General features: G+C 37.2%; 1 protein-coding gene across 4 annotated transcripts; it reads right to left on the bottom strand.

Annotated features, from left to right (window-relative positions):
- Positions 1-4,454: 4,454 nt before the first annotated feature.
- On the bottom strand, positions 4,455-31,915 carry SLC35B3 (solute carrier family 35 member B3). 4 transcript variants are annotated; one of them, XM_082046602.1, is made up of 10 exons: positions 31,788-31,915; positions 26,613-26,891; positions 25,119-25,240; positions 23,028-23,182; positions 21,341-21,448; positions 16,480-16,577; positions 13,581-13,673; positions 13,048-13,159; positions 8,390-8,459; positions 4,455-7,275 (listed from the first exon to the last, which is right to left on the bottom strand). In XM_082046602.1, exons 2-10 carry the CDS (start codon positions 26,811-26,813, stop codon positions 7,125-7,127), a joined length of 1,110 nt encoding a protein of 369 aa, XP_081902728.1. In that variant the 5' UTR covers positions 26,814-26,891; positions 31,788-31,915; the 3' UTR covers positions 4,455-7,124. The 4 variants fall into 4 exon arrangements, with proteins under 4 accessions (XP_081902728.1, XP_081902727.1, XP_081902726.1 ...); XM_082046601.1 differs by lacking the exon at positions 31,788-31,915 and adding an exon at positions 31,675-31,703; XM_082046600.1 differs by lacking the exon at positions 31,788-31,915 and adding an exon at positions 30,379-30,539.
- Between the last annotated feature and the right edge of the window lie 40,174 nt (positions 31,916-72,089).

Below are 72,089 nucleotides of genomic sequence, written 5' to 3' on the forward strand. Positions count from 1 at the left end.
TTAGTGGCCTACTGAACCACGCACCAACTACTTCACAGACTGTAACTGAAGCTACAGCCTCTCTTGTGTAATAACACTGTATTTGTCCTTTCCCAGGGAGGGTACCCTGTTCCACAATCTAAAAAACACCTTTCATTTTCTTATGAATGCTGGAGACTTCTAAGACGTGTACATTTCCATAAGACTTCACAGGCAGGAAGCACAAAAGCTCTTCTGAAACTATGTGTAAGATTTGATTTGGTAAATCCAGTTTACTGCTGGTGCTACCTAGAAAACTCAGTAAGCTGAGTAAGGCTTGCTGTTTTGCCACAGAGCAAAGCAGACCTGCTGGCAGCACAGAACCAACCAGATTTAAGCCATAGCCAAAGCCTAATGTTCTACAGCCCTCGTCCAGGCCTGACAGGATATTTCGTTCAGAACACATCACTCAGTCCATTCCAGGAGACAGTTGGCAGCAGAAGCCAAACTTGAAACACTCTGTATTCAGATGTACCATACTAGCAGAAGCCCATGGGATATTTATTTCATCTGTTTTCCCTGTACTGTTGCAGTTATAGATAAACAGCATATTACCATGTGGCAGATTCTACGATGGTTACAGCAGCATTTATTGTGCATGTGTGTTCCAGCACTTTTGGGGTTCAAGTGTTCAACCTGAGATAGCAATTTTGCTTCAGTTTGATATGGAACTAGGACTGTTGCATGACAGATATTTTTGCATAGGTAATGCTCATATAAATGCCTGATACTACACAACTCTATTTATACCCGGGCTTTGAACAACTAGGATGGCATCCACCACAGCTGACCATGTTCCTGAAAAATGCTGAAAACCAATAGGCAGTGAGCAGTGTAGCAACACTTTGAACAGCCACCTGCAGATCAGATGCTGTACCAACACCCAACAGCATGGTTAAGAGCTAAATGTAGAAAATCAAGAGCAACTTTGAACTCCTTCATGAATAACTCAAATAGTCCTCTGTTGAGAGAATCAATTTACTCTAACAGTGTTTTGCATTTGCTCTAAGAGATTCACATACTCTCATTTTGCATTGAGAAGCAGTTGCCACATGAAGGTCTCTCTCTCTCTCAAAGGGGTTGTGTTCTGAAGCCAGAATCACACCACTGTGTGTTGTCACCATAGCTGCTTCAGTGGAGTTACTGTAGCCAACCCGAACAGAGATAATAAACATACTTAAAACAAGTAACACTTTGGAAACAGGAGAAAAAGTGGAAGCATTAGAATCTGGACACAAAGATCGTAAGATTTATGATCACAGAATGATTGAGATTGGAAGTCATTTGGTCTACCCCATCCCGCTCAAGCAGGGCCATCTACAGTTGGTTGTCTAGGACCGTGTTCAGATGTCTTCTAAGTATCTCCAAGGATGAAGATTCCACAACCTCTACTGGCAACCTGTGCCAGTGGCTGGCCACTTGGTCCTCAGCAAAAAAGTGTTTCCTGATGTTCAGAGGGAACCTGTTGTTATAGTTTGTGCCCACTGCCTCTGGTCCTGTCACCAGGCACCACTGAGAAGAGCCTGGCTACATCCTCTTTGCAGCCGTCCTTCAAGTATTTAAACACATTGAAAGTATTCCAACACATTGATGAGATCCCCTGAGCCTTCTCTTCTCCAGGCTGAACAGTCCCAGCTCCCTCAGCCTCTTCTCATATGTGAGATGTTCTAGCCCCTCATCATCTTCATGTTCCTTTGCTGGACTCTCTCCTGTAGCCCTGTATCTCTCTTGTGCGGGGGAGCCCAGAACTGGACACAGTACTACAGGTGCAGTGAAGATTACAAGGTAAAACTTGACACTTAAAATAAAGGACCAAGAGAAGAAGCAGCATAAAACTGAGAAATGTGACAAAGTAAAAATATTTAAATATACGAAAGTGTAGAGAAGCAATACATCGCTATCATACCTCAAGAAAAACAAAACAAAACACAAAAAAGGCAGAAATTGATCCAGGTATAGAAAAGAAGCGTTAAGTCAGCATTATATTCTAAGCTGAGCATTTGTGTTCAAATGTTTTTTATTGCATTGCTGTCTTTGCTTCTCCACAAGTGAATGGCAAAAAGATACAGATCCAGCATGACATCACTAAGTTCCTCAGGTTATGATAATTCCTCATGTTACGACAATTCCTCGCAGTTTTCCAATAGTTGCAGCTTTTGACCAGTAGCGAGGTGGACTGAATTCAGACCAGTCACCTGAAGGGGAAGGTCATGATGCTTTTCCTACAGCTGCTGCTTGCTCTGGCTTGTTTCCATAGCAGTGCTCACAGAAAGCAGAACAAATCAACAAAGACAACAACAATGCACACAATGCAAAGAAGCTTCAAACAAGCAGCAAGAAGCCTATTTTACAGCTGCCTTAGTTTCACTTTAAATTATGCTAGTATAGAACAGAGAACAGAAATTATTTTAAAATATCTAATACCAGGGTAAAAGAAAACCGAGCTTACAATGGTACTGTTTTACTTCAGGTACAGAAAGGGTCTGTTGGACTTGGGGCATGGAATGACTGAGGGTATTAACATCTATTCCCTGATTTACTAAGGCAACTTTGGGCAAGTTGCCATCCCTGCTTCATCAGTGAAATGGAGATAGAATTTTTCTGCCTCATAGGCGAGACTAAAATTAATGTCTATAAACTGCCTGAATAGTCAGGAGTTTTATATTAAATATTAAAATTAATATAAGGATTTTGAAACAGGTAAAATGTAAAAGAAAAAACCCTTCCGCTAACAAATTCTGAGCTATTACCTAAACCATGTATAAAATCCCTCTAGAAAAAAAAAGTATGAATCCACTTAATTACTTCCTTAACTTGTGAAGTTTACTTATTATTTCCTGCCCTCCAGAGTATACATGCAATTCTATACATCTTTCCAGAAGAGTAAACAACTCAAAAACTTTCCATGACTGAACAAGCAGTGGTCAAACATAAAAGAAAGGCTTGTTTGTGCCTGGGAGCATGGGAGGCGGAAAGAAAAGAAACAATTAAGACAAACCAGGTTAGTAAGGAAGGCACTTACTAAAGAAAAAAGAGCACTTGCAATAATTTATTTCCTCTTCCTTTAGTTCTCAAAGGCAAGCAAGGGAAAAGAGAGATTTTCTTGGAAGACGGAATGAGGTCAAGGAGTTAACTCATACATGTACTCATCAAGACCTTTCCAAAAATAATAGAAAGTATAAAAAGGAATTTTTTTTTTTTTTTTTTTTTTTTTGGTGGAGAAAAAAAGAATTTAACAGAATCATCCAGTCAGTCATAGCTGATATGAAACAGAAAATATGGCATGTGACCAATCTGTAACAGTATGATGTGAGCCCTTAAATGCAGGAAAAGAAACCTGAAACAATCCATAGCAAATCAACAGAGCATGTTATAAAGGGAGTCAGCAGCCAGAAGTAAGACAGACAAGGAAGGAAGACAAGTAGGAATGACATATGCCTCAGTTTTAGCTTAAAATGTGTGGCAAGTTCAAAGCACACACGTGGTAAAACAAGAGCAAGAAAAACAGTATAATGCAGTTTCAAGAAACACTGTAGGTTTTAGGGGGGATTTCAGAGCATTAGTTCTTCCACACTCATGTTCACATATAGTCACCTGAAAAAACAGCAGTTTGATGATACTGATGTACTGAAATACTGAACAAATCCACTGCATAGTCAATTACTTTGGTATTCAAGTGTGTGCAAAAATGTAATATGAAAGCAACTGCAAATGCATACTAATTTAGGAAAACAGAGCTCCCTCAGTCCTCCCCAGGAGGCAGAAATGGAGGGTGTCACACAAGGTAGACTGGTGACATCAATGGAGACCTTGGGCAGCCTTACATTTCAGTGTGAACATTATAACAAACTATCATATCACAATTTTTCTATAGAGAGGAGAAAGTTGTGTAGCACAAGAAGAAACTAATTTACATTATATTTAGATAATAAATTTTATAGTGACAGAATGAAAGGTTTTCCTGTAGTTTCATAATGCCTGCTGTAAAGAGTCCAGGAGCCAAATGCATATAAAATGCAAAAGTTATAATCAGCCTACATAGCAACATTAAGGAAGGGTTAACCAATACCCCAATATAAGTGCTCTTACACAAAAAATAAAGAATTTACAGTTACTTTGTGGACAAGCCCTTATTCATATTTCATAGACAACACAAAACCAACATACATATACAGTACAGAAGACCCTAAACCAAAATGTTGTAATAAGAACACTTGGAGGCTTATAAGGTTCTCTCACTTGCATGCACTATAAAGCTTGTTAAAACAAACAAACACAAACAGCAATTCACTGAAATGAAGCTTTTCTTAACATCTCAGTGACAGTATGAAACTGCACAGACCACGACAGGTGGCAAATTCTGAACTACTCTCACTTGTGTGCACATTTTCGCTAACACGCTTAGGTAGTGTTAATTAGCAAGTACGAGACTCACATGTATGAAAATAAAATTCCAAGTCTTAAATGTATGCTATTGACACTAAGCCTACAATATTCATCTATAAAAAACATTTTTAAAAGTACACCTGTAAAACAAAATGTGCATTTCTATGGTTTAAAAAATGAATGAAAAATTAAATCAAAACTTCCCCTAACGTGTGCTCCATTAACTCAGTCTTGTATACAATAGAGAATAAATTAAAAGATAAATTATTGTGAACACTATGCTCTCCAAAGAGAGAAAACAGAGACAAAACTGGATTATATAAATAGTTTGGCAACGTACATACTACATTTGAATTTTAGTCAAAAACTCTGGGAGTGACTTCTCACCTACTTATTTAAAACAGATGCCAAATGAATTATATTTACTATGACTTTCTGCATTTATGGTAGCTTTCACATAATTTGCTTTCCTGAAGTTCAATAATGTTTAGCAACAGACAGAGTTTACAGATGGCAAAACTGAGGCTGAAAAATTGTCAAAACAGTGCTCAAATGCTAATTACCAAGTTCCACCAAGCTAGTGAACAGAGCAGTAAATGTTCCATAATTACTTTTCAGTTATTCAAAAACTGTCCCTCTTTTGAGTTTGATAGGTAACTTACCCTCACTGGAAAGAGGAACTTAATTTAGTGAAAAGAACACAAGTGAATATGAGTTGATAAATATTACTGGTAAAGGAATGTGTATCAAACCCCTTGACTTGGTCAAATGCACTCTTGCATCAAATTCGAAATTGTAACCCTTTTTCATATCTTGTCATAAAACTTTGGCTGCAACATGACAAAGGATGGCCACGACAGGCCATTCCTCTCTTTCAAGGTGTGTCTGCTCATCAAGCGCGCACCTTTCTACCTTATCCATGACATAATCAATCATGCAGCAGCTTGGAACTTAAAAAACAAAATCATCACATGCAATAAATTAGTGTAACTTGGCAATACTGGGTGAATAGGGGCTGAAAGGCTTTGCTGACACACCAGAGTAGGCCGAGTGCTGGAAACAGTGCAGTTACATTAGTGCAGGTCTCCACTCCACCTATTTGTCCCACGGTGCTAAGATGGCTCTGTTATTCCATGTTCTACAGGGTGTTTCAAAAAGTGGACCCAATTTGACATCAGTATATCTTTGAAATTGGGTCCATCTTTTTGAAACACCCTATATTTTGTAACAGACTTAATACAGCATATGATAGCTACCAACTCAGACAGCAAAATTTAAGGCACATTTTGTGTCTGTGCTTTGATCGCAATCTCCTTGAAACAGCAATTCTTCCTAAATGTCTGAAAAACATTTTGCACATTTTGAATACTTTCATAAGCTAGTATTTTGGCAGAAGGCAATCTTGTGAGATATTTCAATTCTTTGTACATTCTTCCTCACTATACAATTCTTTTTTTCCTATTTACTTCTGTTAAAGTTGAAAGAACATACACAAAGATGCATCTAAGGGAGACATGAAGAACAAAAAATATCATGACCACATGAGAACAATGAACTATAAGGTGATTCATATTTTTAAAGTGCTACTGTTAAATATATAAAATGAAAGGGATGACAAGTGATTCAAAAGCAAGTTGAGTATAAAAGTAAGACAGATAAATGGACTTAATCTTCCTAATTTCACAATGAAAAAGACAGACTGGTTGTATATTGTCTCCTTCTGTCATTAAATAAAGAAAATTGTAATCTGTACCCTAATCCTCTTAAGTTCATCACAGGACCACACAGACTGACACAATACCTATTCCAAGTACATTAGCAGATACTGTTATTTTTACTCCAATACTGAAAATGAGGAGTTTTGATTTGATGATACTGATCTAGAAGACTTCTATGTCTCTTTACACCACTATGATACAGAAGGCCACAGGCCACTAAAATTTTTGTATTTCACCAAAGAATCACCAAATAACAGCTTTTTATGCCACTGTTTCAATCACAACTTTTTCATTCTGTGTTCTCACCCTGTTCAGGCCCAAAAGCCCATTCCCCCCTTCTAAAATCACAGGTGTTGGCTGCACAAACTCAACCTCATTTTTGTTACTTGCAAGCAATCATCAAAAAGAGTAACACGGTAAGATTTCCATATAAATTTCAATTATTACAATAAATACAAAATTCTGTGATGATCTAATCAATAACTTAAAAAAACCACAACATTTTTATTTAAAATGAAAGAGTAACAACATATTCTAAACCTTCTACCTTTAAAATCACAATTTGGTCAACCAGTTGCTGATTAGGTTTCATTAAATGTTAATAAAGTATTACATTTAAATTACCCTGCCTAGACAATTAACAAAGACAAAGAACCACTAATCTCAGATCAGCCACATGGCCACTATTATTAAAATGCCCAAATCAGTCTTCCACTGTGTCCCACTTGGAGTGCAGCTTCTCAGCAGTTTGCCAGGAGCTGCTGTCCTTCATTGCTTCATAATGCCATCTCACAATGGCCTACAATACCTTTTATGATGAATTCAAGTGCTTTGAAGAAAGGGCTCACAAAAATGTGCATTTCTAGCAATCTGCAAACAGACAATATGCCTTCAGCTCCTTTGGTTTTAATAATGTTCCCTTTGGAAAGTGAATCAGTTGAAGACTGTTCCAACAAAACAGTAATGAGTAAGTCATAGTCTAGACAAGGCATAAACCACTGTCTATACAGTTTGTGACAACGTCCTTGTTTTTCTTTCTTCCACACTTTTTTTCCAAAGACCATGTAGTGAAGGCAGTTTGATTTTATCCATATTCTTACTGTAAACATTAAGAAATATGCCAAGGACAACCAGTAAACCTGACCACACGTACCTAAAGGGGAGGGAGAGAAGGAGAAAAAAGTTACTGCTAGTACTTTAACTGTGGTGATTACATACCAATATTTATGGATTAAATAAAAATAAAGCCCCTACACTAAGGACAAAAACGTTTAAGGAAGAAAAAGCCAAAACAAAACTAAACACTAATTAGTGGACTCTGAGTAAGAATTTGCTTCAATATTTATTATTATTATCCTTCCACTCTTCCCATCCTGGCTGAAGAGCTTATTAAGGCGCATTTATAGTTAAATAATAACTAAACAGTAGATGTTCTTTTGCACATGAATAAAGTAGTCCTGAGGGGTTTTAATATTCTTTTCCTTTCTACAGTTACGAGAAATATAATCTCTATTACTAGTCCAAAACGTGTTCTCACTCAGTGCCTAATATCCATACTTCCCAATGTAAGCACATTTTTGTTTCCATTATTTTAAGCCTCAAGATTTTTTGCTGGAGTAAATTCCATTTGGGCATGCGGCTGTAAGCTTCGTTCTCAAATCTCAAAGAAATTTATACATAGCAATAAAATGGAATACTATTTTGTTTCAAAACAGAAGCAATTAGGATCAATGTAACAACTTAGATGCATTTTTCAAAGTAAGCTCTTCCTTAAAATTAAAAAAAGGGAAGAAATCCAAGCTCAAAAATCCTGCAATTTAATATGTCAAGATAATAGAAACTTGCAGTTATTTAAAACGGATAGTTAAGAACTCAAACCTGAGCTCATAAAAGGGGAAACAATATTGTAATGGAGAAAATGCTTTCCTTTAGCTGAATCTTTCTCTACAGAGAAAGTACCCAAACAATTTATTAAGTATCATAAGCACTAGAGTTTATATAAGATTTTTCTTAAAACTACTACTACTACTAATAAAAAGGCAACACATGGAATAACTTGTCTTCCAGACCTTTAGAAAAAAAGGAAAATATTTTCTCTAGTATGATTAGCATCAAGACGCCAGTCAATGTTTACAGCAAATTGCCAATATTTGTAGAGGATATAAAATGAAAAGCATTTAAGCTTGTTGTTGTTATATTTCCATGATTAAGAAGACTTTTTTTTATATAAAATATATTAAAACCCATTTAAAATCATAAATACTTACTGGAATGTGAATGGCTTTGCAAAGAACAAAAAAGAAAGCACAATGGTCATTGCTTTTCTTCCTGTTGTTACTGCAGAGGAAAACAGATATTTACTTCTTTAAGAATGCAGTTACAGCAAAATGACATAATATAGCCTTCAATATTAGTAGATAACCTCATTAAGTGATAAAGTATCTGGTTAAAACGATGACCATCCTGTGCAAACACAGACTGCAGATGCCCCAGTCCAGTGCAAAACAGCACTAGAACCAGATGCTGTTTGAAACAAGCTCACTGCATCAGTGGTATCAGCTCCAGTCACACTACCTGCAGCGGAGGAACTTCCAGGACAAGACTATTTAACTAATCAATTCACAATATCTTAAAGTAACAAATAATCCTTGCAAGTAACTAATGGTATAAGCTAATCTGTTAGAGCAGAAAGAAGTGGTATCACTGTCTGGAAACATCAAATCTCTTGCCATTTTCACCTCACGTTGTGACAGTTCAGTTGTGTTTTGGGCTTCACTTTTAAGTGGAATGGGATCAGCATCTTGCCATTCTTTTGAAGTTACTGAAAATTTACCTAACAGTGCAGAGAAACACAATTTTAGTTGGAAACCTAAGAGAGCAAGGATGTCGCACTTCAATGATTATGCATTAGGAAGTTTTCATCAAAACCATTAAGAGAAATTCTTCTACGTGTGTTCTTACCACTAGAAAGAATCGAGGTAACGAGGAGCATTGAGAACACAATCTGGTTACCTAGATGGAAGTAAACTATCTATTTGGGTTACTCTCCAATTGACTACAGCTCCAACAATTATTTGAACAATTTCAATGCTACTTTCTACAAACAAGAATACAGGGTTGCTAGCAAATTGTGTACTGGGAAACCTTTATCACTGAAACAAAAAGGAGTAGAAGTTACAGAAAATGTTTTTTTTTTAAAAGTAACAATGCAGTCAGGCATACATGTTCAGCTATGAAGGTTAAAGGCCTGAGAAGGTGTTTACATGATAGTGCAGGCTTCTCGCTTAAGAAAGACCCCAGTACAATTGTGTGCACCTAAAGAAAACTATGCTTTTTATTAACAGAAAATAATTTTGCTTACCATGAAGTACTTTTTACTATATCATACTGGAAAGCCTTACTTGTATAACTACGCCCACATTAGTCTTACTGCAATATACTGACAAAAGGAACCAACGACTACAGATGTATTTTCATGCTGTCATGGCTAGTAAAGCAAGCTTCATTCTCCCCAACCCTGCTGCACAAACATATATTTACTTAAATGCATGTTTTGTAGTGGAATAAATAGGCTTCACCGTTGCTTCAACTGCCTCAATCTCAACTTCTTAGTAATAATTTTCTTTACATTTTTAGAAATTTATGTGCATCAAGTAAAATGATTTTCCATTACATGAAAAATTAAAGGAGAATGAAAAAGAAAATTGAGTTTTAATTAGAAAACAGTTTACAGATGAATAATTTAAAAAATGCTTAAATTACTTCAGTTGTTCTAATTACGATTATTTCTGTTCTTTCAAATCAGTTATTAATTAAAATATTTATGTAACCATTTCCTTCTAAATTAAGTGCCTTTTCTTCTTTTTCCCAATTAAGTCTGATAATTTCTCATTCTGCTAATAGAAATACAATTTTCATTAAACTCTTTCACCCCACTCCCCCCGCAAGAAGGGAGAGGATGGATGGGGGGTGGGAGGGACAGTAATGAATGTGGTGTTCTGCCAAGGCACAATAAACATTTTCACATTGCTACAGGCAAGACAGAAAGGGCTCCAGTGTTAGGACTGTCAAGGTCACGCATAACAAAACCTGGGAAAGGTTTGATATTCCACAACAATTTTACACATTTTTTAAGCACAGTAAGACTTTTTTTTTTTTAAGAGCTACTGTAGCACATGAACCAACCCTCTCATCTGGGCCAATTTCCATTCAGGAGACATACCGAACTTTGTTGAAAACAACCACGAAACAGAAGTGCTGCAGAGATAATAATTTATAGGAAAGCAGAGCATGCAATCCTCAGGTCAGAAAACAACTGTCTGTATTTTCCTCTCCACTACTGTATATGAAGTAGAGCATCACCTGAGAGAAACCAGCTTTTAGGGGTAGAGGGAAGAGAGGAAAGTAGCTCCATGGCGTCTTGCTACACATTTCCCCTGGGGTTCTTGTGACTACCATTTGTAGATTTAAGAAAGGGTAACCTGAGAAAGGAACAAGCCTGGTATAACTGTTCTTGATAGACTACTGTAACGGCTATAGAAAGGGTAGAGGAAGCTAAGCAGGCAGTGACTGACTTATGAAAAATACACTTGAGTTACATTTTATGTTTGGAAGCAACAATTTTCTACAGATAAACAATTTTATGTTCTACAGCAGTTGCATATAGTGAAGAGTAATAATTTAAGGCACAGCCTGAAAACAGGTGTATAGGAAGATGATGAAAAATGATCAAGTGTCAGACTTTTCCTTTAGTGTTAGATACATAAAAAATGTCAACATTACAATTAACTGCTGCTAAAAGGAACTGCGGGGTCATTTCCCCTTGTTCCAACAGTTGAGGATATTCTGATCTGTAAACACTCCAGTCATTTGGCTGTTTCAGGAACCCATAATAATACAGGTTAAAAGCATTTGCTTATCTCACAAATACAGATGCAAGCCACAGTAAACTAGTACAAATAATTTCTGGGCCCCAATTTCTGTTGCATCTGTCTTACTAGTGATTCCTTTGATTTAACCATATACCGCTTTTTCCATTAAGGATCCTCAGCAAACTATCAACAGGCTCTGAACATACTTCCTTCTCTGAAGCTGTACAGTTGCCCTTCCACCCAGAATTTGTTCAGTTTTAACAGTTTTCATTGTTTTTGAGGCACACATCAGCCAATCTGTTACTAAAGATCAAGCCTAACCAGATGACATTACTTCCCAGAGCAGTGCTAAGACTCATTGTGTTCAGTGGCTTCCTCATTCAGAGAGGACCAATATCAGCGAGTATGATTTCAGTCTGTCCACTTGAGTTTTCCAGATGACTGATTGCTCAACATGAAGAATATGGCCAGTTGCACAAGGGATGAGAGCCAAGTCTGATATTCTATAAAGGTTGAAAATCTATAATGGTTGTGACTGGCTCTTGATTCATGTCCTCCTTTTCTTCATCAATCTGGATACATACCTGGAACGTGTCAGTGCAGATAGGTCTGATTGCATTTACTGCTAGGAAATTATTATATTATTAGGTGAGAACAACTAATCACAGAAACTTTTTATTTGTACATGAACTATCACAGGAGCAGACCAGATGGCATTTAGTGACTTTCTTAGCCTGGAGAGGATTCCAGTAACTTTTGACATACTTTAGGGACTTATAGTTTGGGTTGGAAAGGACCTTCACAGGTCATCTAGTCTAACCCCCCTGCCATGAGCAGGGACATCTTCAACTATATCAGGTTGCTCAGAGCCCCATGCCTGGCCTTGAATGTTTCCAGGGATGGGGCATTTACCACCTCTTTGGAGGATCCTGTGCCAGTGTTTTAGCACCGTCATTGTAAAACATTTCTTCCTCATGTCCAGTCTGAATCTCCCCTCCTTTAGTTTAAAGCCATCACCCCTTATCCTATTGCAACAGGCTATGCTAAAAAATCTGTCCCCATCTTCCTTATAGGCCCATTTTATTGTTCCACGTTCATGTCTGGCTAGCAGACACATCAGTGAGTGGCCCAAATCTTTTCAACATATTACTGATCGGAGTTCTTTACATTTGTTTCCTTTGACAAGGCTGATACAGTCATATGCTGTACTAAGCATTTAACAGAAAGCATGACTGTTTCAATTTTTTGTCAGACAATTATGTCAGAAATCAAGAACAAATGAAAGACTATATAGTCTGCTTCTGTCATTGATAGGCTTGTACCACTCCTGTGAATATAAAAGTTGCACTTTAGAGATAATCCAGCAGCTGTTACAAAGCCCATCAGAAGTTTGTTTAGTTCAAATCCTGACTTCCAAAACTAATGCACATTCCTTATTCTCTTCAGTTCAATAAAAAGAACCGATGAGACCATCACAAAAGTTAGAATTTGTTCCATTTGAGTTTATTCTGAATCGAGCCTGGAGTGTACATTTAACATTGCTACAGCAGCATTCCACCAAGAGTGTATGGACATGCGGAAGCTTTAGGAGAATTCTTCATAGTTTTTCTAGTAATACCATTTGGTGGAAATCTCCAGAAATTCTGTGCTTAGAGACTATGACACTGCCTACTACGGCTTACTGGAACATCCTTCCTTTTCCTTCCATGTTTCAAATAATACCTGTCTTTTCCTAGTACCTTGAATGTCAATTCTTCCAAGAATTTCCGTTTCTTCTGTTTTAGAACACTATTGTTTGTGCACTAACACAGGCTATGAGGACAAGATTACTTAAGAGGTTCTGCAAAGTCGAAACTGTGGCACAGCAAGGATCAGGAAACTCTCAAACACATACTACTGGAGAAGATCCATGCTACACAAACCACAATCAGGCAGCACAACCAACAGAAAAAAGCCAGAGTAAGAACAATTCTCCAGGGCTCTGTCCTAAATAATGAAATAGGATTACTTCATGTTTTTATACCAAAAGCAGTAAAGATATCATTTGTTCATACCTGTTACAGCCAGAAGGGCACCAAAGATTTTAATCAATGCTAGAACGAAGGATATGCCAAAATACCCAGTCAGAGAGAAAAGGAATGCATAACCGTAAGTCTGAACTGGATGCTGCAACAACAACAAAAAAAAGCCTGTTAGGAAAATGTAAAACAAACCCTGAGGTACTGTAAAATAACATAAAAACACAGACTTTAATCAATTGCTTGAGCAATAATAAGCTGTTCAACAACGCATCCATGCAAAGATCCTTATTTAATTTTAGTTAAATAATGGAAAAATAATAATGAAATTATAAGCTCATAAGTCTGGTCCTGTGATTTTGGTCTGTTTTTTAAACACCACCCTATTAAAACGTCACCCTATCTTATACATCAAAGACTGTAACAACTTGCTTGATGTATGAATTATACACGTCAACCAGTTTACATGATGAAAATAACTTCAGAGAAGTGGTGGGATTTTCTAAACCACACAGCACAATGTTTTCCAATGAGGTTTTTCATAAAACAAAGGAAATCTTTACACATACCTTTGAGCAAAATGTTACTGCAGGGCTTAATCCACTAGTGCACATTAATCCAAATAAAATATAAGCAAAACCTATTGAATAGGAATATAAAACCTAGAATAGTTTAAGAGAAAATAATTACCAGGTGATATTACACAGAAGGACAAAATTAAATGCTTTCAAATGTTTGGCCCTATTAACAGGTTCAACTTCTCAGAGTTGAATTTGCAGTGTTTAAATATATTTCCACTAGGATTTCTATAGTTGCTGATGTGCAGTAAAAAAGTGCCCAAGTGTTCGAGACATCCTACCTACCCACAGCTACATTAAAAAAAGAAAAAGTTTTGTAAGCTAGTCCGTTAATAATATCCTGAGGTCAACATTGACTGTGGTAAATCCTTCAAATTCAGGATTTCACAGCCTAAATAAAACTTCATGCAACTATATAATTAAATTGCTTGAATAATACACTAAACGTATTTTGTTTTCTGCTACTCATCCTGAACAATACAGATCCACACTATATTAAATGTGCAAAGGGTTAGCACATAATCACTATGCACTGCCAGAAAAAGTGTCAAAGAATTTTCATCTGTGCCACTTCACATACATGGCCCACCTGCGTTATGGTTATAGAACACAAGATTTTCATATATGAACAGCTCTGATCTAGTTCAGTACTCAGAACAGACTAAACTCAGCAAACAGGTAAGCTCTTAATTTTGTCTGTACCCTTATATAACTCATAGCTTCATACAAAAGCAACATAAGAATTTCATCCTATCTTTCCCCATGCAGAGGCAACATCAGAAGCTGGAACCGCCCATCCATCCTTTCATCCTCCCATGCAGTAGGAGGCATTCAGCTGTTTGGGCAACTTTTAGTGGCCTTTTCTTGTGGAAAAAAAGTGAGACAGTGAACAACTCTACAGATTACCAGCTAGAACACGCTGATTTACTACACTTTCAAAACTTGATGTTAATTACATGCATACATCTTTTCACACGAGTTTCATGAATTCTTTTCTTGTTATACTATCTCAGCTATTTGTAATAATAAATCTATAAACAATCAATAACAATGCCATAAGACAAAAGAACCTTATCACTGCTCTGCAATACTGAAGTATGGATATACATTTCAAGAGCAGAACTGCTTTCAACCACTTAAAAAACAACTATCTGATCTCCAGAGCACTTATTTTACAGTGTTTATACACAAAAAAGTTAGTCTCTAATTCTTCATTTGCATCTCCATCATCCGGCTTTTCTCCCAAACTACCCAAAGACCTCACTTTTCACAACCAGGAACAAGCACCATGTTGCTAGTTCCCCGTTAGGCAGAAAGATATAAGTCACTTCCTTAGAATCACACACAAGGCAAAGTCAGGTATAACTTTACAGAGCAGTGGTTACTACTTCAGCTACAATACATCCTTTCTCTTTTTATAACTGCTTAATCCAAGGCAAGCTCCAAATTTGGCCACAAAACAGAGAACCTGTGGGTGACAGGTTCATTTACTATTCAACTTGCTTTCCAGATCACTGTTAACATAATCTCCAATTCAGAAGACCTCTTAAATTTTCATGCATGGTCTCAGGTTGAGAAAAGTTATTTCTGAAATTCTGCTTGTATTCTGCACTGAATTCTCCAAACAAAATCTTGGAGTGTCATCTCTAGGCCTCAAACAAAACCTTTATATCCTTAATCACTAGACCGATTCTCTACAAGTAGTATGAGTATACAATATGAAGACCAACGTTTGTCAGACTAAGGCAGAATAAAAAGCAAAGTTCTGCAGACAACACATGCATTGCATGTAAGGCACTTAACAACTGTCAGCTGGCAAGATGCAAAGTGGGCAAGAAAGCAGTTACAGATTGTACTTTGTTTTGGATCTCAGAGATTACAGCTATAGAAGGTTACGGTGGGTTAGGTGAGATCTCTGCCTCTGGCAGCAGTCAGCAGTGAATACTAAGAAAAAGTACAAAAATCAAAGCCAAGAATACAGTGACCCTTTTCAGGTATACTCTTCCACTTGCCAGAAACCTACAACTTAAAGTTCTTCAGCCAACCTAAATCCCTTTCAGCCAAAAACGAAGCTTCTTTATAACTGATTTTCTCTCTATTTACAAAGCTCATAAATGAGAAACTAGATTTTCTAGTTAAATGTCAAATATATGCCAAATATGCAAATCAAATTTCAATCGTTTTTTTACTTGTGTCATATTCAGATGTCTGTTATAATAAAAATATTTTCTTGTATTTACTCAATTTTAGAGAAGAAGATGCCAAGGCCAAACTCAAGTTTTGTCTAAAAAGAAAAAAAGTCAGACCATACAAACAGCTAATCCACATTCCAAATGAGTATATAAAAAATACTGAGCAAGACTTTTTCAAAATCATGTATTTCACTGAATCAGGAACACACATATTCACCCATTCTGAAAGCCACTTTTACTGATTTCAAAAGCTTAGAAAAAAGGCTCTCTCTCACATGCTAGCACACTCCAGAATCAGAGGTCTAGCAAAGTAAGAAAAGCCGTGTCTTCCATGTAATACATGCTTATATATACCAGAAGAACAGTATATATTTTTCAGAGATTAAGTGCATAATCATACAGAAAACACTCTGTTGATTTCAGGTCTGCAGGGTAGACATTGTTGCTAGAAATAAGTGGGTTTGTAGCTGCAAAATGCATTTGAAGTTGCACACAGAAAGTAGCACCACAAAAAGCTGAAAAACAAAACAAAAAAAAGCCACCAAAAGCTCCCAAAGAAACAGAAAACCCCAAGCATCGTACACCAAGAGCCTTTCTTTACATATGCAAGAGAAAAGCAGAGTAAGTCTCATGTTTTGCCATTGTGTACCTTGTCTAAAAATAACGTGTTCTTTTAAAATTGCAAATCTGGTATTTACCATTTCTGAATTAGAACCATTGTGCAACTTCATAGCTTTTTCCTGTACATTTCCTATAACTGCATCTGCGCAGAGGGCAAGGGATATTAGGACCACACCTAATATAAGAAAACAAACAAACAAAAACCTGTTCAGAATATTTATCAACAAAGCAGAGTAGTGACGAAAACCACTCTGTACTTATCCTGAAAAAAATTAAAAATCTCAGGAATAGAAAAATAATAATAAAACCCCTCTATATCATATTCTACATGTCAGAAAAAATTATTTCATTATGCCACTATAAAGCATTGACCACACCCACTCCCTCCACCAGTCAAGCCCCAAGCTCTGCGTGTCTCTAAGCTTGACAGGAGCATTTGGACACTGCTATAAAGAAGCTCGCTGGAGTTTTGTAGTAACAAGAGTGAAAGAATGTCAACTGCATTTACTGAGGTATTTTTAATGAAGATAAATAACTCTTTTGAGTAGTTAATCTTAGATTATTTTTCCTGACAGAGGCAAATAGAAATGTTAGCTGTAATTACAAAACAAATGCAAGAGGATTCACAGTGGAAATATTCCATTGTTGAAATACTAATTTCAAAGAACTATAGTTCAGGTACAAAGCCCATGATTTCAGGTTACCATATTTGTTCACTACACCGTCAATAATGTAATCAGCTTTCCAATAACAAAAGTTAATAACTCTTTATCCATGCCAGTCGCAATTCATTTACCAACCTCCAAACTCTGATTCTTTCATGACTGTAGCAACTGTTGTATTTAATGTTGCAAAAGGTAAAAATTAATGACTCACACAGGTTGAAATACCAGTTTTCCTAATTATATAACATTACAGATGATATCAGTCATCAAAATGATATTTACTGTCTGCTCTATTCTTGGCTCCTTGAAACATCCTAAGTTTCAGGGAAGAATGAGGAATGAAGACTAGAAACAAGCAGTGTTATATTTTCTTAATATTATGTTCTTACTATCAGAGGCCTCAAAATAGGCATTCTGACAGGCCAAATGGAGTATAACCTCCTGACAGAGAAAAAAAATCCCAGCTCCTAGGATTTTCAGAATTGAAAGATTTAACATTTTTAAGACCAATGAACTTTAAGGTGGCATCTCCTTGGCCAGCTTCTGGATATACGGAAACTTCCAAACCAGTGTCTTTAGTTTGGGAACCATTTCCTTTCCCAGGCTAGGGAAGGGAACAAAAAAAAAAAAGGCTCTTAATTATTCAAAGATATCAGGCATAGGAAAATGGAAATGATATGATAACCTGAATAATATTGGTTATGCTATGAACTACAGTAGATTAATTAACTCCATGGATTCAGCTCTGGTCCAAAAGTATAACACCACCTCCAGCTCAGCAACAGCCTTGCTGCAGATCACTTCTGTAAAGCGACTGAGTGCATCTTCACCTGCATTCTTAATCATGCTGGAACACCAGCAGCACTTAATGGCCCAGGCACACCACTGGACAGATACATAGGCTCAGCACTAGATGGAGATGAAAAGGTTACCTGTAATCTAAGCATGCATGGAAAGTAGAAATGTATGGACTAAACACGTTAATATTACATACATACACAGTTTGGAGTATGAGTAGAATTGTTCCACTCACTGTTACAGCAATGCACCTGCCAAGCAGCAGCAGCAAAACAATGAACAAGGCCAGTAATGTTACGTAGTATGTAAAGCATGAGTAATAATGATTGGAAGAACTGGTCCTAAATTAGTGCTGAAATAAATTAAACCTAGAGGTCTTGCACCAGCAGACTTGATTGAAACACTACATTATATTGTATTTTACACTATTAATGTGATGCTTGAAGTCATTAAAATATTAACACTACTTACACATTTATAAGCTATTGGATATTTACGCAAGTTCCTCAACAATACATTCTCACATTTGCAATCCCCACCATGCAAATATGTTAAACTACTGAGTCATTTGGAGTTTACCTGCCCATTAAGACCTCTTTAATACTCCACATGGTGGAGTTGTCCAATGCAGGGACAGAAGTTGGACTTGATGATCCTTGTGGGTCCCTTCCAACTCAGCACATTCTATGATTCTATGATTTTAAAAGCATTCCATACATAAGATTAGAAGACACAGTAGAGGCAGCTAATGAAGTTTTATAATATCATCTTAATAATACTGAAGCTAAGAACAAAACACCTCAGCCTGCAAAAGTCTAAACTGTACCTGTACAAACATTCTGGGGTGGTGGATTTTTCATGTAATTGATACGTTCACTGTGTCCTCACTGAAAATAGTTAATTCCCTCTTACACCTGTAATGCCAGAGCAGTGGAAGCTCCTGTACCACCAACATTTCGAGACTGTCTCCTTCTGGTTTCTCTTTTGGAAGTCCTGTATCTAGTACTCACAACTGTTTAGGATATCTACTACTACCTCTCCAGTTTGATAACACTAGGAGATACTTGGAGCTCTTGGCACCAACTCCATCTTGAAGAGTATACCTCTTCCTTAATTACAAATATGTACCTGTTCTGGCAGAAGAGTTCTGTTTTCTTGGCTGACCTCTTTCATGTGTAAACAAAATCTGGGTAGATTCCTTTTTTGGCCCAGTAATACTGAGATTAGATTTCAATAGCAGGGAAGAAAAAACAAAACAAAAAAACAAAACAAAATAAATAAAAGGACTTGTAAAACTGTTCATCCAGATAATATTTCACTTCTGCTCATGCTCCATTTTCAGTATTTGCATCAGACAACAAAGATTATGTGTTTTGTTTAACTTCACAGCACAGTTTCGCTCACAAGAGTGAAATGTAAACAGCTTGTTCTTAACAAGTTAGTAGAAGTTCTATGACTTTATGCTACAATCATACTAGCTTGTGTGGCAACAATTCTGCATAAAAGTTCATAAAACAGTGAAACAAAATCAGTAATTTAGGGTGCAGTAAGTAGGCAGTAACATAAAACTGCAACTTTAGAAAACAGTAATTTAATTTGCTGTTTACGTTTTTGAAAGTTTTAGTATCCTTAAATACTTTGTCATTATTTGAAGATACTCTATGAAATTCAAATTTAAATTCTGCCTCCCTGCTTTCAGTTCTTATCATGTGATTTACATAATGAAGCGTAATTATTCAAAAGAATATGCCATTTTGCATTTTGCCATTCTTATAACTGTTTTTTCACTTCAGCAGCTACATTTTTTGTGACACCAAAAATCAGTACATTTCTTGAAGGAAAGGACCATCTGTCTCCATAATTCATCCAAGAAAAGGAAAAACTCCACCTTTCCCATTATAAAAACTTTCTTCTGGTTAAATTAAGTGACATGGGAATAAAACACAACAGGTAATAGGGAACAGAAAAATATAGAAAGAACATTCTCAGGTGAGCAAGATAATTTTGAATCACTTTCCTAAAAGCACATCCAGACTTGATCCAGATTTGAATTCTAGTTCTATATTCTATTTTCACAGAACTAAATTCCTCCAAATGGTAGTGCTCTACTCATCAATATATACAGACTTGAAGTGTTCAAAATAAATTAACAATGAAAGACAATCCTGTTTATTCTCTGAAGACATTTAAAGTTTTTTATCTTGTGTTTTGCACATCTTTGAGGGCATCAGGACTTTACTACACTTGCTGCACTTTACCTTACCCCATTCAGGCGATCAATCAACTTTCCAAATCTTTTCAGAACCGAGTCATAGCACATATTTAAAACAATTCAATTTTTATAAAAGGAATATATTAACATCTGAATGCACTTACAGGCCATAGTAAAAAATAGCTGTAAAGGTAAGACATATCCATCTATCAGAATTACAAGCATACAAACATTAGACTGTACTCAAAATACATTTATTTTCAAGTAGCCACTCACATCACACATAAACACATTAAATGCACAGCAGGTTATAGAATTAGCAAACATTTGTAATTTCTCCCACTACCATTAGCACTAAAATTACATTAAAAGGCATAAGAATTAATTTATGAGCAAAAGATACATACAGTTTAGACAACATCACAAACTGACGACTACTAACACTAGATGAAATAATATTTCCTGAGGACAAGAAGTCTTCTCCTTAAAACCGAGAATTTATTATTTTTAGGAACAAAAGCTATAAATCCATGCCTCCACTATTAAGAAATAAAGATTTCACACAGAACCTCTGTCATAACAATTGTTGTAACTCATCTCAGAATTTCAAAAGCAGAATACATTAAAAGTTGAATATTCAAAAGTTTCAATGTTCAGTATTAATCCAAACATCGGCCAAGTAAATAACATGGGTTTTATGAATAAGCAATTCTTACTTTTCATTGAGAAAGAAATTCAACCAAGTTTCTAAACCCAAGCAGGTTAAAATCTTTTCTTTGCTTCTGATTTTACACAGTGTAGAACAGTTAGAAGGTGGGCATTCCAACTAAGAACTGCAGCAAATCTGAGTGAGACCATCAATTATTATAAAGTAAATGGTTCAGAAATGGAAAAAAAAGACTTAAAGGTTTAACTAGAAAAGACAACTAAACTTTTGAAGTTTTCAAATATTCAAACTGAATTTTATCGTATTTATTTAAATATATCTACTGGGAACTAAGTATTTCTTGAGAACAAGCATGAGACATTTCAAGCTAAAGGATGGAATTTCCAGAAATTTTAAGAACCTAAAAACTAACACTTAGAAGAAAAGACCTCTTCTGCCACAGATATAGTTCTGTCAGTGCAAAGCTACAATGAAACCTGCATTATCTGTATGATACCTGAAGGCACTTCACCAAGAACTCTCAGAACTTCTATGGAACCCTTATTGCAGGAAAAAACAAGCATTTTGTTAAACTCTAAAATATAGTATTTCTTTACCTGTCAAGTTGAAGTTTGGTGCAACTGTGCTGTCAGCTAAAGTAAACCAGATTAATCCAAGACTCATACATAGGGCAGCAGACACATCGGCAATATTATAACGTTTTCCTACAAAAGCGATGCAAAGAACACGAACAGACTGTTAACACTCTCAGAATTCCATGTTTATCCTGCTTAGCAAACTAGAAGGCAAAGGAAAAAACAGTTCCAACATCATCCCTTTACTTCAGTAGGAGACTTAATTCTCTGGCCTTCCAATGCTTGGAGTATTTTCTCTACAACAGCAGTTCCTGACATGGAAAAGGACCTTAAGAGATACTGATGTGATTCTTGCGGTCAGTTTTAGGGTTACTCCTAATGACATAAAGCACATTTTCGATGCCATGAAGCACATCCGCCCCGACAAAGCACCATCTCAGCAACTTCAGGACAGCTTAAATGTTTTCTTAAGATTTTCCTCTCATGCAAAACATTTTGGCTGCCTTTATTGATTAGAGAGAAGTCATTTCCAAACACTTACAGGTGATTTGGGTACTTTTAGAACCCTGCATTGTCCCTTAGTTTGGGAGAGACGAAACATGGAGGTGGGTGGAGAAAGAAATATTAATAGAGTAGGGAAATGAAAAGGCAGGAGTTACTATATCTTGTTTGAAATAACATACTCCTTTCCCAGAAGGTATACATCAAATATAAGCTTCCAACGCAACATTTCTTAACTGAAAATTTTAACTGAAAATTTTTAAAAATAATAAAAAACAATAATCACAGTGTCTGAGAATACAGTACTACTATGACACAATATAAAGTTTCATAAAGTTTTAAGTTAATGCCAGTCTCTCAGTATTAAAATGATACAAAATGACTTTGAATAAAAGGTACATACCGTGCACGCATGGCCATATGTAAACCTGTAACCTCTAAATCTTCAGCTTCATGTTAGAACTAGAAACCCAGTATTAACCACAGGTACAGAAATATATAATTCTAGATTCTACTTCATAACACTTGCCCATGTGGAGCTTTACTGATTTAATGAATCCTTGTGTATTCAACAAAGAGAAACTTTAATATTATAGATAAGTCTTCCAAATCCAGAAATACTGAAGCATGTTTATTCACCTAACTATAGTCTTTACACATCGTCCTCCAGATCCCTTTTTCTGTTCTTGGAATTTGAACTATGATCTTTAGGACAAACCAAAGACATGTAAAACCAAGTGTATTTCTGATTGATCATTCAATAAAAAATTTGGCATTTTAATTAGGAATTTAGGAATCAAGCTTTTCAAGCAAGAAAAGTAAGGGATTTCTTCATGAGTCATGGCTGGATTTTTTTTTCCCATTTCAGGTTTTCCATTTCAGTATTAAAAATGTTTCATTCATGAAGTGATTTTGTTTAGAAAACAAAGTTGCATTACTTAAAAATTTAGAAAGCCTGCATAAAAATGAAGTTTGCAAGTGAGCTGTATAACTTATTTTTCCCCACATTTTCTGTTCATCTAATTGCATTTGTACATTTTCAGAGAAGCTGCTTCAGAAATTCATGTTTTTCCTTCTATTGGAAAAATACTACCTATCCCTCTCTATCCAAAAACTTCAGTGGAATTTAACAAATACAGGATTCCATACATGACTGTTTCCCAAAGAAACGACAGAAAAATCATCTAATAGCAGGACTAACACTTACCTTGTATAAAAACCCCACCTATCATAACTGGAATCAGCTTACAGCACTTGAAAATGACTTGAGTAGGGTAATTCAGGTATCCTAAAGAGGTATTTGACAAACCCATAGTTCCCACTGTTAAAAACGCTATTATCATGTAGGTTTTGCCAGGAATTCTGAAAAATATAAGTGTACAAATCTTGGTATTACAGATTCATCTAGAGGAGATTTAGCTTGAAAAATTTAGAAAAAGAAGTATGTTTGTAATACAACTTGACCATCTTTCCTACTGAATTTCATTCCACCAGAGAAATTTTAAAACGCACATAAATGACTGATTCCAAATTTCACATATTTCAAATACTGCTAATAAACAGCATTCAAATATAAGACAATAAAAACTTCATGGCTCATGAAGTATTCAAACAGTAATTCTTTAACCTTCTTCTGAGAAGGTATATTATTTACAGAAGAATCAAGACAAAGGCTTCAGATAATTTGTCAAAAGAAACATTAAAGCTTGGTATACCAAAATATCCTGAATCTTAGTCCTGTCATGGTCATTGTGTCCATTTTTTTGGTGAAGTTTTCACAGAAGCAGTGACATTTTTAGAATGAAGAAAGCTGAAAGAAGTACCATTGTTTTATAAAACTCAACACAACTAAGAAAGAAGCGATTCAGGTATCATGAACGGAGGGGATTGCTGAACATTTTCAGATGTACTTTTTGCAAGTTGATGAAATTATCTTCTGACAACAGATGATCTAACAGTAATTTTTAGCAACTGTTGTGCTCACTTTGTGGTTTTTTTTACAGTTATTGTTGTGCATATGTTCAGGTATTTTTATGCATACTCAGAGCCAAATTAAGCAACATAAGGAGATGTTTTGTTGTAACCCTGTCTTACCCGTAACTCATTAAGTGATGTAGGCATATCTGAGGCATGCATGAGAAATTTAAGAAACAGAGAATTCAGCATAAAAATTAAGAAATAAATTTTTGGCATCCACAAGAAGATGCCTAGGTTATCAAAAGTAAAATTTCAAATATATTTGAGATCTAGATTTCCAACATAGCTTACCTACAGAGTCATGCTCTGCAAGCATTAGCAACTATTTGGTAATCAAAACCTAAATATTAGTTACAGAACACTCAAAAGGTAACTACGCAATATTATCTGATGTATAATGACTCAAAAAGTCAGATAACCTGAAATACAAGCTGTCAATGTTTAAAATAGAAAATATTAATTTATCAAAGTTACATTGTTTGGCTACAAAATAATTCTATTACCTAAAATCAGTATATGCAAAATCAGCCAAGATTGACTACAGGTAAGGAAAACTAGTTATGCTCAACTAGGACAGAATGCTGTAAAGCAATTTTAAAATTCATGTACAACATGACAGCCTCTATCCAAGCTTTCAGAGAAACTCAGTATGCAGTTTGCAGAGGCTATAGTTGGGCAAAAAGCCACAGAATGGCCCCATCAAGTAATATCAACTGTCCCATACCCATAGGATTCAAGACAGCAAGAATCTCCTTGGTCAACTGCAATGAAAACACAGAATAATTCTGTGGCAGGGTGTTACGAGTGCTATCTTAAATGAAAAAATGCAGAACATAAGCACATCCTTTGAGGCAAACCTACACAGTCGCATGGCAGAGAGCAGACCTCTGACACTCTCCAAGATGCACAGGGTGTCAAAGGAACCTCTTAGTGAGGAGGTGCCAAGGTTCAAAGAAAAAGGTATTCAGTGGCAGACGGCTTCACATGCTGTGAAGTGCTGTTGGCCCCATTCTAGACATGATAATCCCAAGCAACACATACATGAGTAAGTCTGTATCGGTTACCTTAATGGTAGAATATGCTCTCTAAGTGAGACAAAGTGACAGTAGAGACAAGAGGACTACTTACAGGTCTGAAATCTAAGTGGGTGCTTATAAAACATTATCTAACATTGCCCAGTAAATTCACCTTATTTTAACTACAGAACTGCTACCAATACTTCACAGTAGTCATGTTCAAACAACGCAGGTTAAATTTACCATAAATATTAAAAGCTTCTAACTTGATGGGCAGTAGGTAAAATGCTTGGAAAAATACATACCTTCTCCTCTTGTCCTGAATCAACTGCAATTCTATTAGTCCAAAAATAGAATAAAATCCAAATTGCACTAAAGTGAGGTACCAACCAAAAGGTTTAAAACCTTCCACTGAAAATATCAATTCCTATAAAAACAAAAAAACACCAAGGTCACATATAGACACTGAAATATTGAATCAAATCAAAATCAAGGGGTTTTTTTCTTCACATACATGCAAATCTAGCCTTTGCAGCTTCTGCATATTAAGTAGAATTTACCTGCCATGCATAACTTGCAAAGTATTGAAAAAGAGAATTTAGGTTCTCTAAACTGCAATGAGAAAATTTACTGTTGGTGTAAATCCACTGAAATTAATGGAACGATTCATCAGGAGGAATACCTTTGATCCATTAGTCTTTATCTCAAATTATAGATTGTTTCCTGTCTGCTTTTCAGTTGGTTTTCAGTTCATTTACTTCAGTAGACAGTTTTTATCCAAAATTTATAAATAGCTCACAATAAATTTAATACAAACTTTCTCTAAAAGACACATTTACTGTTAATTTTAATCTCTTAGGAATGTGCACCCAATATTTTGAGTGTCCATATTAAATGGCACTTGTGAGCTTGTAAATTTGCAGGCTGTAAGAAGATTTAAAGCCAGAGCAATTCATTATGGAAAATACATGCACTGCATAAAGAATAAGGCAGATGTGTCAGTTATAGAAACAAAAGGCTGCCTCATATTTTGCTTTTTGAGATTCTGCATTCAATTACTGCTAACTGTCTAACTCTTTGGAAGTAACTTTATTTTAACAAAATTCTCAGCTGGTTTTGAAAACTGCATTGGAAACATGGTGATTTTCAATTACCAATGTTTAAAATCACTGCTTTATTGAGAAGAGTCCCTGAACTTAAACAAACAAACAAACCAACCAACCCCAAACAATGTCACAGAAATGAAGCTGCTCAACATAAAAGAGAAAAGGCTAGGAGGAAGAGAAATGTTTGACTAAAACGGCATACACATTATGCTTCTGATTAACAAGCAACCATAGTTCATGTTTCAGCTCTGTCCTGAAGGGAGAGCAGAGAGAACAGTAGACTACTATTACTGCACAGCACTCATGGAACTCAAGGAGATCTAAAGGTTTCAACATCAATGAAGACTTACATGTCAGTCTGTACGGTTCTACAATTTGTGTGTTTTCAGTAGACTATGAAATCACATTTAAAAAATACACATTCAAAACAATATTGAAAGATATATCTTGCACACAGACGTAAGAGATCCAGTTATGAAAGTCCAACTGAATCAAACCCTGTAGGCACTTGAACTCTAACAGAAACTTGCATTACATAATTACTTACTGCTCCTCAATTCTGAAAACTTGACTTTACAATCAATATCTGATTTAAACATCTATACATATTAAAATACATACTATATTACTATGCTATTGAAAAAGACAAGGGGTAGGAAGAACTGGCCTAAGACCTAAGCTCATAGCATTTACCTGTAAATATCCATAGATTAGATAAAACATAAAAACTCCAGAAACACAGATGAAAAACTGAGTAGGTTTGCTAAACTTGCTGAGATTCATGCCAAGAACTACAACATCATCTACTGATTTGATATGAGGTGACATAGTTTGAGATTTGGAAGGTACACTGATGGAAATGTATTTTCTTGATGAAGTGAATTTCAGATCCATGATTCCTAGTTCGCTGCATTCAGTGTTACTGTTATCTTCTTTCTGCTCTTCTCTTTCTGTGTGTCCTCTATCTGAAAGCTGAAAGAAATGCTAAAGTCAGATAGGACATAACATACACACTTCCAACAATAACAGTAACCAAGTGATGTTTGTACGGAAAATATAAAGGTTTAAGAGTTTTGTTGGATTGTTTTTATTAGTAAATTTTATGTATCTTTTCTGATGTTCAAAGTTAACATCACTCTATATCAAAGGCAAACAACATTTTATGAACGCACTTTTGCTTCATGTGGGAAGTAGTATTCCTACACTCTACAAAACAGCCAAACAAACAAACCCCAAAACACCAACCACTGAAAACCAGCTTCCGTTTGAAAACAGCTCAAAGTAGCCCTCTTCTGCTAGTACTCAAAGGAGTGACGGTCTGGAAGAGAAGTGATCCCCATGATAAATCACAGTAAAAGAACTGGTATTGAAGCACTGTGGTTCTGTCTATACTTCATTTTCACAGTGAAATATACCAGACTAGTCCATTACAGGGGAAGCCTTGCTAAAAAGGACAGATTTGAGCCTACAACTGGTTACAAGTATTGAACTGGAAGAAGTTAATGCCCTCATTCTCACATTCATTCACTACTTCTCACACACTTCTGAGGAAAAGAACATGAAGATGGAAACAAGAAGACTAAGAAGCCAGTCTCAGAAATTAGATTGATTATCTGAGGAGGTCTATGGTATGGCAATCCCTTTAATATTAGCCACATGCAGCCACTTCCACATGTAATAGAAAACAAAATTGGATAACTGAAGGCTGGAGAAGGAATTTAGCAGCTTAATACATTGACAGGCAAATAATTCTTTTCTCCACCTCAGCATGGAATACAATGTTTGATGCTTTTAATTTTTTTTCCTTTTCTCTTTTCAGCCTGAAGATAAACACACTGGTCAGTCAGTTGTCCCACGATTTTTAAGTGTAGGTCAGCCAGCAGTCAGTAATTAAATTCTGTTTGTCTCAACTACTTAGTGGTTTGTTTTCCCTAACTCAAAAATACTTATCACACATGTATGAAAAACGCTTTTCCCACTGTCTTTAAATGGAAAATATGCTAGTATATAAAAGCTACATCATGGCATAAATGTAGTAAATGTAATCTACAGGGAAATTGGTAATTTACTATACAATATAAGAAATGACAAGTTTAGCTGAAAAAAGAAGGATTAGCATAAATCTTGCCATGTGGTTATCTCACCTTTTTTTGATACAACATAGTGTCAGGTTGGAACTAGATTCTTATTAAAGTTCTGAAAGGACAGCTTGGGAACTATAATAGTAGTTTAGGGACTATATCAACTATTTGTGTTTAAATTCAGAGTTTGTCACTTGAAAACCAAAAAGCGAGAGATAGAAAGTTTACCCTTGTGGATTGTTAGTTAATCCCCAAATCAGGTAGCCAAAAAAATGGAAAAATACAAAGTTTAAGTAGACTCTTTTCAGTAAAACCAGGAAAGTACCAATGTCATGCAATGACACATTCGTGAGCTTTCATGTACAGTACACACAGAGTTCTGACAGATTTGAAGAACAACTGTATAAAAGGTATGAGGATGGAAGAAGAGATTGTCTATCTTACGAACTGAAATGAGACGGAAGTGTAACTTGTCCAGCACAGCAAAACCCTGACGAAAAGAAAACAGACTTGCTTTCAATAAAAGTATCACAGCAATTGCCATTAAGGAGCAAAAACAATTATAATTTTAAGGACAGTTGCATGGGAGCAAATGGACACAAAGCGATCATGAACCAACTTTACTAGGAGCTACCTTTTCATCCCTAGACTACCTGTATTCTAAAGCAGCCTAAAAAAAAGGAAAGAAGGAACAACTGAACTGTTTTTAAGGTGAAGTTTATGAAAGCAATTATGTAAAGCTGTTAAGACTGAACGCGATGATTGAGCAGTCCCCTTCAGTCCTGCCTTTATAGCATTCCTCCATCATGTAAGAAGAGTAAAGGTGCCTGCAGAAGATACTCGGTGATCCTTATTTGGTCACTAAACCAGGATATGAATTACTACTCTCCTCACAAGAGCTGCATGCAAAGTTAGCATGCTCATCTTCAAGCCCGAGAAGCAAATCACCATGAAGGAACAACAGTGTATTTGGAAATCAATCCAACACTGACATCTTAGCTGAACTTGTATTTTCACTGGTGCCTGTTCAGATTTTTCCTGCCCAGTGTGCACTTCCTCTTGCTGGGCACACAGCATTTGTTAATGTCAGACTTTCTCAGCAGGAACAAGAGTTGCAGAAATGATCTGAGCCTCATTTTTCACCTAAGCTGAAACACAGAGAATGACATATGCCCAGCAGAAGACACAGCCATGTACTGTCATGTGTGCTTCCAGAGCCCAAAAATGAAGTGAATTGCATAATGCATAGTTTTGTACCTACAATTTCCACTCTATCCACTAGTTTAGATATTATTTGTGTACCATCTGTGTAAGGATCAGAAGAAGTAGAGGGAAGAAGAAACAGTAACAAGTGTATTGCGTCTGGCTGGGATGGAGTTAATTTTTTTCACAGCAGCTTGTATGGTGCTGTGTTTTACATTTGAGACAAGAACAATGCCAAAAACATGTACTAATGTTTTAGTTATTGATGAGCAGAGCTTGTACAGCATCAAGGCCTTTTCTGTTTCTCCCTCTGCTCTCCCCCGTCTGCAGTGAACAGATTTGGGTGCGTGCAGAGGGGTGGGAAGGGGCAGGAGCAGACATATGACCCTACCTAACCTGAGATATTATATGCAATAAAGCATCATGCTCAGCAATAAAAAGCAAGAGGAGGGGGTCGAGGGAGGTTAGCAATCTTTTGCTCAGGAACTGGCTGGGCATCGGTCTACCTGTGGGAGGAGTGATTGCTTCTACATCACCTGTTTTGTTTTCTGTCTCTCTTTTTCTACTTCTTTCTACTTCTGCTCCTCTTCTTAAACATTTTTTATCTCAAGCTGTAAGTCTTCTTGCTTTTACTCTTCCTTTCCCCTCATCCCTCTTGGGGCAGGGGGAAAGCGAGCAAGCAGCTTTGTAGTCCTGAGCTGCCTATCAACATTAACCCACACCATAATTAACACAATTTTCCAATTTTCAACTCTTCATATTCAAAATATTTCCTCAGGAACACCACCAGTTTCTACAGTCTGTCCATTTAATGTCTTGCAGATTACTGAGTCTACTATGAAAGTAGTAAGAAACAACACTGATATCTCTATTCACACTCAAGGCCATCCATAAGAAGATAATGCCTAATAATTGTTTTTTCTCTATTACCTTCTAAAGGAAACAAAAAAAAAATTTACCACATTCAAGAAACATTTCAAGGAATATTATTTAAAAACTGAAGAAACTGTAAATGTATGCATTCATTTGAAGCACTCTTCATCAAGTAATTTCATTACCAACAGTAACAGAATTCTTCTGAAGTCCACTGTGACTTCTTCTCAAACTTTTATTTTTTCTAACTATAAGAAATGTTATTTATCCTCTCACCAAAATCTCTCAAGCAACTGATTCACCTTTTGAACAAACATGCAGCAAAAATGTTTTATGAAGAGTCAGGCGGATTAAGAGCTGTCTTGATGTGTGTCAAATAGCATATTCCCCTTCTTTTTTTTCCTGTGTAAAAATGCAAACAACACATTCTTCAGATCAAAGACCTTTTTGCTCCTTCTCCTTTGACAAAAAATCCCATGCAGAGCAAGATTTTAACCTAGAGCACAAGTAAAATAGAGTGGTTATTACATGAAAAAGAATCAAATGAACAAATAACTAGAAGAGCAAAATTTCTTCAACCTCCAAAAAGTTCATGGCTTGTATCAGTCATGGAAGAAACACTATGGAAGTGCTGGAACTTCTTTATTTAACCCTGAAGAACATCTTTAAAGGCATCAGTATGGCAGAAACTAGCATATCAGCACCCTCGTGAGCCATGCAAGGCAAGTTCCATGTTAGCCTTTGCCAAGATTCATTTCCTTCAGAGCTGATACTACAAATACCTGGCAGCAGGACAGCAGCTGGCACAATAACAGGGATACTCTGAGTTACAAGGATGCAAAACTACATCTGTCAGAGACCTGAGCATATCCTTTGCTTGTTGGTACCTGGTTCCTGCCCCAAAAGCAAAAGAGAATCATAGAATGTCCTGAGTTGAAAGGGGCTCACTAGGATCAAGTCCAGCTCCTGTCACAGAAGCACAGAATCATTTCAGTTGGAAGAGACCCTCAGGATCATCAAGTCCAATCATACCCTAACTCCAGCACTAAACCATGTCCCTAAGAACCTCGTCTAAATGCCTTTTAAACACCTCCAGGGATGGTGACTCAATCACTTCTCTAGGCAGCATACGACAACCTGTCCCTGCATGCGACAACCCCACAGTTCACACCATGCGTCTGACAGCGTTGTATAGTTGTTTCTTGAATACTGTCAGGCTTATAAATCATAAATTACAAATATAATTGTTAAAAGTAATGATAAAATTATAAATAATAATAGGGAAGGGAGGCAGGGACCAGCGCGACCCTTGAAGCTTCCTTACCGCCTCTTCACCTGCGCCCAGCCCTCTGCCACCCGAGCTGCCGGGGGCTGGCCCACGCCACACCCCGAGGCCAGGGCAGACGTGGCTCTGCCTTAGCAGCTGCCAGCTGCCCCGGCCAGGGCTGGGACAGAGGCTCCGGAGTCACGACAGGCCGCCCTTCTCCACCCCTCTCCCCGGGAAATGAACCGTCTCGCTGCTCAGTGGCCCCGAGCGCCCATCGCGGCGAGACGGCGCCTCCTCCGCGCCCCGGGCCCCGGCCCCCTGCGCTCCTCACCGTGGCGGCCATGACCCCCAGTTGCGGGGTGACGCTTCGCAGGAAGCGACCGCGACCCCGCCCCCCCGCCACCCGACCCGGTGCGCGGGGGAGGAGCGGCCCCGCCCCCGTACCTGTTCGGTGGAGGGAGAGGGGAGGGGCACGGCGGCAGCGGCCAACCGGCCTCCTCCACCAACCGCCGCTGCGCCCCGCCAGCTCTCTCCAGCCGGAAGTGGCGGCGAGGATGCCAGGGCTCGGCACGAGCACCGAGCGCACCGAGAGCGCCGCTTACGCTCGGCATTCCGCTACTCGGCCTTGAGGCGGGTGACGGCGTCTTCCAGCTCCCGCCTCTGCCTGGCGCCGGGGGGGGGGGGCGGGGCGGGGCGGGGCCTCTTTATTGGGAACCGCCCGCCGCTCCGTGGGCGGTCCGAGCGCTGCGGGAGGGGGTCGGGTCTGAGGCTTACCGGGGGTTTCTCAGCAGGTGCTTGGAGGCGGGGCGGAGATAATCCCGCTATTTGCTCTCCTCCCCCTCCGGAACACAACCGGGGTGCTAGTGTCCCGCTGTGGGGAAGGACGGGGAACTGCTGGAGGGAGTCCAGTGCAGGGCAACAAAGATGATGGAGTGGAGCATCTCCCTTACGAGGGAAGGCTGAGCGAGCTGTGTCTCTTTAGCTTGGAGGAGACTGCGGGTGACCTTATTAATGTTTACAAATATGTATAGGGTGAGTGTCACGAGGATAGAGCCAGGCTCTTCTCAGTGACAACCAACGGTAGGACAAGCGGTAATGGGTTCAAGCTGGAATACAATACTTAAAGGTGAGAAGAAACTTCACAGTGAGGTGACAGAGCACTGGAACAGGCTGCCCAGGGAGGTTGTGGAGTCTCCTCTGGAGACATTCAAAACCCGCCTGGACGCCTTCCTGTGTAACCTCATCTAGGTGTTCCTGCTCCGGCAGGGGGATTGGACTAGATGATCTCTTGAGGTCCCTTCCAATCCCTCACATTCTGTGATTCTGTGTGTCCCGGGCGGCAGGAGCCACCGTCCCTCCCCTCGGGGTGGGCTGCTGAGGGAGCAGCGGGACAGGGGCGGGGCTAACGGCCGCCCGCTAACGGCCGCCCCGCGGGCAGGTGTGAGGGTGTGTCCGCCCCCGGCACGTGTCGGCAGCTGTGGGTCGGTCAGGCGGTGGGTGCCCTCATGCTCTGGGAAAGCCCGAGGGGCGCACAGTTGCGTTTCATCCCGTGGTGAAACCGAAATAGTTGGGAGTCCCTGAGAAGAGGTTCTGTTTCCAGGTTTGGCTAATGCTCTGCTAGTCTAATGTGAGTAGTAAATCACCCACGTGAAGCTGCTGCCGTCATGAAGATCGCAAAAATGTGTTTTACTGTACAGGGAGGCTTTTTTTTTTAAGTGGTCTGTGTGAGGCTGCGGGAAGAAAATAATAAAAATATTTAATAATGACAAGAGAAAAGGTAAATGAGAGCAATAACGGCAAAATACATAGAGAACCTAATGGCCAAAAGAATCGGATAAAATGCTTAGAAGTAGCTAAAGGCATTTTTGGGAAAATGCGTGAATTAAATGTAACTTGAAAATACATAAAATCTAGTTATTAATCCTATTAGGCTATAAAATGGAAGTGCTGTGTTTCTGATAACAATGTGCAGAAGTTTTTAACATCATACATAAATATATATTGTTCTGTAGCACTTGGAAAATTTGAGCTTTTATGTTTGCAGTGTTTTAAAAGTTTTCCTTTACCTTTTCAAATGCTAGTGTAGTAAATCAGTATGTATTCTGGACAGTAGCAATGAGTGCACTAGCATTTAAAATAATATTTTTAAAGCATATTTGTTAAGTGACAAATGCCAAAAGAAAGTGTGTGCTTGGAGTTGACATAAAAAAAAACTTGACTCCCCATCCCAAAACCTTTTAGCAAAATAGCTGTTTCTGAAACAGAGGCTCAGTGAGTGCTGAGGGGGAACACACTGGCAAATATGATTGTGATATTTCCTAATATTCGAGACTTTGCCATCGTATTGCTGTCTTATTATAACTCATCATCATTATTATTATTATTAAGAAATGTAGAAATTAAACTGCTTGTTTTCATCTCAGAGGGTCTCCTACCTATTTGTAAAAGAACATGCGTTTTGCCATTTGCAATGCATTTTCTTATTAACCATATTCCACCATTCAAACTGGAGAAAGTTTAGAGCAGGGTGTATGCTGGAGAATGTTCTCTTTCAATAAAGCAGAAGAATGAACCATGAGTAGCATGTTTATTATTGATCTCACAGATGTTTTTGTAGTCTGCAATATGAACGCGTATGGATTACTGGTAAAGCTGGAAAGCAAATTACATTTTCTTTTATCGTTTTTAAAAATGAAGTTAGGGCTTATGAAAGGTACTGGATCCAGGCTCTGGGGACTTCACTTCTCTTTTTATCTGGGAAACAGATATTGTACATCACAAGCAGGGGCAGTGGAAGTATTAAGGATCTCAAAGCTTTCTCATGCTGCCTGTCTCTACTTCTCCTTGACCAACTCAGGCTACCTATAGGGAAGCTTACTCTGTGTGCAAATTTAATCCTGTGTCTTCTGGAATATATATGTGAAGATACACAATAATGCTGTTGGCTGTAGTTTTATTGACAAGAACTTTTGTTCACTACAATCTAATGTAGAAATACCATCTTCATATTAGGTTTTCTCAGCTTTGCTGTCTAGCCTAGGTTGTTTTCCAGCTTTTTGAATATGAGGATTTCTAATTTTTCAACTGTAAAATGATATGCCTGTGTCCATGGCCTATATAATGGGTTGGGAATTAACCAGGACAAAGGTGTTATGCATTTCTTGTTTGTGAAATGGAACACAAATACTGAATATTTTTAAGAGGTACACATCTTACTTTTTGCTAGCGGATTGTGGACAGTAATATCTTTGTGGCCTAGTGTGTGTTCCTGTTAAGAATTTAAAAGGGGTAAAAATATTTTCTATGTGTGCAAAAACTAAATAATACAGGTATGTTTCCCCATGAAACACATAAATAGATATACCATTAGTGACACAAGTATCTAAAACATTTTCACTTGGCTGATAAATAAAAAGAAGTTAACAAAACAATGAGAGTTTTTTGTTATATTTCAGCATGAAAGGCAAATTAATACCACTTTCAAAAGCTTGAACCCACCTCAGAGCTGTGTGGTTTTTAGCTTTGTATAAATAATTTTAGAATCTGTGATGTTGACTAAACCATGGTATATGCAAATTAGGAAGTTTGTGAGGCTTGACACAGCTAAAACTAATTTACTGGTTTATTGTCTTTACCAAAAATGGTGGTGAATCACAGGCAAAGTCACCTGTTTTTCTATGAACTGTGCTTTAGGGTTTGCATTCAAGACAGCTAAGTATTATGCAAAAGTAAGTATTTTGTTTAGATGAAATTGCATTTGGCAGTCATAGCTTTTCATCCATTGAGTTTGTGGGAGTTAGGTGAACCTAGAAACTTGTCTGAAAAAAGGAAGAGAAGCTGTTTATCTCTGAAGCAGGGAGAAAAGGAATAAATAGATTTCTTCTCTTGTCGACAAATACAATGGTGTTACTGATAACTTAATACCGTATATTTCACAACAAGATTTTCCTGCCAGCTTTGTAATTTTTATTGCTGTTGCTCTGAAATGCTGTGGAGTGAGAACAAAATAAATAAGGTGCATGTAAAAGACAGACTTGATGGGCTTTTTGCTGGGAATATTTTTAAAACTAGGAATAAGTGCCCATCCAAACTGGGGATGGATAGCATGTATTTGACCTTAAAACCTATATGTTATTTAGGCTTTTCTAATAAATGTTTTCTGAATCCTTTCCCATAATTTTCTGTGCTTAAATTCCAGCTGCAGTTATTTTTCTTAGCCAATTTAGAAAAATATTTTCTAATGTATTCCTTGTACTTTCCGTACCTTACTCCCTCAGAAACTAAATCGCAGTTTTAACAGTAACAAAAAAGCCTCAATAATTATAGAATACCCAGTTTGAAATGCATGATACATCACTTCATAGTCAAGGGTTGTATCTGGAACTATAAAGCTAAATTAAGTTTCTGTCTCTGACATTACAAAGTGCTGTAATACTGATTTTTAAATTTTTAAATTGCACTTAAAACGTGGAACATATGACCAGACAGATAATCTATCAAGTGTTGATAACTGTCTAGGTATAACTTCATTATTTCTGTCTTGTCACTGGTGCATATGCATGCTAGTACTTGGAAATGCAAACAGTAAGTACTTTTTTCAGAGAGGGTGGGTATATATTCTACAACTTATTTGGAATAAAATTGTAAGGAATTTTGCAGTCATAACTGGTTAATATAAGAAATATTGTGTATGAGCCAGAATGTATTAAATTATTTTGTACTTTTTGATCTGAGGAGGTTAAAGTAACTTTGCCCGTCAGTTTAGGTGACAAGCAGCTGTCTTTGGAATAAGTTATTTTGATTCATAAGCAGTTCTGAACAGCTGTATGATCCAAAATTGGGAGTGTTACACTGATGACACTCTAGGGCATGCAAGTAAAAGGTGTCTCACTTGTGCCTGCAGGTCTTTTGTTACACTGGAGACAATGGCAGAATAAGTGCTAGTGAGGCAGTTTGATTGATAGAATGTTTTCCATAAAAAAATTTCTCACTGTCCTATTGCATGATTGTTATAATAGTTTAGGACCTTCCAGACTGTAAATAATAGGGTGTGTCATGGCTGTGCAAAGATTGAATTCAGGGCCTGCTTCTGACAATTTAAGATGTGATGGATACCCTTTCTTCAAGTGTAAGATTTGGTAAGTTTGCTGAGTAAGGATGTGGCTCTTTATTCATCCTGAAGCTATGTGATATGTGCTTTCATGAAATGTTGAAGGATATCTGGGCTTGAGACCTAACTTAAAAAATATTGGGTCAGATCAAAGGTCTGTTTATTCACTTGCTGCTGGAGTTTAGAGAGGAGCGTAGAAGCTGGGGATACATTAAGCAGTCCTTCTGATAGCATAGCCCCCTGGCTTGTGCCAGTGACTTGTGTGAAGATTGTGTCTAGAGTGTTTAATGGCCACTAGTAAACATCCCATTCACCTTTTGTCTTGCTTTCAAGCCATTTAAGTTGTTGGCCTTCAAAGTTCAGCTGAGGAGCTGCTGTAGGGAGCTTTTGCAGTTTCTCAACTTGGATATGTCTGGGACTGAAGAGCACTATAAAGATCGTGGAACACATAAGTGGAGACATTATACAGTAGTTTGAGATACATGAACTTGGAAAGTAGGTGTTTGACAAGCAAGGCATGTTCCTGGAAGACAAAACAGTTTTGTTGGTGTTGAGTGGGTACTGGAAGGAAAGGACTGATATCTCTCAGAAGAAGGAAAGGAGAATACAAAGTCTGTTTTATGCTTCTGATTGATGGCTTTAGGGAGAGAATAGGTTTGGACAAACTGGACTGGAGTATGATAGTTTTAGATAAGTATCAAAATATTTTATATTGTGTTGAGATAAATTTGAATAAAAAGTCCTGAGTTTCCGAAGTTCATTCATCATTACATCTTAATTTCTCTTAAAGCAGGGTTGAAGTATTATTTACATTTCAGTGATTTCTTCTGCTGAATTATTTAATAATATTAGTTAACAGCTTGAGTCAAAGAACTCTATATGGTTTGCTGATGTGCTAGAAAAATAGTGTCAGCTGGGAATTAGCTACAATTGCAGTTAAAAGCAAAACACTGTATTATTAAAAACTTGGTATGATACATAATGGATTTTATATGTATTCTCAAATTTTCTGAAGGCAAGAAAGATTGTGAAAATCTCCATAACATAATTTAATCTGAAGAAACTAACATGGTATGCATGGGAAGGTTTTGAAATTAATTTTCACATCACTTGTTTTGTACTCATGGGTGTTTTTATGATATCTTATAGTGTCTTATGAGTATCTTGCAAATATGATAAAACAGTACTCCTATAAAGTAATTTTGTCACTGTTTTATGGGCATCAAAACTAGTATGCTACTTCTGACCATGGGAGTTTATGATTTGGAATAACCTAGGGAAAACAGAAATAAATACTAATTCATATCTTCTACAACCCATTTGGTATAATACACATTCTGTGGGGTCACTTTTTATTTGGGTGCGAGCATATCATATGTAACTTTCCAGACATCTGATGAGCTTTCTGAAAGGTATGGAAGTGTTGATCTCCATTGTTCCTCAGAACAGCATGATTCTTAGTTAGTCAAGTGTCTCTTCTGACTCTTCAAGTTTCTTCTTAGACTTTTGTACTGTGTCTTATTGAGCTCTTGAGTTATTATGATTACTATGTCAGCAGTTTCACTTTAGTTTGTGTTTTTCCTTTCCTGTGTGGCTATAGTTTACATAGTCTTTCACAACTGAAGTAAACCCGAATAAACATTACACAATGTACTGCTTAAAACCTCATCTCGACTCACAGATGTCTGAGCCCATGGGCTGTGGATTACACTGGGAATTTTATTGTTTCAGGAAATACCCAGTTAAGAAGTATGGTTAGATCTAAAGCATTGCGTATTGGCTTTTTGAAAAAGGGTAAGAAACAGTGTATCCAGAGTCTGTCTGAAACACTTGAACAGAAAAATATTTTGTGGCATAATGCAGCTGACAAAGATAAATTGATATCTAGAAAGTTATCTTCAATGTCCTAAAAATTCTCATGTCATATGTGACTTTATTGCCTTCTGGAAATCCCTGTGAATGTGACCAACACTGAACTAGACAGGGATGATGCTCAACTTTGGGCTTAATTTACTATGTAAACATTCAGGAGAGGACAGTATAAAAACTGGTTTAAGTTCCAGAAGATAGCAAGACATTGGAAAAAAACACAGTAGAGTCATAAAAATACTTGGTTATTATTTACATTAATTTCTGAATGCTCTATTTTATAACTTCATTTGGATCACTTTTATAGCAACTGAGTTACTCCTGTAGGCATTACGTAATTAAAAAAGCATTACGTTGCTTATTGAGTAATCATAGGTACTTGATTTTCTTTTTTTCATTTTTATTAACAACTCATGCACTAAACAGAAGGGAAAAGTTTACTAATTTTGTAGGAAATTGCTAATTCCACAGTCTGTGAGTACCCATTGCACCATGAAGCGAAGAAACCAATTCTTTTCAGTCTTCTACAAAAATTAGTATCTTACTTTTTCAAAAAATCACAACTTTTTCCCCTTATTTTTTAACTGGAAATAGTAATTGCAATAAACTAGCATACTTTCTCCAAATATGCTGAAATGTCAGACTCTTTACTGCCATAGTAGAGGTGTATGAAGAAACTAGTTTTGCTTTACTGAGTAAACAACCAAGAACATTTTGATTATGAATATGTAAGCATCATTTATATGTGGGGTGACTGACTTTTTCGTATATGTCAAATCTATACAGATTAAGAGTCTGATGTAAATGTCAATATGAATCTAGGTATGACAGCTCTATTTATTTCTAAACATGATATATAGTGCAGTGCCTGTTTCTGTAACCAAGTGTGCCTGAAAATTAAGTGTCATATGCATTCATTTAAAGAAACAGCCTACAGTCTGCTAAAGACATCATGTGAAGAAAAATATCCTTTTCAAAAAAGGAATTTGTTACTCGGCTATTTTAATGTGAATTGTTTCTTCTTTGCAGCATGTCTACTATGTCTTTAGTAGCCAACCTGATTACCCCATATCATAAAAATTTAGTACCTTTCTACTGCAGTAGTTACTGGGTTATTGTTCATTTTGAAGGTATAATCAAGTCCATAAATTGCTAACTCTGCTGCTGAACTTAGGCCAATAATCTAAAGTCTCTTCCCCCCCCACAATGGTCCAAGCTTTTTTCCTTTGCTAAGCAGTTTAAACTGATATTTACAAATAAGTAGCATTATAACATGCTCATTATTCTCAGTTTATTACAGTTATGTTCCAATTGCTTGGTTATGTTGAAGGTGATGGGTTTTGGTTTTTGTGTGGTGTGTTGTTGTTGAGGTGGGTTGGTTTGTTTGTTTTTCTCTCCCCGTGAATCTACACAGCATTGTTATTTGTGGTAATTCGGCCAGTTTTGCCAAGGCCTTCAGCATGTTCTTTATAGACCCAAATCTCTTTGCAACGTGGCTAGGTTGCAGTGTAGTTTGGCTCCATTAATTATATTGTTTAGTGATACCTGGAGCAGTAGCATTATTAATGGTACATGAGAAAGATGAAAATTACTTGGAGCACAAAAGCTCATGGCAAAAAAATCCTTCTGTGAGCAAGAACCGGCAGGGTTCACTGTAAAGGATTAAAGGTATTGTTGAACAATTTTTGTTTAGATAGAAACTAGTGGCCTTTATTTCGAATGTACACAATGCATTTAATCTTGAAGATTAATCTTTTGGGTTTTTTTTTATATTTACTGCAGGAGAGAAAAATAAGTTCAAGGGAAAAATAAATTTTGTCGATTTACTAAAATGAATAACTGTACTGCTATGGTATTGGCTGTGGCAAATGCTTTGACTGGTAAGCGTGGTTAGTATTATTCTATGTGTTTGTGTGAGCATTAATCCTGATTAGCCATTCTGAAAATGTGCTATACTACAGTTGTATTAGAAGAGTACCTGGTTGCATGAAAATATTAATTTCATGGTCCTTTGCTTGTAAGATATTATGCTTCAGCCATCTTAAAGGCCATTGCTTATGGGAAGTAGCTAGAACTCTGCTGGTTTTGAACCTCCCTGTTAGGAACTAGTTGATGATAGTTCACTCACCAGCACAATTTCTCCTGGGCTCACTAACCAGAATCATTGCTTTTGGCTGAGGTATCTGGACATATTTCAGTGACTCTTCCAAAACCCACAGACAACTTTGTTTCAATCTGAAAAAAAAAAAATAAAAACAAAACAAAACAAAAATAAAATGTTCCTTTGTGTCATTTTCCCTGGGATTCTTCAGTCTCAATGTTCAGTGTTTCACATGCTGGTGTCCCCACGTAGATGTTTAAGTTCTGTGACTACAAAACTCAACGGAGTAGGAGTTCAGTTTAAAGTGATTGAGTCTGATGGTAGACATAACTTTAAGCAATGAACAGTGATGTTTCATGACTTAGTCCGTCTATTTATAACATTTTCCACTACGAAAGAATGAAAACCATTCTGTTTGCTTGTTTCCTGAAGTGAAAAGTCATCTGCATAGAAATGTGGTCTTTTAGTCCAGCCATTTATCTGTAATACTTTGAACTAGTACAGTGTTTTATAATGCCTGAATGTGACATAAGCTCTCACAAATAGCCTTTCAAAACCATGCTGTTTTTATTCTAGCTTCTTTTTATAGGTGAGAAAACTGAAGTAGTGAGTGAAGCATTCATAACACAGTGGGCAGTAGTTCTTGTACTCTTAAAGCTTGTTAATTTCTTCCACAGCCCAGTGGTCATTGTCCCAGAATGCTTCAGCTTAGAGGAGAGTTTGACTTTGTTTTGGAGACAGGGAGGTTTGTCTTTGTTCTGAAAATTTTCCTGGCTCACTGCGTTTGTCACTTTTTTATTTGCTCATATATGTACATTTTTGTTCTGTGAACTTTTTTCTTTTTTTGAAATCTTTAGGCATGTAGTATGGTCACAGAAAAAGTTTCATCCAACCTGGGTTTAGTTCATTGAAAATCAAGAATTAATCAGGGTTAGGAAGGCTCCTTTGATCATGAATGTGAACAGTACTTTGGGTTAAGTAGTTTTTTCTCCTAGTAGTTTGTGGACTGAAGTGCCTGTTTCATAAATGGAAGTTGAAGCTTGTGGATTAAGGAATAAGTTTTGAGGAACAAAAATGCAACTGAACTACTAAACAAGCTTTTAATATAGGTGTCAATTTTTGTAATGTTTGCTGAGGAACAAAGTGTCTATTTCTCACCAAACTGAGAGTCTGAAAAATTGATCTTTGGTCACGCGCTTTTTGTGGCCATGTGCTCAAATGCCATTAGGTTCAGCAAATATTGCCTCAATGTAATATTCTTTGGCGAAACTATTTTTCATTTCAAGCAATTGGATTAGCAGTGTGAGGTTACTAAAAATGATGAGGTGTTTTCACCTGATACTGAACTGGAAGTCTAGGTATAGGACGAATGGTTTCTGTATCCCTGCTGCACACAATGCTTGGCAGTGTATGCCTGGACTTCTGCTAGATTTAATTTTGCTGTATTTGGGCCTTGCTTGGCACTCACTGCTGCTCTGCAGACCTGGAGAAAGACTTTATTTTTTTTTTTTTTTTGTGAAAGTGATTTTTAAATCTGCTCAGTGCTGCACAGTTTGATTCCATATTTTCATGGGTAATAGATTTGTATACATTATGTGTTGTCCTTCAGAGTTGAGAAGCAGCTAACCTAATTTTAGCTTTGAATGTATTCTCCAATATTCCTTGTTCACTTACATGCTTTGAATATTTGGCTGGTTGAACAAAAGAGACAGATAAATTAGGGATGCATTTTTACATGCCCTGGAGAGATGCTCCTAGAAGAAGCTTTTGTATATTTTCTGGTGGTAACTAAAAGTGGATATAATACTGACAGACATTAGGTATTTTGCATGTTTGTCATGAACATCTAAGAGAGTGTGGACAATCTTGAAGAAGCAGAGAAGGGTAACTCAAGGGTTATATTTACAATGTAATCTCTTTGTTATAAGCATATCCAAAGCTTTACAAACTCATTGAACTCCTGCTATTGTTGACCTGCTGAATGGAATTTGAGGAAGATATGTTCACCATAAGTAGTAAATAGTTTCTGTTTATGAAATTGATTGTTTAATTTTATATCCCTTCCTACTGTTAGCACGTCATCTGCATAAGTATAAACACTGTTTCACAAAAGCTTGTCTAAGAAGTGCTCTTTACAAAAATGTCAGTTGCGTTTTTTTTTTTCCTTAGAGGAAACGGCGGACTGCAAGAGCTGCAATAGTACTTATTCTAGGCCCTCTGAAAATTAGATATAACAGTAGATCTTAATAAACCTTCTTAGTTAAACAAAAACTGTGCTCACGTTCTAAGAGTCAGAAGTGCAAGGGGCTGGACTGGGGAGATTTGTAAGCCAAAAGCAAGTGGTGTCCTCAGGATGGTGGCTGAACATGGCTATATTAAGAGAGATGACTTATACCGGGGGTCCTGTGTGTTCCCTCTCAGGGCAATGGCTGTCCAGGAAAAATTCTCTTTTGTCAAATTCTCTTGGCAGCAACAATGAGAACTTGTATGCTTCCATTTCTTAGCCTGGTTTTGATCACTAGATGGACTAAATTGTGCTGGAGGGGATGATAACAGAATTTTACTCACTAAAGTAAGAATACTTGGAGAGCCACAGTACATTTTAAAACCTTTGTTAAACTTGCATTTTGGTTTTGTAATTTGAGTTATTTCTAATAGGGTAAGGATTTGTTAGACCTTCTATAAAGGATGCTTTTCTTGTACTCAGTTCATATAGTGATGCTGCAACCAGTTGCTTAGATGGCCTTTAGCACCCATCGTGCTGTTGTATGTTCTGCTTTGAGGTAATAGTGAACAAATTTTTTATAAGGAAGTCAGCCTTAATTAATAACAGAAAATACTTTTAAACGTACAAAACATCAAGTGTGAGCCCACTCTGTGTGTAATTTATCTGTGCGGGTCACTTTAAGTGTGTTTGTCCATGCATGTTTTGTTGTTTTTTTTATACTGGATCTCACTGATATCACATCTGATTGTGCATGATGTATATGTAAGAGGCTTGTGCCCAGTAGACATAATGTACTCCTTGATTGTGTCCATCACTTCCATAAAGAGTGATCCAAGGAAAATCTGTCTTGTGTAAGGAGGGAAAAAAAAATGCATACTCCTGCATGACAGAAGTATACTCTATGACTTTCACTGCCTCTTGCTTGGCTAGCGTGCTACTAAAGACAATTAGGTCAAAACAACCTTGTCAGACCTGATATGGATTATTTCCTCCTTGGTATAGTCCTCCCATATGGTTGTGTCAGTTCCAACAGTGCAAATTTCTGCAGCTTGTTATTTACTGGAAATGCTAGCATAGCTTCATAGGCAGTTGACACTGAGGAAACCAGATTAAACAATATGGTGTGATGTAGACATACATATGAATGTAACATGGTATATAAACCTTTCATCCCTTTTTTGAGTATTAATTGCCCCAGAAGACTGTCCATGTTCTATCACAAGGATGGAAACAGAGAACACTTATAGAAACTAATGCTGTGTGGTTAGCCAGCACCAGGACCCTAAGAAGTTACGAAGTATGAATAAATGTATTCCAATTACAGACTAATGCAGGTAATGGGTTTATGGTACTTAGAGGGCTGGATCTGCTCCCTGACAGCCTGCAGACTTTAGGGGCCCCTCATGACCAGCCTGCAATGTAGGCATTATGGAGTGATTTTTACTTTACTGCCTTTTCCATCAGATCATCCCCTTTCTTTCACACACAAGGTTAATTCACTTCTTGATCACATTATTTCCTCGCTGCTCTTTGACAATATAAAAATTCTGAGTGGACAGCTCAATCCCTCTTCCATCTCAGATTTGATTGTTATGGTATTGCCTGGCGTCCCTCAGAGGCCTCCAGCAGCCTTTGCTGCACTTTATGACACTTAAATGGCTGGGCTACAATTTCTCCATCTATTCACGAAATGCTGTTAATAACTCATTTCCAAAGAGGCCCTTCTTTATGTCTTGGCATTAAGGGATTTTTTATTAGGTGCCAGGATAGGTGACACACAGCCCCAGTAACCAAAGAGTTAATTAATCTGTTGAAATTTATTGCTTTTTATACTGCACTCAGTGTGACAGTCCCTAAGAGAAACAGATACTATATTTACAACCGAGCTGAAATATTCAGTAATATAGTCTGCATACTGACCCACTCCATCAGTGTATGCCTTTTGCTGGAGTACCCATTAATCAACTAAGATGGATTTGTGTAATCTGTCTTCTTTCTTATTCTGAGATTCCAATAAATATTGAAATAATAATTTATTGATTACTCTGCAATATAAATGTGTAGTAAAGGTGCCCAAGATATTTGCATAGTAATGCATTTCAAAGCTTTTGGCATTCTGTAGGTATGAGGAAGAGAGAGATTGTAAGGGTGGTTAAGAGTAATGCAATTCCTTCAGAATGCAGAACACCAAGTTCAGTCTTAGCAGGATGTGGTGGTCCTCTAAGGTAATTTTTGAGATCGGTGAAGTATAAACTGTGTAACAGGGTTATAGCTGTTCTCTAAAATCTGTGTATTAAGGGTAAGCCTGTGTTACGTTATTGGCCTCTCATTTGGGTAACAATAAATACAAGGCATTTGACCGTTTTATTTTGTAAACAAAAATACTTCAATTCTTTTCAAGTGAGGCATTTGTCAGAAGATATCGGCTTCGTTCTTTTGGGCTGCCCACTGTATTGAAGTCCTGCTGTAAAAGATGTGCAGTTCTATAATGTACATGACCCAGTGGGACAAATTATGTGATGCAACTCTCTTGAGAGATGAAATACTGAAGGGTCTGTCAGGAGAGGGATTACAGCAGTTTCTGGCATAAATTGGAGAATTTCAGGGAACTGCTTTAATTAATAGCGGCCTTTTTTTTAGCCAGTGAGTTGCGATATACCGTATATTTTCTATAGCACTGAAATTCCACACACCTAACCATGCTCTGTACTAGGGCATGGCATGGAGTATAAGGCAGTTTTTGTTGATTCTATGCTATCTCCTGTGGTAATTTCTCACTACCTCCTTGTGGTTTACACATGTCTTTATCACTTGAGTGGTGGATAAAAGGCCATGGCAGAAACCCTAAGCAGCTCTGCATAACTATTGAAATGTCACGTACAAGTAGAACAGTTTGCATTCATTTACAGAGCAAACCTCTTTGTTTTATATGACCTTGTACTGTACATGGAACTAAATAAGACTAAAACTGATCAGTTTGAATTCTGTTTTTAAAAACTGCTGCATCAAAAAGTTAAGGTGGACAATCTACTTGGAATATTGCTTGCTGAATATTGAATGACCTTTGTGAGACAGTCACAATTTGCTTCTTTGTTTTCTCTTCTCATTTTCTTAATTTCTTTCTGATGATGAGAATGGGAAGCAGTAAGACTGTGGTATTTCTGCCAGGAAAAATCAGAAGAGTTCTTGGAGAGGTGTTCTTTAATTCCTTTTAGGATTTTTGTCCTTCCTTCATAAAGGCTTCTGCCTTTGCAGACAATGGAACAATAATTAGATAAGATGATTTCCTGGCTGCTGTCTAGGAAAAAGAGAACATTGTCCATTCTTTGAGAAAGCCTACAAGAAAAAAAATCTGCTCTGGCAAGTCTTTTTTCTGTAAGGAATTAGAAGAACCAATCAGTATGGCTGACAGCTTGCACTTCACTTTCTGGCATGCCCTATATTTGCTTTAAAATTTCAATAGCCCATTTGTGAGACTCTAGTGTCTCAAAACCCAAGAAGGATCAATTATCATAGAATTAATAAAGTAGCATTCTTATTAAGAGATTACTTATGGTTATTAGCATGACTGTGTAGGGTATGAGGTATTTATTTTTGCTTATTTCTTACACTGAGGTTTTTCTCATGTATATGGATAACTACTCTATAAGGCTTTCAATTTAACTATTATTCTATAGGATAAACATGTTTATTTTGCACTGAAGATTCAAATGCAAAATGCTGTTGCTGCTTATTTTCCCCAAATCCCAAATAAGTTACCAAGGCTAGAATATCTGAGGTCTTTTACTTATGAAAAAACTTCAACCTGCTTCTGGGTGCTCTGAGCTCTGTTCTACCAACACCTTAGCATCTCTGTTCTACCAATGCCTTAGCATCACCCAGTATTATCTATTTGTCTAGTATCTAATGTAGCATATTCTCGCTTATGAAAACCATGATCATGAGTGGAGTTTTGGGGTATAATTTTTTTTCCCTGAAAAGTGCAGGAGCCCTTAGTTGAATTCAGTCACAAGTGGTTTATGCAGCACATTTCAAGTCTCCGTAACAATTTTTCATAGTTTTGGGTAACTGCTTGTGATCAGAATAACTGAAGTATAGATAAAATTGTACTGCACAGGATTTGTTTTCTAGTGTCTTACTGATAAGGTTAAACAGATGGTGAAGTAGAATCATTGAGGCAGTATCATAGATCATCACAAAAAAAAGACAAAAATGGAGGAGGATGATGAATTTCCTGTTAGTTCGTACATAAATTGAAAAAGACTCAAAACCTACAGAAAACCAACCTTTAAAAAGTAAAGAAAACTAGTGCCTTTCTTTTCTGTATTTGTGTCTACAGCACAATATCCCAAGAAATTCTAAACCTGTTGGTTGCACTTCTTTTTCTTTAGTGAAATTTCACCTATTATGAATTTGATATCAATTTTCAGGAGTGAATATTCTGTCCCGTAAATCATGATGTTAAGTATCTTACAATCAAACACAGGGGTTTAAAATAAAAAAGACTTAATATGATTTTTTTTAATACCATGTTGCTTTGAGTGATCTGAGATTAACTATTGTAGGAAGATCACGAAATTAAGCTGCTTTGCAGCATGATCTGGGTGTTAACCCACAATTGTATAACGTTATTTGTATAATGTTATAAACAGGGACTTCAGTGAGAGAGATTCTAGTGATAAAAAAAATGCCAGCATAGTCCTAGGGTATCTAGTGAGACCTCTCATTTTGAATATTAAGTTATCAGTTGTTTCTTTAGTCAATAGCATTCCCCAGGGCTTTCCAGTGGTTACACGGGCTTGATATAAAAACAATTGCAGCATGTAGCATAGCAAGATGCACATTGCTCAGTAACTGTGATCCATCAGTCCCAATTAAGTTGAATATCACTTGACTGTACTGATCGGATATGATAGACTTTGGGTCTTATGGGGCATGTTGCTGCCTCTGCTCAGTATAGTGGGAATTTTGGTTCATTGAAGCACTTTTTGGAATGCAAGATCAGGTCTGGTATCACATATTTATTATTATGTTAAATATTCTGGGACTGGGGTTTGCAAGCTTTTCAGGGGTATGAACTTGGTTTTTACTGCAAGTTTGTATAGGAATTAAAACATTGCCTGACTGCTGTTGCAGTGCAAATGTTAAACAAAATTAATGGAAACAAACTGTAGCAAACTGTTGCCTGTGCAAGAAGTTAAGTGAGTTGGCTGTTAGGAGTGTGCAAGGATTTGACTTGAGGAGAAGAGTCATAGCAGAGGAGTTTGCAGGGGTGGGTAGGTGTGAGAATCGTGCAGCTGCAGGTTGTCTTCCATTAGCAGATTGATAAATTAGATTGTCAAAGAATTTGTACAGGTTTTAGATTTGGTGATTTTTGAGGGTGTTAGTGTAGATGAAGGATTACTCATGCTTCTAGCTTCTCTTTGCATTTGATTTGCTGTTGGGTCAGAATCACAGCTATTAGAATGACTAAAAAGTTCTTTCAGCATTCTTAGGACATTGCAGGCAAGATCTTACTATGGACAAATGAATGGTCTGAGTTAAACTTAACCCTCCTTTATCAGGTCTGTTAGAAAAGTAATTTAGTTGAGCTTCTGTATGTTGCAGATGCTTATACATTGAATAAGAATGCAAGTGTAACAACATATTAATACCTGTCAGAAAACATGAGGAAGTACTGATCAATATACTACTGTTTCATGATGATTTCTAGGAGATGAATTATTTAAATTTCACAGGTGATTGTATTTCTTGGAATATTTCCCCAGTTTATGCTCAACTAATTTCCTTGTCTTCCCTACTCATATTAAAAATGTTATCCATTATAAATTCAGAAGTCTTTATATCTTCTAGTAGTTTCAGCAGTTGCTAAACTTGTGGCTTAAGAATAATTTTCTAAACAATTATTTTTGCACAAAATTTGCTATTTCTATTTCCAGATGTGTCTCAATAGATGACATTTTTATTTTTATTTACTTTTAGAGAAATTACAGTGTAGTAAGAAGTATTCCAGGTGATTGAACCCATAATTTAGGCACTGAAATAGCCTACATGTTCTGAGTGAAAATATTCAGGAAAAAGCCATTCAATGGCTTAAAGGTGATTTCTATTTCACTCCACTTCAACTGTTTTCACAATAAACCTGAAAGAAATGAAGGACATATATATGTGTCTTTACTGTTGTGCCTGTGATTAACTCCAACATGAAGTTACTTTAAATGATAGTCTTTTGGGACCATGTACAACTATGGTGTAAGGAAGTGTTACACCATCCAAAGTCAATGACAGTCATGCCCTTATATGCCAGGCGTGACTATGGCCTCTGTCTGTTTAGCCAGACTGTATTAATATCATTTGGATATTCCCAGAGGTTATATTTTCTTACAAGCTGCATATTACTGTTGGCAACTTGTGACAGGTTTGTTCTAATTCCCATATGTCTCATGCAAAACTGCAGGAAAATATATCTGTGCTTTTCACATCAATATGCCAAAATGTCAGGAGTCACCTCTCAGCATGAAGACCCTCAAAGATACAAAAGAAAAGTGCTTGGCATCATCCCTTGTAAATGTAGACCTGTTTGAGAAGTACATGTCAGTCATTGCAGTGTACTGTGTGTGAGGGAACACCATGCAATACTGTCTCATCTTCAGCATTTCACTTTCCTTCCATGTGGTGGTGCACCTGGTATGAATGCCAGTTGACCACGAAAATGAATGACATTCAAGGTGAGTCTGTCATTTGCTGTTGGCTTTTATTAAGATGCTGTTGGCTTTTATTAAGCCATCTAAAGGTGTAGAATTGAAGCTGGGCAAGTTGTAATGAGGTACTGGAGAGAGTTCAGAGAAGAGCAACGAAGCTGGTGACAGGTCTGGAGCACAAGTCTGATGAGGAGCAGCTGAGGGAACTGGGGCTGTTCAGCCTGGAGAAAAGGAGGCTGAGGGGAGACCTGATCGCTGTCTACAACTACCTGAAAGGAGGTTGTAGCATGGAGGGGGTTGGTTTCTTCTCCCAAGCAGCAAGTGATAGGACGAGAGGAAATGGCCTCAAGTTGTGCCAGAGGAGGTTCGGATGGTGGGATATTAGGAAACATTTCTTCACGAAAAGAGTTTTCAGGCATTGGAACAGGCTGCCCAGGGAAGTGGTTGAGCCACTATCCCTGGAGGTGTTTAAAAGACATATAGATGAGGTTTTTAGGGACATGGATTAGTGCTAGAGTTAGGTCAATGGTTGGACTCAATGATCTTGAAGGTCTTTTCCAACCAAAATGATTCTATGATCTATGACCCTGTAGATGATATCTCAACAGATATTCACCTTACATAGGTTTAGTTCTTGTATTTATTTGTAAATTTTGATGGATGCATCTGAACTACTTTTTCTGGTCTTTCTTCAAGATACAACCTTGTAAGTTGGTGCTATGTAGAGTTACATTAGACCCCTTTTGGAAAGAGAGGAAAAACCCAACTGAGGTTTTTATTTTGTTGTTATGTTTCTCCATGGATCCCACCAATTAAGAATACTATCTATTACATTAAGTTTAGAAAGTAAAACTGAAAGGCAATATGCAATATTTGTGTGTCTAAATAAAATAAACTAGCAGAATCAAATTATAATTTATGTTGAAATAATCAGGAAACAGAAGTTGAATTATACCAAACTATGACATCCATGAACTTGACAGAAAGCTGAACTGTCACTTAAAAGTCAGGACTACACCTCTTAACCTCTAAATGTTATCTGTATGTCCGTTGTGTGTGAGGGTGTTTGGTTATTTGTTTCAAGGTATGGTTTAATTTTTTCTTGAAAACAATGAGAAAGTATAAGGGAAAAGTAGTGTCGTGGCTGTTTAAGAGAATTATTGATTGATAGAGCCTCTTCTTAAGAAGCTGCTTTTTAGGGCATAGAAGTTCATCTAAATACCAAGTGTGTTATCTTTCCCAGAAATTTGCTACTTATGTGACTCAGGTTTTGAGTCTTCTGCTCATGGGATCTGCCATGCTAAAATCCTCACATACATTTCATGTTGTTGTGGCAGTTGCTCATCACCCTGAGATCTGGAGCCTTCAATAGGGCAATTGATGACTCCTTAGCACCTTTTGTGCCCCATTGTGCCCATCCCAACATCGAGGGTGGCCAAGGTGCTGACAGTCACATCCTCCCCTATTCCAGGGCAGGGTGACTTCACCTCCACGGGGCAGGAGGGGTGGGACCCTCAGTCAACTGACAGTGTCCTCAACAAAGGAGGTGCTCAGAGAAGCTGGGAAGCTTCTAGGCCATGTTGTAATGCCCACAGCCAGATCTGACCAGGCTACAAAACTTGGTCCCTGCCAAAGACCCCCTTTGAGTGGTGTTATCGGAGCAGCGGGTCTGTGAACTGGAGCCCTCCCCTTAGACTGGAACACTGTCTAAGGACACTTCCTGGGATTGAGAACGCCTCATCTCCTTGTTTGGATGAGTGGTTATTTTTCTCTACTGGATATATCCTTGAATGAGTCCTCGCCTAACCCAGATGAGTGATTATTTCTTCTGAGTACCCCGGAGTGAGAGGCCTCTGGTGGTGTTTCTTGTGAGTGTATGCGTGCACGTTTTGGATCCTTATTATTCTTATGTTGTTGTACCCCAATAATCTCAACTGATATCCAAACCTGTATTTTATGTTGTTGGAGTGCTAAATAATTGTATAGACCCTGTTTCTCGTCGGTTTATTGGCTATACTTTTCTGGCTAGAATAAAGTCTCTTTTGGAACTTCTTGTGTGCCTAAAATGGACCTTTGGGGTGCCTTTGTGACACTTTTGGATTTGTTGTTCTTAGCTATGGTAATAAAATTCTGTGTTTATTTTGGGAAATGGCAATATCAACATGAATACGTTCTGGTTGACTATTTTTCCTGCACCAAGAAAATCCTAGAAACTAGGTATAGTAGGGTATAAAACACCTGACAGTAATTTATGTAATGTTCCTCATTCATTTAGAAATGTTGAAATTTGGAGTCCATTTTGCCCATAGTTACTCTTGCTGACTAGCACTTTCTTGACTTTATTTTTGTCAAATAAATGCCTTACTTTGACGTACTGCTTATCATCATTGAAGTTGGCTTTATTCAGCTGGGCTCTGTGTGTAAGGAAAGATTGTATGTCATCTAGTAATGTTAGCATTATTAATGGGAGCATTGTTGGGGAAGTTAAGATTCAGTAAGCAAATCATCTGAATCAAAGGAAATTTACAAAAGCTTATTTTAATATTCAAAGCATTCTGATTCTCTGGGCTCTATAAAAGCTTTCTGGCATTCTTTTATTTAACAACAATAAGGATGAAGTCAAGCTTAGACAAAAAGCAAAGTAGTGTTTTACTTATAGATTTATTCCAAAAAGTTGTATTTTGAAAAGCTTGCTATTAGAAGAAAAGCTTGGTGCTGTATAAATAACACATGTTTACAGAATTTAATTAGATCATTTTAAAATTAAAATTGCTGACATAAACATTCATAATTAGCATTCATAGCACCCCTATGAGTGCTGTGGCAGAGCTGGTTAGAAAACTGCAACTGAACACTTTTATATCAAAAAATTCAGCTGTTTTAAGATCAGTCTGCTTCACGAAGTTTTTGTTTTCCTGAAAATTTATTTTGAAAAATGAGATACTTGGATAGTGGCAACATCTTGCTGTGGTAGGAAAGATTTTGATTTTTTAAATTTATTTATTTACTTTAAATTTTATTTATTGTGTTGACAAGCACAGTCTGCACTAGAGGGAGAGATTCAAGGCAAGGAAGTTTGTTCTTGTACAAATGGATTTGGACTTGTTCCTGTATGATGTTGTAAGAGATGGTGCCTGTGGCCTCCCCTTCAAGCCTCTGCATTGATAAGTCAGTGTAACTTTGGCTCAGACTCCAGATAAAATCTGAGTTTTGACAAAGTGTCTAAACTAGAGCTACACAAGACAGGAAAGGTAAAACTGCAGAGAGGTAAGATAGCTGAACTGGATTAAAAGTTCTCAGGGATTCAATAGGAAAACCACTAAGATGGAAAAATAGAAAGAAAAAAAATTGCTTTGGCAGATAGGAATTCAACAACATCTGGGAGCAGCCATTTCAAGAAGCAACTGAGACCAACCTTTCCCCACCTGGCTGAAGCCTGCCTTGCTGGAAACACCTCATTGTTATTGAGGTATGGTGACCATATTAATGCTTAGTGTCGTAGCTCATCTGTCCTAGCTGTCTTTTGTGTGTTAGTCAATAAATATTTATGTTAGACTTCTGAGCTGCTTGTAAAGGGTGCCTGAGCAAAGTGATGCAGAGAAGGGAGAGTTAGGCAAATTAATAGTTTGTGTCCATAAAGCTAAACTCACGCTTATCCTTCCCTTCCCTGCCTCCTCCCAGAACAGGCTGCCCTTATCCACACTGCATATTGAGAACAACCCCGTCCTGTGTTGGACCTTCTCATGGTCCACTCAGTGATGGACTCGTGATGGTTCGTTTACCTTGATCTCAGAGCGCAAAATTAAGACAACCAAAAAGCCAAGGGGTTATGATTCAATCAAACAGTGTTACTTTATTATTTTGCCCGTAAAGCGGCACGCGATAGAGAGAGAGTAAGAAAAAGAAAAGGGAGAAGAAACGGGGAGAGTAAAAGTAAAGATGGGAAGTGAGGTTGCATTTACCACCAGTAGAGCTTCAGAGGCATCCCTCTGGTCTCTGGTCCTGTAGAGTCCTGCTGGTCCTCTGTCGCAGTTCGGGATCCTCTGGTGAGAAGATCTCAACAATGTCCATTCAGGAGTCATCTCTTATGCTTCTTCACCCCCACTCACTCCCATTGTTTGAGGAGAGTCTCTGCCTTGATTTCGCAACCCAGGCTTGTACTGCGCAGGCTCGAAAGATTCACGCTTTCTTTTGCCAACGCTTACGTGGCCAACATTCAGGGGTCTTTCTCTGGTCCATTGGGTGACCTGAGGACCCTTGGTGAGCTTCTGGGCATGCTCCTTTTCGTTGGCCATTGTTTGGGGAAGCAGGTGGGGGACAGGTATGACTGAGGCTGCAGGTGAGAACACATCTTCTGGATGGCAGCTATTGTCCCTGGGTCGAAGAGACCCTCATAGCAATCACTTTCAGGAGGTGGGGGCTGGTTTGGCTGAAGCAGCAGATGAAGTCCACACAGCAGCCATTGTAAGCACCAGCCCCACCCCCTGTTGGAGAAACCAGTGCAACACAATGCTTCTCCTCGGGCCTCTCTCAAAGTCATTGTCCATGCATTCTTTCTGTCAGGGCCTCAGTTCTCTCAGTTCCTGATGACAATGTTCAGGCAAATACTCCTCTATCTTCGGACCAACTCTTACAGACCCCAGACCAAGCCTGGGCATTGCCTGGGAGAGCACTACTTGCCATGGCATGAGGCCATAGTGGACAACATGCAGCAGCTAGGTAATATAGACAACTATAGGTTAGTACTCAATCCGGTGCCTTAGCTGTGCTCTATTTGCTACTGTGGATGTAGCCCTTCATTCTAAGCATGGTTTACTCTCTTTTACCACAGTTTTTTTTTAATGGAACTGTTTCAACGGCAACTTAATTTTTTCCTGCCGTGTGCACACAAGTTTGCACCTTGTTCAAAATTTTCCTTTTCTCCATCCGTGCTCTTGCTTCCCACATCTCCGTGGGCTGCTGCACAGCCAAAATGGTGTGGTGTTTGCTTTTAATTCTGTTGCTGATGTTACTGTTTTAACACTAAGCTTTGATTGACTTGCTGTGATTTTCCCTGAACAAAACAAAACAAAAAAGGCAGGATATGAACCAGAGATAGTAGGCTCAGTGTCTGAATAATAAATGAAGCAAAGCAATTGAAGGAAAAAGGAGGGGTATTAGAGGGATTCAGAATTGTTTGGCCACATCAACTTTTAGGGGAGGGAGAAAGGATCGTTTTATGAAGCACTTTAGTGTTGTGAGTTGATCCTGAAATCTAAGAGAGCAGAAGTCCTAAAGCACAGTAGAACAGGATAAATATTTTATCATGTCCTTCCCCAGTTTGTCATCATTAACCAGGTAGCTCTTTGGCTTGAGTGACGTGTGCTGCACAGTGAAACCTCTCTATTGTTTTTTATTGTAGCAGTTAAGGCTGATAGGATTTTCAGCAAATGAGAGGCTATAAGTCTCCTAGGAGAGGCAATATAATGTCTCAGAAAAGTATCAGTTTGGAAAGCACATTGTTTCAGCACCAAAACTTAATGTTGGCTTTTGTCAGGAATGTATTACAGTAATTGGGATTGCAAAAAAAATATTGGATTTAGGGGAATTTCTCCAGGGTGCAAATCTAAAAGAGAGATGAATGTGGGAGAAAAGGTTCCCAGAGGCGAGTAGATGGTGCTCAAAGTAGGCAAATGGCTGAACTTAGTCTACTTACAGAAAACTAACGTGAAGCATAAAATACACGGTTTCATGTCTATCCTTCTGCATACATTTCAGTAGAAGAACTCGACTGTCAGCATCAACTGCAAATTCCTCATTATGTGTTAGAGCTTTAGAATCAGAATAAAACTTTGGGTCCTGTGGGAGTCCCATCATTTCCATTTTCCCTTTATTTGATGAGAGTTAACTGGGAAGTGTTTTTTTGGTGGCTTTTCAGCCGTTTCTTTGTTGGTTCTTTGTCCGCTCTTTGTGCATTGTGTTCTGTGGTTAACTGTTACCGGTTGTGCTCAGAATGAATTCTCAAGCAGCTTTAACACTGATGTAAGATATTGTGGTGGTTCTTAAAATGAGTTTCTTTAGTGTTTTACAACAAATTACTATAAATAGTTCTTGCATCTTCTCTGTTTTCTACATTGCTTTTTTTGGCTGATCTTATTTCTTTGGATAAGGTCCAAAATAGCCTCTGACCATATAAAACCAGACTATTACATAGCCAACTCTAAAATTATATTATTAATTTAAATATTTTTACCAATTGCCTTAGGAGTCACTCTTTCAGTTCAGCTTGGTATTTCCTGATTTCTCAGTACAAATTCATGTATTAAATTATTTTTGTATTTACCTTGTGGTAAAAAGATATTATATGCTCTTGAATGAGCACCTGCACTGTTAGTGGTGTAGTTAGTTTCTCAGGTGCAATATGTAAAAAGGAGATACCAGCAGGTGTTTGGATTGGACCATTGATGGAAATTGCAAGGTTATTCACAGTCAACAAGGGAATGACTTTTTTTGTTTTTTCATATGCTAGTAAGTAGTCTTTCAGCTTAGCTTTAACTGTTTTTAACAGTTTCTTTCTTTTGAAGAATGCATATTTGTTATGAGAAGTGTGACTTAGACATGTTTCTGAGACCTATGCTAATATTTGCTTATCAGTAAGGTAATCTAAACATGAAGTTCACAGCCCAGATATATGATGTTCACTAAAGAGTTTTCTGAAAATGACATCATCTCTGGACTAATTTCTGAAAATATATTGTAAAAATGTTTAGACGAATTTGCTGTAAATTTAGACTGATATTTTTATTGTTAATTCTACAGATGATCTGATTTCACTTAAAAAAGTAAAATCGGAGTTTAGTCTTCTCCAGGTTTGGCCAGAAGAGGGAACCATCTCACTGTATCTGCCACTTCTGTGACTGCACTTAAACTTTTTTGCTTTTTAGTCCTGCATTACAAATAACTATACATCTAAGACTGCCTAGCGGTGTCAGGACTCCTTCAGAATCATAAAGATATTTATTTACCTAAGGGTTTATTAACACCTTGTAAACCACATTGAGCTTATTGTGTTCTGTATTTACTATCAGAAAAAAAGAGAAAAAGTCACTTGATATTGGCTTCTTAACTTGATTGCTTTGTATGTTAAGAGCTTACATCTATGTTGTTTATGCAGTGCTAAAATAATATAATTTTCAGTAGTGTCTTTGAAAAGCGCAATGAATGGGGAGGAAAAAAAAAGTGCACGTGATTGGTTGACTCATCCAGGGTGTGTATTAATGCAGTTTTTGTTACACAACTAGTCCATACATCCAGAGGATTTCCAGATTGCAGAGAATGGAAAGTACTCAGAAATGACTGATACAGTTAGGGGCTTTAGGCATGGACATCTTGCTGTCAGAAACAAGTAATTCCTCTTTTATTGCTCAGAAACCTGCATGTAGACAATTGCAGGTACAGAGTTTCATTGATTGGAAAGGGAGAAGAATTAGACTTTCCCTCAGCACACAACGTTATTTTTTAAAGATGTTGGATCTTGTTTATTTTGCTTGGGTTTTGGCACAGGGAACCTCCATCCTGTTCCAGCAGTTGTTATGAGATTGGCAGGCAGAACAACACCAGGTATGATTCTTGGGCTTCTGTCATCTGCCTGAGATTGTTACAGCACCTTCTGTGCAAGTTGATGGGTGGAGAGGGAATGAATTCACAGGTCAGGTTTTCCCATGTTGGGGAGGATATAACATGCAGATAGGCAGAGGAATACAGTATTGTTTCCTTACCCTGTTCCCTTATACCCCAAGACTCTCTACAAGGTGCTTCTGGCACCTGGGAAGTAAACCAGGCCATGGTGGAGTATTTTGTAAGCTTTCTAACTTTAATCCACAGCTTAAGTAATGCTAGTGCCTAAACACCAAGGTAACTCAGTTAAAAACAAAAATAAATAATCAGCTTTCAGCTGGTCTTGTTGCTGTTCATTGTGTTCCTGGGATTATTCACTTGTCAGGATGTCACTTTGCTCTGAGATGAGTTGCAGAAGCCCTTCTACATTGTGCCCTCAGGACAGCAAGGCTTTAGGTTTTGGATGACACTGCAATGCATTAATGTGTTATGTCAAGGTGTCTTTTGTTTTTAATTTTGTTTTCAGGCTTCTGTTTACTAGTTTGCCTCAGCTAATTTAAAACTGCTGGTAATGATAAGAGGTCATCAACACTGATATGTATAATTTGACTGATCTACATAGAGTCATTGGCTCTGAACTGAAAACAGAGCAGATTGCTGGCTTCTAAAATTCTCCCATTGCATTCATTGTATCAAAACATCCCCAAATCCACGGATAAGTAGGCTTTGGACTGAGATTTTGTCATTCAGCATCAGATATTATTCATAGTATATCAAAATTATCATGTTTATTTTAAGAGAAAATGAAATTTTTCAGCTGTACTGACTAGATCTCCCATGCACGTTTATTTGGGTTAACTGAAGCTACAATACTGGGCATTCAGGGGAATAAAGTTTCTCTTAGGTCCTTAAACATGACTGTAGAAGTATAGCTTAAAGCACCTAGTTGTAAAAATGTTAAACACACTGATAGATATAACATTATGAAGTGACATAGAAACGCTTTTAGGAGGACCATCCACTTTAAGAAAATGGAGTCAAGGAAAGGTTATGACCAATTGAAAATGCTGTACTGAGCATAAGCTGGATAAAATTTAATTGTCTGAGATGTACATTTCCTAGGGCACACGATTAATTGTAGTGGAAATGTTCAATTGCTTGTAATTTTGCAGAAAATTCCCTCCTGGGCTCTGAAACTTTACATGCTTGGTCATAGCCTAATGGAGCATTTTCTTAGAAAGTTCAGCTAATTTTTTTTGTTATACATATGGAAAAAACCAAACAAAGAAAACCAACTAACCAAACAAAAAACAAAAAAACCCAAACAGTTTTGGGGGACAACTAAAAATGGCTCAAACTGACAATAAAACTTTGGATTTACATGGGACTAGTAGAGATCAGGATTAGTTTTTGGGTTAGAGTGGGTTTTGGTTTTTGATATGTGATGTGTTCTGATGCAGGAATACAATTTTGGGGAAGAAGATAAAGCAAGAAGTAATAAATACACTTGTATAAATAAACACATAATATATACTGTAGCATTTAGTTCCTAGCCACAGTAACTTCTCACAGTGATAATATGGCTTATGTTCAGCTGTATACTGAAATGTGTGCTCAGTGTCTCCTAGAACAACTTGAAATATTTAGAATATTTGTACATTGGCAGTATCAGCATGTGGCGCTTTCAGTTCTTCTTTCTTTAAGAAAGTCTTGGGAAGTTTTCCTTGAATAAAGGTATTGGCTGCAACAGCAATGTGCAATAGGTAGCTTGTTGGACTGTTCAGATGACGGTATTTGTTTATGAGAATACCCAGAATGGTGGCTTTAGGTTGAGGTATGGTCTCTGTCTGTCCCTTTACTGACATATGTTCCATTTTCAGTTCATATCACATTGGAATTAAAGTTACAGTAATTTCATGCTTAATCTTGTTTTGTAGTTATTGTCTTTTCCTGGAGATTTACATATTTAACAAATATTTCTTTCCAGCATTTCTTTCTCACAGAGCTATGCAGTCTTCTAAAAACTGTTAAGATTGGATAAGTGATTGTGAGAAAACTGATTGAGGTGTGTTTTTTGCACGTTATATTTGGATTTTGCAGGATATTTCCAGCATCTAAATTGAAATGTTTCTCATCGTCTAATGCTATATTCACATTTTTATTATTGCGTTTATACTATTTCATAATATTTTTGGTTGTTCATTGAAGAGCATCAACAGTATACTTGCAGACAAGTTGTGTAGTTTTAATGGTGAACTAATATTTTGTTAGCTGGATATTATGAAGTAGAGAGCATGATACTCAGAGAGTATGCCTGTATGGAATAATTTTATTATCTACTTTGGAAGTTTGCACAGTAATTTTGCTACAACTTAGTTAAAAATGACCTTGGATGAAACTAGTGGATTTTTTTTGGTCCTCCTGTGGTTACCTAAGGCAAGTTTCATTGTGTATCCTGTATCAAATCTTGGTGTCAAATCTCTAGTTAATGAAAGAGATAATTTTACTCTAAATGCCTGTAACTGTAGTTGTTAAATACACATATGTTAATATATAGTTTTGTATTTCTCCTAAATGGTTGTAGAACTCTATTGCAACTCTTTTATCTGACATTTTTGCAAATTTAAGTAATGGAGGATTTAGAGTCAAAGTCGTTAGTATTGGAGAAGTTAAATGTGGCTGGATTTACACAGAGATTAAGGATAGAGAGAGTAGCCAGATTCACAGTGGGGATTATTTTGCATCTCTTTAAAGTTGCTTTTTTCCCAAGTGGGGAACTGTAGACTAAATCTTGACCCAATGAGCCACCATGATTCATGAAGCCTCTGTAACCATCACCTCCCTTCACCATCTTGTTTGTGCCCTCGCAGCCCACACAGCCATAAATACTCAGTACTACACTGGCTTAAACTAGCATATGCTCAGGTTCTGAAAATGCAGGAAACATTCTTCAGCTGTGGGTAACATTTGTGGAAGTAAAATATTATGCAGTTTGGACTTAATTTCTTTCTAAATTTTGCAGAAGCAGTTTTTGCTGGTTAGAAAGCAGGCTCAACGCCTAGATGTATATAAAACTGTCTACACTCTACTTCATCTGGGTTTAAATGGCTATTAAAACTGTCCTTAGCACAAAACAAACTTCTTTCCTCATAGAATGTTTATGTGATAACCACTGCTTTAGAATGGAATAAATATGAAAAAAAATAGAGTAAGTAAGCAGGACTATTTATGGTTGTGTGAGTTTTGCTTTTCTGTTTAAAATAAGGAACTGTAATAAATAAGGGACTCAGAAACTAACACACATAAATAGTTATGCAACATGCAACTGATTTACATTCTCAAACATAGTATTTACTTCTCTTTCTGTGCTGTTAATTGATGTTAGAATGGCTAACAAATGTTTAGGGGTTTTTATAAACCAGTATTTCAGGGAGATGTGTTCAAAAGGGCCCACTAGTCTATGTGCTCTGCTTCTTATATGCCTGCATTGAAAGGTCTTCAGTGTGATTTTTCACAGGTGGTGAATGATGTCAGCTTCTGTTGAGCTCAGAGCAGTGGGTACCGATTACCTTTCAAAGTTATGCTTTGGGAGTCCCAAAATGAGAATCCAGGTAGTGAATTACACAAATTTAGCAAATGGTTTTAAATGCATAGACTGTGATATCTGTCTTTCAGTTCCTTCATTTACAAGGAGGCAGAAGAGCAATTCCCCTGTCTCATTAGGGTGTTAAAAGGTTTAGTTGAAAGTCTCTAGGATACTTTGAAAATGTAGAACATCATGAAAGAACAATTTAATATAAGTGAGAATCAATTGTGTCGTGCGTGCTGGCACCAGAGAATAGAGACGCTCTTCTTCCCTTTTCATGCAGGAGGTAGCAGTTTTTCAAGCTTAGAGGAGAATAGGAGTGTGTAATGTTCAATTCAGATGCCCGATATAGCCACTGAGGCAGGGGAGATCTCTGCAGTGAGTTCTCGTTTGTTTCTCTCCTTCCTTGGAGAGACAGAGACCGAGACCTTGGAAACACCATTACTTCCAATTATTCTGTATAACAAACTCATCATATAGCTTCTGTATTCTTTATTGGTTCACATTAAGATTGAATGAAAGTATTCACGGAAGTCGAAACCCTTTGTGTAAGAGCTCAGAGTAGAATTCATCTTGTCCTTAGGCTATGGTGTAGAACCTGATCCTGAAGTTTCTTAATGTAAAGAAATTGGCATCTCTAGGATATGCTTCATCTTGACCTCCATCTTAAATATGAGATGCATTGAATATAGAACTACCATTGACTGGCTCATAACCAGGCATCTACGTTGTGAATGTTTAATATTAGAAAAAAATGCATTCCAGCCTCACTTTCTGCAAATCCCCAAAAGATGATAACTGGAGAACTGCCTGATTCGTGCATCTCAGCTGGGTTCGGGTATAACATCAGCGTTGCCTTGCTCTGACTGACCTGTCCATCTGCAGAAGGAGAACTACAGTTTTCAGGAGAACTTCAAAGCCAAACAGGATGGCTTTACTTGGTTTAGCTAATTAACTGGTCAGGTGGGAAGGTATTTTTATTTAATTTCGTACTGGAGTGCCATTGTTCTGTCTGACTTTTGTGCTAGCTGCTTGCATTTCATACTAGATTTGGACCAGTTTGCTTTTCATTCATGTTTATATGCAAGTAGTTGCATATCAAAACCTAGAGCTACTTGAACATTTTGTGTGGACTCTGAGCTCTCTCTGGCCTGAGACTATCAAACAGGAGCAGGATTCAGTCTGTGGTAATCTTGGGAAGGTATACACTAATAAAAATGTGGTCATTTTTAATGTCTGCTAAATAAAATTGTCCATTGAGTGTGCTTGCACTCCATTCAATATTTCTTTTCATTGATTGACGTAAGCAAAGCCCCTCACTTGAATAACTAAAAATTCAGCAGCATGAGTACGTTCTCCGTAACCTGGCCTGAGTTCTTACTACTTTTGTGAATAGTTCATGAGAAATCCACACACCAAAATCCTGAATATATGAGCCCAGCATCTTTGAGTAGAATACATATTCTTGAAAAACTGAATCTAGTCAAGAACAATTTATAAGCAGAACTAAGACTGAAGAAAGAAAAAACAAGAGTCAGAAGAAGAGTTGTTTTTTGCTGAACTCTATTGTGAGTTTCTTTACAAGGATAGAGTCCTATTGGAAATTTCTGTGAAAATACCCTTAAGCTGTGAAAATTGCCTAAACAGGCCTTTTGTTTAAAAGCCTTTTGTTTAGTACTGAATTAAAAAACCAAAAAGCTATGAACTCTGGGGAGAAGAAAAGTGAACATGGGAGGATATTCTATGAAGGGCCCATGGCTGCTGCTTTCCCATGTGAGTATGTGAGAGAATACCTGTCATTGAATTAATAATACAAGTTCTTAATGGGTGATACTAAGCCTTTGGTTTTCACATTGTCTTTTACAAATAGTCTAGCTAATATCAGTCAATAGTGTGAGTACCTATGCAATATCGCTTGCTCCTTTTCTACTTAAGTGCTAGATCTTGCTACCCCTGCATGCCTTGTCAGGAATATGTAGCTAATGGAAGCTACCACTCACAACAAGGTCGCAGTGGTAGTTTCTATCTCATCAGAAATCTGTTCCGAAAGAGGCACCATGTCCCACGTAAGTGCCTTTTATTTCAATTTGAAAATCATTGAACATGTCATTATTTAGTGTCAGAGAGAAAGACAGAATCTCATCCGTGGAGGGTGAAACAAAAGCAATTTTGATAAATCAGAAGAGATTTGATGACAGTGAGCTGTGAAATGCAAAGGTAGTTAAATGTTTACATAAAAACAAAAGAGAGGAGTAAAAAGTTTGAAATCATAAAGAATCTTTTGCTCTCCTCTGATACCTTATGTTGAATAGCCAGATCATTTTATTATTGCAAATACTGTGGCAGTAATCTTTTACTGCTTGCAGTATAGGCCTACAGCATTAAGTTAGTATAAAATTACATATAGTTTAATATATCTGTACAACACCTTTAAACAAGCTTCTCTAGGCAGGAAGGTTATCTGTCTTATAAATCTATTATTTCATTGTACATCTTGATAGCCTAGCATTGCTCCTAGCCATGTTTAAGCATTAAATAGTGCATTATTATTTCACATAAATCAACCAGAGATGTGTGAATTCATAAATTTTGCATTTGCACAGACAGTATTTTAAACGTTTTACGGCTTCGTGGGAACTTGGTATAAGAGCCTGTACACAAATCAGTGCCCAGGAAATTTCAATAAAATGTAATATCACAATTACTGCTTTTCAAAGTCATTGCTTGCATATTTTAGAAATGTTTTGACAGGGTCTAAAAATAAAAACAAAACTTGGAAACAAGTTATTTGGTCAGATTTTGCTGGATAGCTCCTTTCCTGCAGTGGCGTGGATGACTGGTTTTTTTCTGATGGACCCTCTGTTGTCTGTGTTGTTTTTTTCCATTTTATTTGTACTTTCTTAATGCTCCAACTTTTTGTTTCTTTTTGTTTTTCATCTCAGTTTTTCTAGGCTGCTAAACTATAAAGAGTATGCGCAAACCTGATTGTATTCAGTCAAGAAACTGTACTGATGGGAACTTACTTAAGTGAGGTTTTTCAGGTATAGATTCTTTTGATTAAAAACCTTGAAGATACATTCTAAACCGATTTTATTTTCATACAATATGTTATATATTAATGTTTGTTAAATGCAATGTAAATATTCTGGTGTTAAAAATGACAATGTCAAGAAAGGAAAAAAATGGAAAGAACTCTGTATTCATATCATGTATTATGCCATTATATCATATGATAAGGTAGCTTTGTTTTACAGAGGAAAAGCAAGCATATTGGAGCAAGATGTCCACAAAACAGCTGAGTTATTGTTGCTTCTGGAGCCTATTATGTTTCCTATGTCAAGTTTTCAAAATTTGACCATTGCTTTATTTATCTGTAATTAAGCTTAATTTTGTGAATTCTCCACTGTGGTACAATTGCAAGGTAATTCAGCATCCCCTCCCTTAACAGATGGGAGACAGGGAAGTTGGATTCTATGTGGGCCCATGCCCATTCTGCCACAGGAATTACTTTTATTTCTTCTGGATAACTCAGAGAGCACCAGAAAGTGCTTTGTAGGGAACAAAGCCCAGCTGTGTTGGATCTCCAGATAAATGGAGATGTGAGGAACACAGGAAATCACTTACGGTTCTTTTACACTTTGCAGAGATATTCAGATCTCTGTTTCTTGCACCATTCAGCTTCTTCCTCCTTATCCTTGTATGCACATAGAAAGGGAATTCCTTGCAAACCTTAACTCCAAATTGTACAGCAGCTGAATCAAGCTCTGGGTATTTTACTTATAGATTGCACAAATAATCTGTTGCAGAGCCAGCAGTGGAATCTGCATTTAGAAATACTGAATTCTGTTTTCTCTTCGTGGGTCCATCTTATTTTTCTTCCTTAATATTCTCATGTTAGAGTGAATAGGAATTTTGTCATAAAATTTAATAAAATTAATAAAATTTAATGTGAGTATTATTATCCTTTGTGTCTATCCAGAAATTATGTGTCATTATGTAACTAGAGAACTAGAACAGTTTTGATTTTTTTTGTTGGGTTTTGGTTGTTTTTCTTTTGCAGTCTTCCATATGTCTTGGAATTCTTTGTGTTCCTTGCAAACTGTTGTAATTGAGATGGAAATACCTATGCATGTGTAAATTCTACCTTCATGGTGTTAGTTTAAATGTTCTCAGCTTCAATCATTTTAGCTGTGATCAAAAGTATAGTTGGAGTTTATCTTACTAATTTGGAAGGCTTTTTATCTTACTTTCCCACAAATAATAAATTCAATCAAATGTTAAAATATTTCAGCTTTGGGTGAAGACTGACCATGGAAACTTTAATCTCAAAAGACAGGTGATTTAGAGAGCATGGGAAACTTTTTTGGTGTTCATTAGAGCAGACATGACTGAACATACGGTGGACTATTGGCTTGTCTTGAAGCTCTACATACAAGACAGAATTAACTTGCTACAGGATGGAGATTGTGGGGCAAATTTGATACAGATTCTGCACCTGTGTAACTCAGAAACTCTTCTATGTTCTACTGATTAAATGGGCAATAAGACTGACAAAGATAAGACTGCTCCAGGATTTTATCCCGTGTGCCTAATCTAGGAAGTGTCTTCATTTGGAGTTTTTGGGAAAAGTCAAGTGTATGCCTCTAAATGTTTTCTCCTGAGCACATTGTTTTTTCCTTTTCACTTTTCCCCAACAAGTGTGTGCTTCCTGGTGAGGAGAGAAAGAGAAAAAAAATCTTCTATATACACACATTTGAATGGGATTGACTTTGCTTATAAGAAAAAGCATGTAATATCTGTGTGGGTGGCATAGTAATGAGAACTTATCTGAATGTGAAAGAGTGGATCCAGCCAGGAAGATATAAAGGGAAATTATAAACACTGTTTACAGAAAGGGGTTGTGAAGGGTGTTGTGAAATTGAATAGCGATAATGGTAATACTTCCCCCAACCCTAAGTTTTGAAAGTTTTGTTTGCTGCCATTCAAATTTCATTGCCTTTTTGGTTAGTTTTTGTTTGTGGTGGTGGTGGTGTTGGTGGTGGTTTTTTTTTTTGTTTGCTTGTTTGTTTTAAAGTTTGTGTTGTATTGAAGGTACTGAAGATGATCTGTACCGTCTGACACACTGATGATTACATCTAGTACTCCGTTTCCTGGAACTGTTAATGAGCCGAGATATACTAAATAGAAGAAAAACACAGTTATTAGTTTTGGCATGTACCAGCTTAAATGTGTTGACACTGTATCACAAGCAGTTCTGAGGATGAGCACTAAGCTAGCTCATAGAAAAAGCTTGCATTTGGAAGCAATATTGTTGGGTTTGTGTGAGTGAATACTCTCCTGCTAGACCTGGGCCAGCCAGAGTAGAATAGTATTGCTGTCTGGAGAACTGGATTTGCCACCAAATTTGGATTTAATGACAAATATTCTATATTTTTTAAATGCTTGAAAATTAAACTCTTCAATTTTTTGTGGGTTTATATTTTATAAAAATAAGATTTTTTTATTCGCCCCCCCCCCCCCCCCCCCCCCGGATGATGCAGATAAAAACTACTTGTCAATATTTTGTGGAGTGAGGAAGATTTTTTTTTCTTTTCTTTTTTTTTAGTTTTTTGCTAACAAATATTATTTTAAAGCCAGAGGAATGTGAAAGGATAAGAGTGACAGAAATTTCATAGAGAGGTGAGTTCTGTAGATTTTCTTGAGGATGATATATACAAGCAGCTGAACACTTCAGTAGTGATTCTAGAAAAACTTATTACTCCCTATTAGAGAAAGATTCTCTCTTTTTCTGTAGTATAGATGAAATGAAAACTTCTGTACTCTATTCTGATACATTACTGACCTGCGCAACCACGTTTTCCATGGAGTGCATGTGAAACCCTGACACTGTATAATAGTTTTCTACTCTGGCAGCAGCTACAATTAACAAAAGTGGAACTAGGTTGGTACAACCATGGGTCAGTGATGTAGAGAATAAGGCTGCCTTGCCAAGGTAGCCATTTGACTTCTATATTGTGCTGCAGTGAAAAATTATTCAAAGTGGAGAGTCCCAACAAATCAGGTCCCTGTTGTTTTTGAAAGCAAGGCATGTTTTATGGTACCGTTCATTACTGAGCAAGAACAACAAAGGAGGTCAAGACTAAGATTAATGGTATCAGCAGATCATTGTCTGAAGATTAATCTTTTTAAAATGATGAGAAAGGGATAGACACAGTGAGCCTGTAGCTGCCTACAGCTACAAAGAGTAATAATAAACATTACCATGACAGGGCTGGCTCTGGAATACTAACAGAAACATACCTAGTTATCATCAGTAAGCACTAGCAGTGGTTTTGTGTTGTTTTTTTGGCTACTGGTGACTATTGAAAATGGTGTGACTTTCCTCCCCCCACAAAGCAACAATTGTGTGCTTTCTTTTGATGTCTGATTATTTAATATTCATTTATTTGGGATCAATTCTCTGTTTCGTCGTGTTGCCGCTGTACTACTTTCTCTTGTGAAAACTTCTACATTATTACCTGGGTCTAAAACTATCAGGGATTAAAAAAAAAAAAGGTTCATTATAGAAATTACATTTGCTCAGTAAACCCAGGAGGCATTGTTTTTCTGTTAGCTCCACTATAACTAATCCTTGCTGCGTGTATATTTTCATGCATGCTGTTTTTATATCTAGCAGAATAGTATTTATACCGCACAGGAGGTCCATGTAGCAATTGCATAAATCTGTTTATTTTTCAAAGGCTGTATGTCAATGTCAGCAGCTGATGGTATAGGAATGCTATGTACAAGTTAAACCACACAAATGTTCTTTAATTTTAGTCTCGGCACTTTATGCATCTCTTGTCAATGTTACAAACTTTGACATTTGAAAAGGAATTGGGAATTTGTGTTCAGAGTGATTGGAACTGAAAAGTGTGAAAATTTTTGAATTAATTTATGCCAAACAGTTCTTATTTCTCGTAAGCTTAAACAGGTAATTAATGATAGAAGCAGTCCACTCCCATATCTGGCAAACAGCAATGACAGTGGTGATCAGAATGTCAGCGAGGATCACATTCTGCCACTGTCACTCAGGCTGAGCAGTATATTACTGCATGAGCAGCTCCACTAACTTCAGTCAAGCTCCTGGGACAGTAACATGTTAGTAGGATTTAATAGTGATTGCTGTGGGTGCCTATATAATGCTATGACATTACCAAATGTAGATATTATTTTGCTAATTTGCTTCCATGAAAGCAGGCCTCTGTTTTCACATTAAGACACAATTTTGAGTCAGGTTTAAAATCTGAGCTTGATGCAACCAGATGTTTATGTATTGTGAAATGTGAGTGTTATCTGTGTGATGTTCTGGGTGCTGGATAGTGCTCACTGTCTTTCAGAATTGGGCATAATGTTAGACTAAACAAAGTTGTAGCATGATGATCAACTTGAAGTCAAGTATGGGACTATGTGAATGCGTATGGTCAGATGAAAGTCATCAGTGTGGTACCTGTGTATATATAACGTATCATTGTACATTATTTATCAGGGCTTGCAGTGTTTCCCAAATACAGGAGTGCTGCCTATAAGGATGACCAAGAAGGAAATTTCAATACTTGGTCCAGAGAGGCAGTGTTGCAAAACCATCTCCTTTCTCCAGGGCTGGATAAAGGCTCTTGCTCCCTTTGAAATAACCCCAAGACTAGTTGCTCTGTATTTGAACAAGGAAAGCTTAAATTTGGATTGTTATAGCATGCTGACTGCTTAGCTATAGAGGACTAACTCAAAGGAGGTATCTGATAGGAAACTTTCCTTATTCATTTGAGAAATCTTTAAATTTGTATAGGATAGAGATTGTTCAAAGTCTTTCTCTTGCGGCTAAAATTTGATTCAGGATTTCATTGTGGGTATCTGTAATAGAGAGTTTCGTACAGGGAATTGCTTCGATAAGGAGTGAGTAAAATTTACTTGCCAGTCTTACCCAGCTTTATTGCAGGTAATCTTAAAACTGAAATGCATATTTCATTTTGTTGTCATTGATGTGGAGTTAGGCAAATTAGGTATGTGTCTAGTTTCCGGTGAAGATCTAGAATTTGTTTTAAAAGTCATCAGTGTAGAGATACTAGCTAGAATAAAGGTAATATTGGGTAGGTATGTCCAGATTATTCCAAGCTAATGTAGTGGTCTTTCTGATTAGTAGGTCTTTAAAAATTCATACTCAACCTTCTTTCAGTGATTTCAGTAAAGCTGCATGTTATAAAAAATTGAATGATACAGTCCTTGGGCCAGTCTTCTGTTTAAGAAACCTTTGCTAACCAAGAGACATTTACCAGGAGCACACGAGAGTGTTTGAAGACATATCAGTTTTGCTTGCCTTCTGTCAAAATTGGTTTATAACCTTTGACTGTTACCCTGGTTCAAATTCACATAGTCCACTACAGCTCAATGTCAAGCTCTGTTAAAATATGTCATTGGCTTCATGGCAACAGTGTAAATGTCCCATAATTTTTGTCCTTTGCTGAGAATTGAACAGATTGGGTTGGACGATCTTAAATTGTCCAACAGCATTCTTGTGGTAAAACCTTGTCAAAATTTGGGATTAGGAGTTACTCTTTGGGTTAGAAATTCTTTGGATGATCCCACTGTCAACTGTGAAAGCCACTTCAGTGTGTAAGTGTTCATTGTATGAGACATTGTGTATCACTTTTAAAAAATACTGAGCATTTACATTTGGAAATATCTTCCTAATTGTATATATTGTTCTGGGTCATTATTTTCTCATTGTTTAAATTACAGCTCATTTATTTAAAAGAATACTTGTCAAAGGAAAGCTTTAAGTACTGATTTAAGAAAGCAGTGTTAAATAATTGAAATGACTGTGATAAAATTGCCTTAGTTTAAACAGACCAGTTTTATCAGTCTGTTTAATGAATTGTGCTTTTATAGGGTGAGATAAATCTAATGTGAATACAAGTGGTTGCACTAGAAATACAGCTCTATGTGGGATTTCTTGGTGGATTTAGCTAGCAGTATTAAAGAAAAAAGGGCAGTTGTACTCCTGTTTTTCTTTTCGGAAATATTTCATGTACAATAAGCAGTACTGATGTCTTAGAGTGTTGTGGTACATATGTATCTGTAATGCCTGGGTATTTACGTATGGATTTTACAAAGCATCTTGGTCATTATTTGGAAAATATGCCTCTGGATGTAGAAATCAACTTGGAGATGCATCCAGTCCTGGAATTTGTAACTTTCATGCACTAGAATAGTGACACAATAATTTTCTTTGTAGGCTAAGACTTGGCAGGTTGGCCTTGCTACTTACTCATGATTTAGAAAGGCTGCTATCTTGTTGCAAGAAAAACAGCATATCTGCTTTGGAGCCAGACTGGAGACAACCATTAGTGACTGACACAGGAGAATCCTGGGATATTTTGTAGTCTGTCCTTTGTGCTTCTATGTATTTTTAGAACACAACTTGCTTAGAAGAAGAGAGTCATTAAAAATGCATACTGAATCTGTTGTCATTAGAATGAAGGGACATAGTGCATCATCAGCTCTGCTTTTGGCTAATCTGCTTAAATAACCTACATAGCAGAATTAGTGTCTAATTTAGGGGGATAAATGTTTCCTGTAGGACCCAGTCTCACTGCAGTTCAAGGGAAATCCTTACATGCTTGTTCATATATTGGCTAGTATGCATGGTGCCATGAATTTCAATGGAAGTTATGGGAAGGTGGTATTCAGTGTTTGACACATTCTGGTCTCAAAATGGTGGTGAAATCTTTGTTGTCTGATAAGTGAAAGAATATGCACTTGGTGTTGTATCAAATCACTAAGCAGATCACTGAGTGAGTAACTAGTGGTTTGTTTTTTTTTTTTTATGGCTGGACATACCCACATGAAGTGTTTCTTAAATGCTATCAAGCTGATTTTGGGAACAGTTGACCCCATCAGCAGTCATTGTGCACGTTAAGTGATATCTTGGGATCTGGGGCAATACTCTGAGTGGGACATATACATGTCACTTCAACAGCTTTCAGTCCTTTATAGTCAGTTTAAGGAAAGAAATGCAAACTTCCATGGTGAGCAGAATTTGTCAGACAGTATTTGACTGGCTTCCCAGGAGGTTTTACTCTAGCTAAATCTGTGCCAATTTTTCGTGTTCTCAACATGTCCTTCAGCACTAGTCTTCTTTAATCAGTCTCTACTTCAACTCTGCAACCTCACTTGCAGCATTGGAAATTATGATGATTACTTTAAAAAAAAAAAGTTGAACTGAAGTTTCATTGGTTTATACAAAACACTTTCTAGGGGAAGGAAGCATCACAAGACACTTGTGCATGATGTCACTTTGCTCTAATCGAACAGGCATGTACATTTCAAAAAGGATACTTGTATTCATGCCTTATGTTTTTAGTTTATTATCCTGAGGTTAGCCATTCCTACTCAGCTTGTTTTCTGTAGCGTAGCCGTGTCTACTGAGTGATACCTGGGTGTTGGCAAAAGCCCCAGTGCACCTGAAGGGAATTTCTTGAGATTTCAGTTGTTTTGTTATTCTGAAAGGGTTGGGATTGGGTAGGGGCGTGAGGAGATGCTCTCTCTTGCAGAAATTGTGAAACAGGATATTTAATAATTTAAGCTGGTTACTGCTCCACCTTTTCTTCCACCCCAAAGCAGTCTGTCTCCAAGATCTACGCTTTCCTGTTCTGTGTTCACTGCTGTCTGGAACTGGTCTTGGAGTTTTTAATACAGACTAACAGCTTGTCCATCTGTAGTAAAACTGACAAGGTTCTTGTTTAGCTTAGCAGGTGTCTAGGGAAATAAGCATAAGTTCTAAGTTTGTTGAAGTCAAGCTGCTTTGAAGAACAACTTGATTCTGATGGATTCAAATAAGGGAAAAAAAATCAGGTCTACATAGCTGTCTTTCAGAGTGATTTTATGATTTGAGAATGAATCAGAAAACGAGAGGAAGTGAAAGTCTGAAAAATGAGGGAGGCATTTGAGGTAGATAAGGTTGACATTTTTACTGTTCAGAAAGTACTTACATTTTTATTAGACAATAGACTTTTCTGTCTTTGTTTTCTAGCTATTTCATCTTACTACTACAAACTTTTAAATAGTGGAAGAACATATTAAATACCGAGGAAAATTATTTTTAAAAGCTATTTTAAAAATTAATTTAAATGTAGACAGCTGTAGTATTATGGCATTAAAACACCCCAGGGTCTTTTTTATTGGTCCATTAATACTTGCCTTGAGTGGTAGAACACACCTGAGGCAAGATTTAATGAACCAATAAAACATGCCCTAGAGTGCCCTAATGCTATATTGCCAACCATTCCTATTACATAAATGCACTGTTTGCATACTTCCTTCGTACATTTCAGAAAAATCTTCAATTAAGTGAAGACCATATGACAGTTCTTATCTAGAGTTTCCATCAGCATATTTTGGAGTGATTAAAATGATTATGTGAGATATTCTCAGTCAACCAATACAATATATTGTGCCTAGAACTTTATGGACTGTCCAGATAATGGATCCTTTAAGTCTGATAATGTGTTAAGTCAGAGT

The sequence above is a fragment of the Streptopelia decaocto genome (genome assembly GCF_964273445.1).
Source record: "Streptopelia decaocto genome assembly, chromosome: 2".
Taxonomy (NCBI): Eukaryota; Metazoa; Chordata; class Aves; order Columbiformes; family Columbidae; genus Streptopelia; species Streptopelia decaocto.

What these genes read in the sequence shown, in the direction of transcription:
- SLC35B3 (XM_082046600.1), bottom strand. An exon ending in TAATCTATGGATATTTACAG is followed by an intron (nt 25,241 to 26,612) that starts GTAAATGCTATG and finishes TTGTTTTTATAG; the next exon opens with GAATTGATATTTTCAGTGGA. An exon ending in AGGTGGGGTTTTTATACAAG is followed by an intron (nt 21,449 to 23,027) that starts GTAAGTGTTAGT and finishes TCGCTTTTGTAG; the next exon opens with GAAAACGTTATAATATTGCC.